Source organism: Eleutherodactylus coqui, unplaced genomic scaffold, assembly GCF_035609145.1.
Source record: "Eleutherodactylus coqui strain aEleCoq1 unplaced genomic scaffold, aEleCoq1.hap1 HAP1_SCAFFOLD_120, whole genome shotgun sequence".
Classification (NCBI taxonomy): domain Eukaryota; kingdom Metazoa; phylum Chordata; class Amphibia; order Anura; family Eleutherodactylidae; genus Eleutherodactylus; species Eleutherodactylus coqui.
This window is the reverse complement of record NW_027102320.1, coordinates 309,904-381,992: the sequence shown is the minus strand read 5'-3', so window position 1 is coordinate 381,992 and position 72,089 is coordinate 309,904. Positions and strand designations below refer to the sequence as shown.

General features: G+C 44.4%; 1 protein-coding gene across 1 annotated transcript; it reads left to right on the top strand.

Moving 5' to 3' along the window:
- The first annotated feature begins 31,622 nt into the window (after positions 1 to 31,622).
- LOC136601743 (alcohol dehydrogenase 1-like) lies at positions 31,623 to 65,249 on the top strand. The gene is made up of 9 exons (XM_066588845.1): positions 31,623 to 31,686; positions 36,232 to 36,333; positions 49,140 to 49,281; positions 51,912 to 51,999; positions 54,324 to 54,543; positions 54,867 to 55,127; positions 62,732 to 62,867; positions 64,484 to 64,622; positions 65,102 to 65,249. The coding sequence occupies exons 1-9, from the start codon at positions 31,669 to 31,671 to the stop codon at positions 65,124 to 65,126; spliced, it is 1,131 nt and encodes a 376-aa protein (XP_066444942.1). The 5' UTR covers positions 31,623 to 31,668; the 3' UTR covers positions 65,127 to 65,249.
- Positions 65,250 to 72,089: the final 6,840 nt, after the last annotated feature.

The window sequence follows — 72,089 nt, the reverse complement described above, 5'->3', positions numbered from 1 at the left end:
AGGAAAGACAATGGCGCAAGCCTGCACTCAACCGTAGCTGGTTGCGTCTGATTTTTGTACGTTGTCCACGCAGCACACACGTACACGGAGACCTTAGGACTGACACAGGCAGGCCAAATACAATTTCTTTTCCTTTTTTGCAAAGGGAAGGACCCACTGCGTATATTCAATGAACAATAACTTTTAGAACTGTAGTGTGGCCCTGAAAAAGTGTCACACAACTTTAGTGTAGCAGAGTTATTAACTCTAGCAGAGCAGGTATTTGCCAGTCAGGAAAGACAATGGCGCAAGCCTGCAGTAAACCATAGCTGGTTGCGTCTGATTTTTGTACGTTCTCCACGCAGCACACACGTACACGGAGACCTTAGGACTGACACAGGCAGGCCAAATATAATTTCTTTTCCTTTTTTGCAAAGGGAAGGACCCACTGCGTATATTCAATGAACAATAACTGTGTTGTGGCCCTGCCTACACAATTCTGTCCCTGTAGTATTAATGGAGGGTGCAATGCTCTGCACAGACGATTTTTAGAAAAAAAAAAAATGCAACACTGCTAACAGCAGCCAGCACAGTACTGCACACGCTTAAATTCGGCCCTAGAAAGGACCGTTGAGGTTCTTGAAGGCTACACTCACTCCTAACACTCTCCCTGCCTATGTACCACTTCTGTCTCTAATACCGGGTGCAATGCTCTGCACTGCCGATTTTGAGAAAAAAAAAAAACACTGCTAGCAGCAGCCTGCACACAGGTAGATGTGGCCCTAAGAAGGACCTTTGGGGTTCTTGAAGCCTACACTGACTCCTAGCGCTCTCCCTACAGCAGCACCAGCACGATAGTACTTATCCTCAGCTAACTCACAAGGCATGTGTGGCGAGCCGCAGGAGGGGCCGACTTTTATACTCGGGTGACATCTGATCGCCCCAGCCACTCACAGCAGGGGGGTGGTATAGGGCTTGAACGTCACAGGGGGAAGTTGTAATGCCTTCCCTGTCTTTCAATTGGCCAGAAAAGCGCGCTAACGTCTCAGAGAGGAAACTGAAAGTAACCGGAACACCGCGTGGTGCTCGTTAAGAGTAACGAGCATCCCGAACACCCTAATATTCGCACGAATATCAAGATCGGACGAGTACGTTCGCTCATCTCTAGCTAGGATGATTTAGAAAAACTGTATTTTCCATTAGGGTAAATAAATAAGCTAATCAAGTCCATCCAGTCATAAGACCATGATGTTGACAAAGGGGACGCCCAGGATTCTGCCTCTAGGGGGCCAAGGGCCTTCAAAGTCAATAATGCCTTACATAAGGCTATGATGGCAAAATGGAGACATTCAGAAAAAGGCCCAGTATTGTCCAGGAGATTCCGAATGATGTTTCCCTTTAATTATGAATAAAGTTTCCTATTTCTCCTTAAGAAGAGGCTACGGTAATGCCTCAGTGTAATTCTTTGTTTTTTTTGCTCATGGGTTAAGGAAGGAATTACTCCAATACAAGATATCGATTCTGGTATTTTTCAACATAACCTTCTTGCAGCTTTTAAGACTCTGAACGTAGAGCAAGATTTTCTTTGTGATGCATCAGCTCGGCAAGTAAAATTTGAGGCCAGAGCCATGTCCTTAGCTAACACTGCCAGAAGAGCTCTATGGTTGAGACCTTGGTTGCAAGACAATACATTCAAATATTACCTATGTGGTCTTCCATATGAGCTCAGTCTCGTTTTTGGATCAGCTTTAGATGATCTGATGGAAGGTTTAGCTGATAAAAAGTGATGAATTCTTTCAACATTCCTTTCATGGTTGAGGGAGGGGTGTTAGGAAAGGAAGATCAACTCAAAGATCCTGTCAACCAAGACAGTATTACATTCAGGGTACAGGTCAAAAGAGAGGCCTATACATACCAGAGGTCAAAATAAGGGGGAAAAAAAGCCAGATTTCTGAAGCTGGGACTCTGGCCAGTGAGAGAGCAGAATTTTTTTTCCCAGTGATCAGCTGCCTGTCCCACTACAAGCAGTCCTGGCACAATACAATAAATTACCCTTGGGTCCTAGATATTTTCCAAAACAGGTATTCAATAAAATTTACCTTTCCACCTCCAGATAATCTTTGTAAGAACAGGCCTTTTCAGTTCAATTAAATAAAAGAAATTAGAAGTCTGCATAAAGAATTACCTCTCAAAAGGAGCCTTAGAGAGAATACTCATGAGAGAGAGGGTTAAGTGTCTATTTGCCCATCTTTTTAATCCAAAAATCACCCGAGACTCGAAGATGATTACAGATTTGAGATTCCTCAACAAATATATCAGGAGGAAATTTTGAAAGGAAACTATAATATCTGTATGGTCCATTCTCCAACAGGAGACTTCATTGTCACATTGGATTTGAAGGATGTCTATCTACACATCCCATTAGGCAGGCCCACAGAAAATATCTCAGAGTGGCTGTCACCATTGGGAGAAGGACGTTACACTATTAATTCATTAATTCATCCTTTGGGGTTTCTTCAACTCCCTTTGTCTTTACAAAGGTAGTCTCTACAGTCATAGCCCAACTCAGGATTCAGGGGTTATCAATTGTGTCATACCTGGACGATTGGCTGACAGAAGCAAGTTTGGCAAAATTTCTAAAGACACAACTACAGTCTGTGTTCTCTATCCTCCAGAATCTCAGTTGGATTGTGAATTGGATTTATCATAGTTACAGTTCAGATGACACTCACACTCACTCAGGTTCAGAAGACCAAGACTACGGATGCTGCAAAATTCTTGAGAGTTCGGAAGTCATTTACTCTCAGAATTTTGATGAAGGATATGGTTCTTGATGACATAGGCAGTGGAAGCTGTCTCCTGGGCCCTATGGCACTTAAGGCCACTATAGAATGAGATGCTAAAGCATTGGGATCAAACCTCAAAGGTTCTAAACAGAAGACACTCCCTGTCCAGACAAACCTGTCACTTTCTCGATTGGTGGATTAATTTTAAAGACAGACAGTCCAAAATCCGGCCGTGCTAGAGCCTGTTGACTGTAGACGCCTCACAGTCAGGATGCAATAAAAATGTCAGGGAGGCGTTACTCGTGCGGACTTGATAAAGTCGTTGTGTAGAACGATGAAAAGCGTTGCACAGAGGATTTTTAGAATAAAGTTTTGAAACTAGTGGTGTCTGTAGCCCGACCCTGGTGTTTAGGTCCTGAAGGGCGCGGGCTTTTTCTTTTTACTAAGTCACAGTCAGGATGGGGATCTGGGCAAAACAGGAGAAATTTTTATCTTTGAATTTGAGGGAACTGAAGGCAGTTATTTTGGCCCTACAACATTTTTTCCACCAGGATCAAGGGAAAGCAGTAAAAATAAGAACAGACATATATAATAGTGGTGATGTATATAAACAAATAGGGAGGCATAACATCACAAACCCTTCAGCAAAAAGTGGACATGAACTTCATATGGCCAGAAAAAAATCTATCATATCTATCTGTGACTCCCATAAGAGAGTCCCTAAATATTTTAGCAGACCAATTGAGTTGAAGTATCCCAGCAGCAGTGGAATGGTCAGTAAACATTTCTATCTTCAATCAAATTACACAGAGATGGAGTACACCAGAGGTTGACCTGCAGGTGACAAGAGTGAATGTCAAGTTGGAAGTATTTTGTTTTCTGTACTACGAGGACAATCCCCTAGCAATGGTTGCTCTGTCCATTCCTTGGAGGTTCAGGCTGGCATACATATTCCCTCTAGCTGCTATGATCCCGAGAGTATTAACACAGATCCGTCATGATAAGGCCACCGTAGTAGCCATCATACTGTTTTGGCCAAAGAGGTTATGGTTCACCCAGCTAATATGCATGATTTGACTTTGCTATTGGAGTCTTCCCCCAGTATATGATCTGGTGTCAAAGGACAAACACCTCTGTGCGCACCTAGAAAGCTTCAACATGGGTGTTATTGCCCCCTGGGGGGAATTTTCACTTCTCAAAGGGATGGTGGGGTGGCATGGGGGTGTTAGAACATAAAGGGAGCGGTAGGGGGGCGTTCTGTGTTTGCTTTGTTAATTTTTTTTTGTCTAGTAACTACATTTTTCTAAAAATTAGTAGTGATACCTTTGTTTTCATCAATAATCCATCCGAAAACAATTGGGGAAATCCGAAACCGACAAAAACGGAGGCAATTATTTCCATATGAATTATTTACATGTAATGGGAGTTGTGGGCAGCCTGCATGCCTATATCATATAATGTAATATAATATATGACTTTTATAACTCCACTAGCTGATATACCCGGCTTCGTCTGAGTTAATTTAATACAGCAAAATTCGATGAAGTCAAGGCTATTTTAGAGTAACTGTGAAGAGAATTGGTTTACCAAGAAGAAGACTATCAGATTCCGTGTAGTAGTCTGGACCCAGGAGAAATACAAATCACACCAGCCTGTGCGGTATCAAGTGATTTCTACTTTATTCTAAGATGTTCACAGCTTATGTACCATAAATGACATCACAGCAAAAGTATATACCTCCAAGATTAATAAGAATACATAATAGGCTGAAACTAAAATGATACCATAAGTTACACCTCTTATGGTGTAACTATAACATACAATAAAACCGTTATGAATTCAGGAGAAAGGAATGCAAGGGCGGGTATTGAAGTCTATCCTATTTCCTGTGTGCCTCATACATGGGTGGTCTAGGAGACTGTCTTATCTCTTATCTGTCTACCTCAGAAGACATGCGAGCCTATAGAAGGGTTTAGTTTAACCCCTTCACTACTTATACTAGTATCATGCTATATATTTCTAGTCTACAATGCAATATAGAATAATTAACTGATACATTGATCTACAATTTTCTTAACAGTAACCAAAGATTAAAATATGTATACATATACAGGAGGGTTAGATTCTCCTCAGGCTGCATGTACAGATATCCCTCTGAAGAATGTGCCACCCATCCCACCCTCCTCATTTAGGACCTAAAAAACGCTCGCACCAAATTTCATGCATCTACAATAGTGATGAGCTTGCATACTCGCTAAGGGAGATTGCTCGAGTGAGAATTGCCCTCAGCGAGTACCTGCCCGCTCGAGATAAAAGGTTCGGGTGCCGGCACAGGGGAGCGGTGAGAAGCGGCAGTCAGCAGGGGGGAACGGGGAGGAGAAAGGGAGAGAGAGATCTCCCCCCCGTTCCTCCCCACTCTCCCCTGCAGCTCACTGCCAGCCGCCGGTACCTGAACCTTTTGTCTTGAGCGGGCAGGTACTCGCTAAGGGCAATGTTCGCTCGAGCAATTGCCCTTAGCGAGTATGCTCGCTCATCTCTAATATACAACACCAGGAAGTTACATTACATAAGGGAGCACTTACTTTTGCAGTTAGCATTGAATAATTGAGTTGTAACCCCCTTACTTTTCCCGATTAGGACCTTACTTTACCTATTTAGGACCTAAAGAATGCTCGTGCCAAATTTCACGCTTGTACGACACCGGGAGGTAATGCTACATAGGGGTGCACTTATTTTTGCAATTAGCATTGAATAATCGAATTGTAACCCCTTCGCTTTTCATATTTAGGACCTAAAGAATGGTCATGCCAAATATCATGTTTGTATGACACTGGGAAGTTAGAGAATCAGATTAGGCACATTACGTAGGGGTGCCAATACATTTGTACTTAACATTGACTAATCTGGGTTGTGACCCCTTTACTTTTCCTATTTAGGACCTAAAGAATACTTCTGCCAAATTTCATGTTTGTACAACATGAGGAAGTTAAAGAATTAGATTTGGTACATTACACAGGGGTGCTAATACTTTTGTACTTAGCACTGAATTTTTGAGTTGTTACCACTTTACTTTTTCTATATAGGACGTAGAGAAGCCTCATCCCAAATTTCATGTTTGTACGACATCGGGAAGTTTTAGAATTAGATTTGGTACATTACACAGGGGCGCCAACACTTTTGCACTTAGCATTGAATTTTCAAGTTGTGACCCCTTTACTTTTCCTATTTAGGACATAAAGAATGATCATCCCAAATTTCATGTTTGTACGACATCAGGAAGTTAGAGAATTAGATTTGGTACATTACACAGGGGCGCCAACACTTTTGCACTTAGCATTGAATTTTCAAGTTGTGACCCCTTTACGTTTCCTATTTAGGACATAAAGAATGATCATCCCAAATTTCATGTTTGTACGACATCAGGAAGTTAGAGAATTAGATTTGGTACATTACACAGGGGCGCCAATACTTTTGCACTTTGCATTGAATTTTCAGAGTACTGATATAAACCTTAACTCGCAGAGACCCACACAAGTGAAAGTTTGAAGCAGTTCCAGCCAATCAGCGGCATTATGGAATACAATGGGTTATCAGAGGATAAAGAAGATTCTTGAAATCTGATGCACAAAGAAACAATTGCATTATGCAAATCCATCTCTTTATATTATCTAGAAAAGTTTACAGGAGGGCATAGACAAGGTCCTCAGTATATCCACAATGAGTCCAGATATCAGCACTATCAGCATATCTAGGAAAACAGACATCACAGGAACCAATTATGAGAAGATTTCTCAGGGGTTCTGCCCACCTAAGACCTATAATTCTTAAGCCTCATCCTCGATGGGACCTATCAGTAATCCTAACAGCGTTGTCTCAACCACCCTTTGAACCTCTACAGGAAGTTGAACAAAATTTCTGTCCATGAAAATCAGTCTCCTTCTGACTATCACTTCTTCTAAGAGAGTTGGGGAGCTTGAGGCCCTTCAATATGCAGATTCTTATATCACTTTTCTCCCAGATAGGGTACTGCTCTGATATCTTCCTATTTTTACTGCTAAAGTCCCTACTTTTAGTAACATAAATCGGGTCATATCCCTTTCCTATTTTCTATCTAGAACTTTCCATTGGAGGAGGAGGAAAGGCTTCAAACTCTAGACCTCTCCCAATGCCTAAAGAAGTAATGATCTACCTTTCTAGGTCACAATATATTAGGAAAGCAGAGAATCTACTTACTCTCTTTTCATAAAACAATGGGGATAAGAAGGCTTCCAAGGCCACCTTAAGTAGATGGATAAAGGAAACAATCAGGATAGCTTTCTCCTCCAAGGGTTTAGATCCCCTGGAATTTATAAAAGCACACTCAATATGCGCTGTTTCCATTTCTTGGGAGTAAATATGCTCAATACCTTTAGAATACATTTGTGAGGCAGCTTCCCAAAACACATTCATTAACCGCTACTGGCTGCCATCCAGGTTGTCAAATCTATTTGCCACTCATTGGCTCTCTTAATGGAAATTCTTCTTGCTAATTCCTCATAATTATGCTGCTAGTACTAGGGAATAGTTGATTTCTGTTGTTAGTCTATTTTTCCTTAGTCCTAACAGCAAAACAAACTTCCCTCCCTAAGGGTACGTTTAGACGAGCGTACATGCGCGAGTTTGAACGTGCACGCAAAAATATGCGTGAACGAAGGTCCGTGCTTTAGATATGCGTGTTAGAAAATTGGATTTTGGCTGCGTGGAGCGCATGTAGATGCGCTCCATATCTTGAGCTGTATCAGCATCCCAGCAAATATACATGGTGCCAGTATTTTATGTATTGATAGTTGTGAGCCACACGATTTCTTTGGCGCCCCAGCGAACTTTGGATTACTAAGTTTCTTCCTTCATAATTCAATTTTTTTCCCAATGCAAATTTTTTTTTTTGTGGTTGCATTTTATGTGTGCTTTGTTGTGTTTTTTTCACCCCTGTTGTTTTTCTATTATTTTCTTATCTAGGGTTTATAGAAACAAATTTTTCACTACAGAGACTATTGGTAATTGTGATCACATGCACAATTCCCCCCCCCCCCCCCCCAGTCTTTTGATTTTAACGGCCCCTTATGGGTCGTTCACACGACCAGACTCCCATGCAGTGTGTCCCATAGGAGCCAATGCTAAGAGCAGCGCAGTACGGACCAAACTGCCACGCGTGTCCTTTCCTCGTTGCTGCGCGCGTTTGCACACAGTAAAAACACGTACATATGAACACTTCATAGTAACTCCATGGTTTTAATAGGCGCGCGTTTTTCTTCGCGCATGTGTACGTGTGAAAATACGCACGTCTGGACGTAGCCTTAAAAAGAAATAAATGAGAAGAGATATTTTCTTTTTCTTAATGTCTTTATAATTAACACTGTCGGGCAGTTTGTCTCTTCTCAGTCTATAGTTATCAGTGTTATAAAAATAATATTAATTGCACAACATTGAAATACCAGGATAAAGCCAAAAGTAATAAAAGGTAAGCTGGCTATCAGATGCAATTATGCAATGCCTGCTTGGAATGAACATTGGAGTTATTTGCACTGCTCTATGCTAAAGGTGAATGGTTTATTTAAAGCATACATAAGTGCACAAACACTGCAAACAAAAGATAACAGTGAAAAAGCACCGATTATTCAACTCATTGAGCAGTCGGCCATTTTTCAATTCTTTCATATTTTTTTCTCACTCCTTTTTAAAAAAATCATCATTTTTGTATTTTATGAAAAGGAGTTCTATTGTTCAGTGCTACCATTTAATGTATATTATAATGTACTGAAAAAAAATGTAAAAACGTTGAAGTGGGATGAAATGAAAAAGAGGTCAGCTATCATCACGTCATTCGGAGTCTATGAGTCCAAGGTAATAACTTTTAGCATGAAGAACGCTCTGGCTACTTTCCAGTGCTTGGTGGATCAGCTGCTTGAGGGGCACAGGGAGTATGCCATTGCATACTTAGACAACATCGCCGTTTACAGCCCCATTTGGCAGGAACACCTGGAGCAGGTGCTCAGGCGGATCCAGGCAGCAGGTCTCATCATCAAAACAGGGAACTATCAGATCGGCATGCAGGAGGTGTAGTATCTGGGGCACCGTGTAGGTGGGGAAACACTGAACTCAGAGCCTGGGAAGGTAGACGCCATTCGAGCCTTGCCCAGCCCCCAAACCAGGAAGCAGGTCAGGTCACTGACCTGACAAAGAAAAATCTGCCTCAAGGGGTGAGCTGGACCTCCAAATATGAGCAGTCATGCACAGCCCTAAAACTGCTCTCTCCAGCACTCCAATCCTGCAGGCCCCCAGACTTTATGAGAAGGTTTGTGGTGCAGACAGATGCCAGCGCTTATGGCCTTGGCGCTGTCCTCAGCCAGGTAAATGTGAAGGGAGAAGAACACCCTGTGCTTTACCTCAGCTGGGAGCTTCTGCCAAGAGAGGTGGCATCGTTTGGGCCCTACAGAAGTTACAACCATATCTATACAGGTATTATAGCTTCACGGTAATCACGGATCACAACCCGCTCAGCTGGCTGAACCATATGGCTGGAGAAAATAGCAGGCTCCTACGCTGGAGTCTGGCGCTGCAGTTCTACGACTTCACTATTCAGCACATAAAAGGGAGTGAACATGGCAATGAGGACAGACTGTCCCATCAAGATGAGTCCCAGAGATAGCCTTTGGAGGTAACCTGTAGAGATCAACCACCGACACCCATCTAAAAAGGGGAGGTGTGATATAGAGACTTCAGACTGTCAGACATTTTGGTGAGTGTTTCAGTGGTCATTTATGTTAGCCCATTCAGTATGGTGCAGTTACCTTTGCCTCATGGTTCTGCAACACTGCTGTTTGGCTTGTAGGTGGAACGGTTAAATGCTTTTTAGATTCTAGGAAAGCTGAGTATTGAAAGAGGGCCTTGAAGTAAGCTTCAACAAAGACTGCACAACCCCACAGGGGGTCTGTGATGTGCCACAGCCCTTGCTGGACCAGAGGTGGAAAATGTTCACAATACTAGATCAGAGCAGAAAAAGCCTTCACATTCCAGTTACTTCTCCGCCCCATTTCTTGAAGCTGGTTACAGCCAGACCTGATAGCTTTTCGGAGGCAAATCCTAACAAAGAGATTTAGCTCAAAACAAAGGGGAACAAGTAATGTGAAAATTATGACTGATCTGTAGGTTCCAGCCCGATATGAATTACATTTTTAGAATTGGACGGGCCAGACAAATCAAATGCATCTACATGCGTTGAGGTCCGAGGCACAGAACACCCAGAACCACATATCTGGGAATATATAGAATATAGATTTCAACATACTCTTGCGTGGGTTCAACGTGTAGGTAAAATCATAACTAAAAATATGCTAGGCCTATATTCTCAATCAGATAACCTTGTGTGGAGATATGACTGGAAATAGGGAATTATGATTTTTCAGAGTTCCTACTAACCCAACCCTTCCTTCTCTGTATGACCTCAGAGGGGGTGGGTAGAAGGTGTGTACTGAGGGATCCTTTATAATGTGGAACCCCACAGGCCTCAACTGGTCAGATCCTAGAGAGATACGCCCTCAGCATAAAGCTGTCCCATTCGCATCAGTGACTCTGCACGTATTGAAACATTGGACCGATATCCAACTACGCTATCTTTCTTTTAGTTTTCTTTTACTTTATCAGTAGAGATGAGCGAGCACCAAAATGCTTGGGTGCTCGTTGCTTGAGTCGAACTTTTCGTAATGCTCGAGAGCTCGTTTCGAGTAACGAACCCCATTGAAGTCAATGGGCGACTCGAGCATTTTTGTATGGGACCGATGCTCCGCATAGCTGATGACTTGTAAACAGCAGAAAACATTAGAAAGTCATGGAAACACCACAGAAACAGATAAGGAAGGGCAGGGGCAGCATGCATGGCTGCATCTGAGGCTCCCAGGTCCCACTATTAAGCCAAAATGGGGACAAGAGTCTGGCGTCACCCCCCTAACAATTTACTTCGGACAAACCCTCATTAGCAAGGCACACGCGCTGGCACATCTTAGCTAAGCACCACACTACCTGCAACCATTGACAATCACTGCCTGCGGGTGACACCGCTGCCTCTTCTCCTGGGTTACATGCTGGAATTGTCGTCCAACCCCCCCACAGGACCCTGCATCCACAGCGCACACAAAAGTTTCCCTGCGCAGCGCTCAGCTGCTCTTATGCCACACACTCGCTTCATAGCCACACCACCCTCATGTCTATTTATAAATGAATACTGGATGAGGAGGAACTGGAGGCACACACTGCAGAGGGTTGGCGGGGCCAGGCAGCGACCCTCTTTGAAAGTGTGGGCGATAGCCCACAATGCTGTTGAGAATTGATGATAAATGGACGTATGATCGTCATTCCAATCCTGTGCCACCTCTGTCACAAAATTGTCAGGAGCCGCAAACGTTGGCATAAAGGGAACTCAGGTGCCAGCACTTCTTTACATCTCCACAATGCAGCAATACTCTATGTGGGAAGCACGTGAGCGAGCCCAGGGTCAGTCTTGGTCCCAGCCTCCACCTTGTGTGACCCAAGATGTCGCGAGTTACATAGCAATGGGAAATCCATGTGTCTCCACACAATTTATTCTGTGTAGGTGTCAGATAGCTCAACACCGCAATGGGAAGTCTTTGAGTTCCTTGGGCTCGCCTATGGCAGAGTTTCACCCCGCAAAGGACCTTGGCCCACATTTCTACCCTAGTCAGTGTATTTGTGCCACATAGGTAAAACACCGCTATGGGAAGTCTTTGTGCACCCACAGCATAGGCGAGCCCAAGGAACTAGAGATGAGCGAACGTACTCGTAATGAGTACTTACGCACCCGAGTACCGCCATTTTCGAGTACTTCAGTACTCGGGCGTAAAGATTCGGGGGGCGCCGGGGGGTGGGGAGAGGCGCGGCGGTGCGGGGGGGAGCAGCGGGGAACAGGGGGGAGCCCTCTCTCTCTCCCTCTCCCCCCCACTCCCCACTGCTACCCCCCGTGCCTCCACGGCGCCCCCCGAATCTTTACGCGCGAGTACTGCTGTACTCGAAAATGGCGGTGCTCGGGTGCGTAAGTACTCGTAACAAGTACGTTCGCTCATCTCTACAAGGAACTTAAAGATGGTATTACGCATAAAGAAATCACAGCGCCCAAACATGGCAGATTTTCACCCCACCAAGGAGCTTGGCCCACATTTCTACCCTAGTCAGTCAGTGTATTTGTGCCAGACAGGTAAAACACCGCTATGGGAAGTCTTTGTGCACCCACAGCATAGGCGAGCCCAAGGAACTTAAAGATGGTATTACGCCTAAAGAAATCACAGCGCCCAAACATTGCAGAGTTTCACCCCACCAAGGACCTCGGCCCACATTTCTACCCTAGTCAGTCAGTGTATTTGTGCCAGACAGGTAAAACACCGCTATGGGAAGTCTTTGTGCACCCACAGTATAGGCAGACCCCTGTAACATTCCTGTAGCAAAGGTATAGGCGGACCCCAGTAACATTTCTGTAGCAAAACTGATACTGTTGCTCTGTTATACAATATACGGACTGATATTTTTGGATCCTGTTGTCCGGATCTATATACAGAGCATGCAACATAGTGTGAAGTTCTGCTGCCCTTCCCTGGTGGAGTCATCTATTGTGGTGCCGCTGTGTTTGTGAAGTGTTTGAAGGTATTTCTGTAGCAAAGGTATAGGCAGACCCCTGTAACGTTTCTGTAGCAAGAGTGTAGGTTGACCCCTGTAACATTTCTGTAGCAAGAGTATAGGTGGACCCCAGTAACATTTCTGTAGCAAGAGTGTAGGTGAATCCCTCAAACCATTCAGTGGAAACTGCATAGGCGGACCCCAGTAACATTTCTGTAGCAAAGGCATAGTCAGACCCCAGTAACATTTCTGTAGCAAGAGTATATAGGCAGACCCCAGTAACATTTCTGTAGCAAGAGTGTAGGCGAACCCCTCAAACCATTCAGTAGAAACTGCATAGGCAGACCCCAAATCACAGTGGTATGAAGTATCTATATTTTTTATAGGTTGAGGCCGTCACAGATATAGAGTTAAAAAGAATAAATTTTATTAGTAATTAATTTAAAAAGTCAAAGCCTACCAACAAAAAAACAGTCACATAGAACATATAGTGACAGGACAAACAGTTAACATAAAAAGGGAGGATCTTATGGGGGGTAAGGGAGGGGGGAGTATATCTACAGTTCCCGTGTAGCCCTCCAGAGGTCCTCAGGAGTCACTTATATAAGATGGTTCACTATCAAGGTAAGTATTTAGTACTTGAGCTGTTATGATTCGCATCCCCTTGAGATGGCGATTGTTTTTTCGTGCGAACCAGACAGCCCTTTTATTTATAAGGACTCGTATGATTTTTAGTATGGTATTCAAATCAGTGTCGTTTGGTGTATTGTTTACACTGTATCATTTCGTGCATTGTTTACACTGTATTCATATTATTTTTGACTCTCATTTGTTTTTGCTCTACGCGTTTCCCTATCGGGATAGCCGATAGTTCGTCAGGAGCTGGGCAACAATACGCCCCTAGAGAAGTAGGAGAGAGTTTTCTATCAGAAATGATCACCAAAACGATGGCTAAAATGTGCCTGTCACCTTTCAATAAAGAGATTCCTAGATTCCTCAAAATTGCCTCATTTATAAATTGCGCTTGGATTCTATCTGTAGAGTGAATCCTACGTATGCTTGAAACCTATAAGGTCCAGAAAGCTATTCAACTGGATCCTATTGCCTCGCAACTGAATGCCGTATTCGCATTAGATAGTGTAACTCTAGGATAGAGTAAAGTAACTGTGCATCGTGTATTATACACGGCGACGATGCATGTGCAAAATAGCCAGAATTTTGTCCACCTCCAATCGTGTCTCAAGATCCTTGGTGATTTTCGTAGGGTTAACACCAAGAGACCTTGGCTCTTGGAAAAATGACTGTCAGGTTAAACACCTATTAGCCCAGCACAATGATAGCATGCAGGATATACAGCCCCACTTCAGGCTAAGACCTACTAGTAACTGCCACAATGGCAAAAAGCATTTTAAACTGGCTATAAGGCTTGCATTCAGTAAGGCAGAATTAGCTGTAATAGCTTATAGAGCGAGACAGAAGGTATAGAGCAGGGCAAGAGGAGTGCCAGGAGTGATCTCCAGCAGCACCTGCAGCTCTGATGGTGAGCTGTAGGCGCTGCTGGAGATCACTCCTGGCACTCCTCTTGCCCTGCTCTATACCTTCTGTCTCGCTCTATAAGCTATTACAGCTAATTCTGCCTTACTGAATGCAAGCCTTATAGCCAGTTTAAAATGCTTTTTGCCATTGTGGCAGTTACTAGTAGGTCTTAGCCTGAAGTGGGGCTGTATATCCTGCATGCTATCATTGTGCTGGGCTAATAGGTGTTTAACCTGACAGTCATTTTTCCAAGAGCCAAGGTCTCTTGGTGTTAACCCTACGAAAATCACCAAGGATCTTGAGACACGATTGGAGGTGGACAAAATTCTGGCTATTTTGCACATGCATCGTCGCCGTGTATAATACACGATGCACAGTTACTTTACTCTATCCTAGAGTTACACTATCTAATGCGAATACGGCATTCAGTTGCGAGGCAATAGGATCCAGTTGAATAGCTTTCTGGACCTTATAGGTTTCAAGCATACGTAGGATTCACTCTACAGATAGAATCCAAGCGCAATTTATAAATGAGGCAATTTTGAGGAATCTAGGAATCTCTTTATTGAAAGGTGACAGGCACATTTTAGCCATCGTTTTGGTGATCATTTCTGATAGAAAACTCTCTCCTACTTCTCTAGGGGCGTATTGTTGCCCAGCTCCTGACGAACTATCGGCTATCCCGATAGGGAACCGCGTAGAGCAAAAACAAATGAGAGTCAAAAATAATATGAATACAGTGTAAACAATGCACGAAATGATACAGTGTAAACAATACACCAAACGACACTGATTTGAATACCATACTAAAAATCATACGAGTCCTTATAAATAAAAGGGCTGTCTGGTTCGCACGAAAAAACAATCGCCATCTCAAGGGGATGCGAATCATAACAGCTCAAGTACTAAATACTTACCTTGATAGTGAACCATCTTATATAAGTGACTCCTGAGGACCTCTGGAGGGCTACACGGGAACTGTAGATATACTCCCCCCTCCCTTACCCCCCATAAGATCCTCCCTTTTTATGTTAACTGTTTGTCCTGTCACTATATGTTCTATGTGACTGTTTTTTTGTTGGTAGGCTTTGACTTTTTAAATTAATTACTAATAAAATAGGCAGACCCCAGTAACATTTCTGTAGCAAAGGTATAGGCAGACCCTGTAACATTTCTGTAACAAGAGTATTCGTGGACCCCAGTAACATTTCTGTAGCAAGAGTGTAGGTGAACCCCTCAAACCATTCAGTAGAAACTGCATAGGCGGACCCCAGTAACATTTCTGTAGCAAGAGTGTAGGTGAACCCCTGAAACATTGGTGTACCAAGAGTATAAGCGAACTCCTGAAAAAATTTGGTTACCAAGAGTGTAGGCAAAGGCCGGAAAAATTAGTTAGATAACAGTATAGGCGAGGGACAGAAAAATTGGTGTACCAAGAGAACAAGTGCACCCCTGAAAAATTGCTCAATCGGGAGGGTAGGTGAAACCCATAAACATTTTTTAAAGATACAGCTCGCTGTTGCTTAATTTGTAACAGAGCCTGGAGGCAGCCCTGTGAAAAAAAATGGAGTCTGTTAAAGTATCAATACTTTTGAAATGTTGAAAAATTGTAAAACACTTTTAAACAGAGCCTTTTGGGCCGCAGAAAAGTTGGCAGTTCAGTGTGATGACATGCCGTTTTAGGAGGAGTAGGAGGAGGATTAATAATATCCGAGAGTGATTGATAAAGCTAAGTCACCCTTTTTTGTGGTGATAGAGGATGAATTTTTCTCCTGTTGCAGCGAAAAGAATCATTAGGTTTCGCTGCTTTCCGCCGGTGGAGAAGAGAAGTCTAGGGAAAAACAGCCTTTGTTTATCTTTATGTGTAAGCATGTCGGCACTAGCAGTTGACAGGCACATATGCTTATCCGTGATGATTCCCCCAGCTGCACTAAACACCCTCTCTGACAAGACGCTAGCAGCAGGGCAGGCCAGAACCTCCAGGGCGTACAGCGCACATTCGTGCCACATGTCCAGCTTTGACACCCAATAGTTGTATGGAGCAGAGGCATCACGGAGGATGGAGGTACGATCGGCTACGTACTCCGTAACCATCATTTTACAGTGCTCCCTCTGGCTCAACCTTGACTGGGGAGTGGTGACACAGTCTTGCTGGGGAGCCATAAAGCTGGCAAAGGCCTTGGAGAGTGTTCCCCTGCCTGCGCTGGACATGCTGCCTGATCCCAGCTCCTTCCCTGCTACTTACCCTCTGAACTGCCTCTTCTGCCACTAGCGCTGTCAGATGGGAACTTTAGCATCACTTTTTCCACCCAGGCCCTGTGGTATTGTATTACTCTCGTACCCCTTTCCTCTTCGAGAAAGAGAGTGGAAAGGTTCTCCTTATACCGTGGGTCGAGAAGAGTGTACACCCAGTAATCCGTGTTGGCCAAAATGCGTCTAATGCGAGGGTCACGGGAAAGGCAGCTTAACATGAAGTCAGCCATGTGTGCCAGGGTACCAGTACGCAACACATCACTGTCCTCACTAGGAAGGTGACTTTCAGGATTCTCCTCCTCCTCTTCAGCCCATACATTCTGAACAGATGAGAGGCAAGCAGCATGGGTACCCTCTGCCATGTGGCCAGCTGTCTCTTCCCCCTCCTCCTCTGCTCTTCCTCCTCCTCCTCCAAAATGCGCTGTAATATAGACATGAGGGTGGTCTGGCTATCAAGCGACATACTGTCATCCCCCATCTCCTGTTCCAACTGCAAAGCATCGGCCTTCATGCTTAGCAGCGAATTTCTCAGCAGACAAAGCAGCGGGATGGTAACGCTAATGATTGTCGCATTGCCGCTCACCATCTGGTAGACTCCTTAAAGTTTCCGAGAACCTGGCAGATATCTGCCATCCATGCCCACTTCTCAGTAAATAATTGCGGAGGCTGACTATCACTCTGCCGCCCATGTTACAGCTGGCATTCCACTATTGCTCTACGCTGCTCGTACAGCCTGGCCAACATGTGCAGCATAGACTTCCAGCATGTGGGCACATCGCACAGCAGTCGGTGCTCTGGCAGGTAAAACCAACATTGCAGGGTCCTCAGGGTGGCAGCGTTCGTGGTGGACTTGCGGAAATCTGCACAGACGCGCGTACCTTGCCGAGCAGGTCAGACTAGTGGGGGTAGTTTTTCAGAAACCGCTGAACCACCAGATTGAAGATGTGGACCAGGCATGGCACGTGTGTGAGGCTGCAGAGCCGCTACCAGGTTACGGCCATTGTCACACACGACCTTGCCCGGTTGGAGGCTCAGCGGCGAAAGCCAGAGGTCCGTCTGCTCTGTCAGACCCTGCAGCAGCTCGGGGGCCGTGTGCCTCTTGTCACCTAAGCTGATTAGTTTCAGCACGGCTTGCTGACGCTTGCCCACCGCTGTGCTGCCGCGCCGCGTGCTACCGACTGCTCACACTTCTTAGTTGAGAGGTAGAGGTGGTGGAGGAGGAGGAGGGGAAGGGTTTGGAGGAGGTGGCGTAAAACGCCGCAGATACCAGCACCAAGGTAGGACCCACTATTCTGGGTGTGGGTAGGACATGAGCGATCCCAGACTCTGACTCGATATAGTGGCCCTGCCCGCCAGTACTTGTCCACGTTGTGAGGGTATATGTATATATTGCCATATGTTTTTTATGCTTTTATACCTGTATGCAAGTTCTATTCAATGCTAAAATGAGAAAAACTTATATGTCGCCTTACATCAGATATTCCAAAAGTTTGCAAGGCTGAGAGAGATGTTTCCAGAAATTCAGAGATGATACAGAACCGAACACAAAGGCCGTGTACTTGGCTGTTTTCCCAGAAGCGCCATATCTAGATAACGACTGTTCAACTACGTATATAACTTTCACTGTCTCAGGCCGGAAATCCGGACTTTACATATATGGTTATGCAGTGAATTTGAGCCAATGAGCCCATCACCCATTCCTAGTGATGAGACCAAAGGGTATAAGATCCCATGTAATCTGTAATAAAGTGCGCAGTCATGTCCCCGTGTGAGGAACTATACCAGACCTCCGTGTGTGGTGTCTCTTCTTTACTGCTGGCCGCGGGGCATTGGGGTGGGCCTGATTGGTGCTGTACGCAGAATTTTCCCTGACAATGGCGCCCAACGAAAGTGGGATGGAAAAACCGGAGCCGTGCAGCGCAGTCCACCCGGATCCACGCCACGGGGAAGCCGTCCTGCTGCAAACAGAGCCTGATCAACTCACAGAACTCCTGGTAAGACCAGCATATATTTATGTTGTGTTTTACGCTGAGAGTCTTGCAGCAGGAGGGACTATCTGTGTTTTGTGACCGGACGGGTTGGGTTAAGAGTTCTACACGGTAACTCGTGGGCTTCGGGTTTGCCGTCATGGACCACTGACTGTGATAAGCGCACCAATCGCTCACCCAGAAACTAGTCTGTAGTCTATTTGTACTTTGAAGTCCGTAGCGTTTTAGCAATAGTGAAGGTTGTTTGTTGTATCTGCAGAATTTTTTTTCTCTTACTTTTCATTTTGTCTCATAGAAGAAGGGACCCTCGATTTTAGTTTAGTTAGTTGTTAATGGTTTAGCTGAGGAGGAGATGCACTCTATGAGATAGGTCTCATAGAAGAAGAGACCCTCAGTTTTAGTTTAGTTAGTTGTTGATGGTTTAGCTGAGGAGGAGACGCACTCTATGAGACTGGTTCCATAGAAGGAGATGCCTTCGGTTGTTTTGCCGGTATATAAGGGGCTAACAATTCGGGTCAGAAGGATGCACTCTATGGAGCGTGTTATTATTATTATTGTTGTTGTTGTTCTAATATGCGTAAGACCTTATTAAAGAAGATAGAGCCCCTCAAGGGCTGCCGCCGTGCGGATGAATTGGTGGAGGAGAGAAAAGGGTCACAATTTGTAAACTGTAAGAAAACTCTTATGAAAATGTGTGACATCGACCCGCACGGTAGATTACAATATAGGGACTGGGAGGAGGTCTTTAGGACCAAGAAGGGCGCCTTGAAAGACCAAGGGTTGCTAGAAAGTGCTGAAGTGAGAAGCAGAGAGACAGTCAGAGAAAGTTAAGTATGTACACATTATTTGTTTAAGAAAGTATCCGTAAGTGAAATGTTGGAAAGTACAGTAAGTGATCTGGAGGGTGTCGGGAGAGTGTCTATTGAAGGTTACATTGGCAGTTAGGTAGGTAGAGAAATATGGGAAACAAGCAAAGTCGAGAAGAAGGTTACAAGACATGTGATTTGTTGGGAAAGTGAGAGGAAAAGGTGTATAATATGTATAATCCATACTAGGTGGATATATATGTGTGTATATATGTATATATATGTGTGCAAATGGTTAACTGAGCTTGCTTTTAAAGGAGAAGGATTGTTTACTTGAAGCTGCAGCCTGTGTCTAGCTTTCCAAGGCCAAGAAGTTATTTTTGCAAAGGTGGGGACTTTCAGACTTCACTCTAAGCTCAGGGTCACAAGGGGGGCTGAAAGATACCCACGCATTCTAAAATACTTCAGCGTTTAATATAACATATAATAGTTTCAGTAAATAAGAAAGATAGAATGTCTTAGTCACTCAAACTTTTTCACATAATTTGTCATAAATAGCGCTCATTCACAATCTCATCTCAATAGAATCATGTACTTTGTAACATTATAGCACTCACCTCAATGTTTTTCAACTGATGTATGTATGTTTGTCACACTTTTTGTCTGTGCATCTGTATGTACTGGTACACCTTCAATGGGGGGTGATGGGGCAGACTTGAGTGCATGGATGGATGAGAGTTAATGACCCGTATTTAGGCTGTGATGAAGGTAAAATGGTTGATGCGGATATTGACTGGGGATAAAAGTCCCCCCCATGCCTAAGACTTTACTTGTTTGAGATGTGGATGCTTAGACTGTGGAGCATAAATGAAGTTGTGAAAAAAGATGCAAGCAGCCAGTATCGAAGGGGTGGAGCTAGATGATGTAAAAGTACGTAATGTGGGTCATCCCTCTTGTCCACAAGGGAGGGGGTGAGGATCTTGAGCAGCTAGTAAAAGTTTTTTTGGTTTTTTTTCTCTCTCAAATTTGATAAGAGATTGCAGGCAGGATCAGATTAATAATGAATTTACTTAAAGGATATCACATTTCCAATATTAATAGATGTTTGTAAATTATTCTGCCCCGATGTAACTCATGTCTCTGTTATTGGTGCTAACATTTTACAGGCCTTATCTGCATCCATCAAATCTTTATACAATGTTCTACTACTTTCAACCCGGCTACTCTTCTTACAATTGAGTACCCTGGTTCAAAGGGGGGGGGGGGGGGGGAAGGCATAGGTGATCTAGGTATTGCAAATCAGCCATTTTAAAAAATTTTTTTGCAACAAGGTTCTGATCTTTTTGAAATAAAATACCAGCCTGATTGTCTAGCAGTGATGCAACAAGAAAATGTAACTTTTAAAAAGTTACTGAAAGCCCTTGTTAACAATGCATATTTTGAGTTGTTTTTTATAGATGGTACCAGGGGTGATTAACGACTCCACACTGGATATGCAGTGGTCACACAACAAGATGTCCTAAAAGCAGAATGCCTCCGCATGTCTCAGTACAAGAAGCGGAACTAAAGGCACTCACTGAGGCGAGTAGAGTGGCAGAAGGTAAGACGGCAAACATTTACACTGACTCCCGGTATGCATTTGGCATAGCTCATGATTACGGCCCAACAGGAAAGGCCAGACAGTTTTTTACCTCAGCAGGACAACCAATTAAGAATGGTGCAGCGGTGCAGAGTCTCATGGAGACCCTACTTCTACCTGACAAAGTGGAAAGCTCACACCAATTCCTACACCGGAGAAGCAAGAGGCAACACCATCACAGACCACACAGCAAAGGCAGCGGCCCTCAAGCCGTGGAAGAAAAGAAGAAAATAAGAATTTGATAAAAACTTTGGACTTTGATAAAAACTTTGGACTTTGATAAAAACTTGGACTTTGATATGCTAAAGACTTTACAGTTACAAGCCAGCAAGGAAGAAAAAGACAAATGGACTAAATATGGGAGCAGCAGAAACAGGACGGTGTATGGTGAACAGTCAACAGCACTTGCCCACCACAGTCCCTGTGCCCCATGATGGCCCAACTGACGCACGGAAAGACGCACCTCTCAAAGCAGCAATGATGTCGACGCTTGAACAAGGACGGGTGGCTCCTGGGTTTTCTGTAGCTGCTGCATCATTTGTCCAATTTTGCATGATCTTTGCCGTAAGCAACAGGGCAGAAGTAAATTTGCCACATCACACTTGCCTAGACCACTCTACCCATTTCAGGGATTGCAAATTGGCTACATTCAGCTCCCACTTGTTGGGAAGCATGAATATGTGCTTGTTGTTGATTTCTTTTCAGGTCGGAGACCTACCCTGTTACCAAAGTAAATAAGCAGGTAACCGCACAGAAGCTCATGAATGAGGTAATCCGCAGATACGGGGTACCGGAAGTGATTGAGTCAAACAAAGGTACACACTTCACAGGTATAATAATACAACACATCATGTCTGCTTTTGGTATATTCCAGGCTTTTCACACACCCTACCATCCGCGGAGTAGTGGGAAAGTAGATACAAAAGGCAATGAAGAAAACGGGCAAATCTTGAATTGAGTGTCTTCCATTAGTTTTTCTTTTTCTCCGGAGAGTACATGCCACAGTATCAGAGTTTGGGGAATGATTTTCTTGTTAATTTTGTCATAGGTCTCTCCAAGGAATTGTCAATAATGCATTCTGCAGTCTCTGCTTTTCTCCCAGGTCCTACAGATGAGTGTCACAATCTGAAACCAGGTGACAGGGTCTATGTGAAAAAGTTTGAGAGAGAAACCCTGTTTGAATGTCCCTACCAGATGTTGCTCACCACCCCAACTGCAGTCAAGCTCAAAGGAAAGCCCACTTGGTTCCACACCTCCCACTGCAAAAAGGCCCTGGGTCCCGGAGCACAGAACTCATGATTCTGCATATCCTTTACATGCGATAATGTGGTACAATTCCTCTAACACACACCTTTGACTACTGTACACTAGCCCCCTGTTTCAGGGATCAGAACAAATTAATACAATCAAATGTGCAATATGAAGACTACACTGAGGGTGAGAATACAACACCGCATTGTGCTAAGAGATAAGTTGAGACTCCAGGTGATAACTTTGATCCACATGTATACATAAATGCAATGGGAGTGCCAAGGGGGGTGCGAGATTAATTTAATTCTAGAGATCAGGTTAAAGCAGGTTTTGAATCCTTATTTGCTATTGTCACTGTTAATAATAATGTAGATTGGATGAATTATATCTATTACAATCAGCAGAGGTTTGTAAACTACACCAGGGATGCTTTGAAAGGGTTAGCTGACCAGTTAGGGCCCACTGCATCCATGGCGTTCCAAAATAGAGTGGCCCTGGATATGATTTTAGCAGAAAGAGGTGGGGTATGTAATTTCCTGTATGTGTATTATCCCTTTGATCAAAAAGAGTATGAGTAAGGGACTGGATAATGTGACACCAACATTTCCCTTGTTTGAAAAAGATGAAGAGCCAGTTCCGATAATGCCAACCACGTACGTTACCAGAAGAATGGAGAAATGTATTAGTACTGCGCCACCCCGAACTTCTAAGATGAACTGTCAGTGGAATTCCTATTTGCCTATGGTTAATGCAGAAGACCTTAGGTTCGAGCGAGGGCACACTCTGCGGGGTGTTAACTTGTACAGATAGAGGGTATGGATGCCCGGAAATAAGCCCAAGGAATCCATGGCCTCCTTCTGAGGTGAGGTAGGGATCCCCCCTCCTAGGAATAGGGACTTACGGGCAGTGGAGAAACCCTGACGCAAGGGAGAGGCGACCGAGGAAGAGTGCAAGGCCTGGTGCTTGATCTCCATATAAGTTTTTAGGGGGGTTTGTGAGGGTATATGTATATATTGCCATATTTTTTTTATGCTTTTATACCTGTATGCAAGTTCTATTCAATGCTAAAATGAGAAAAACTTATATGTCGCCTTACATCAGATATTCCAAAAGTTTGCAAGGCTGAGAGAGATGTTTCCAGAAATTCAGAGATGATACAGAACCGAACACGAAGGCCGTGTACTTGGCTGTTTTCCCAGAAGCGCCATATCTAGATAACGACTGTTCAACTACGTATATAACTTTCACTGTCTCAGGCCGGAAATCCGGACTTTACATATATGGTTATGCAGTGAATTTGAGCCAATGAGCCCATCACCCATTCCTAGTGATGAGACCAAAGGGTATAAGATCCCATGTAATCTGTAATAAAGTGCGCAGTCATGTCCCCGTGTGAGGAACTATACCAGACCTCCGTGTGTGGTGTCTCTTCTTTACCGCCGGCCGCGGGGCATTGGGGTGGGCCTGATTGGTGCTGTACGCAGAATTTTCCTTGACAACGTGTCCGTGGTTAAGTGGACCTTCCCAGTAACTGCGTTGGTGAGGGCATGATTTATGTTGCGGGAGATGTGCTGGTGTAGGGCTGTAACGGCACACCGGGAAAAATAGTGGTGACTGGGGACCGAGTAGCGCAGGACCGCCGACGCCATCATGTTTTTGAAAGCCTCCGTTTCCATAAGCCTGTACGGCTGCATCTCCAGGCTGATTAATTTGGCAATGTGCACGTTTAAAGCTTGTGCGTGCAGGTGGCTGGTGGCATATTTGCGCTTTCTCTCAAACGCTTGTGTTAGCGACAGATGAACGCTACTCTGAGAGACATTGCTGGATGGAGTGGAGGACGTTGGAGGTGAGGGTGTGGGTGCAGACCGGTAGGCACTCGTGCCTGTGTCCTGGGAAGGGGATTGAATCTGTGAGGCAGGTTGGGGCACAGAGGAAGAGGCAGTGGTGTGACCCAGAGGCGGTGAATGGCCTTCATCCCACCTTGTGGGGTGCTTGGCCATCATATGCCTGCTCATGCTGGTGGTGGTGAGGCTGGTAGTGGTGGCTCCCCGGCTGATCTTGGTGTGACACAGGTTGCACACCACTGTTCGTTGGTCGTCCACGCTCTCACTAAAAACATCCACACCTTTGAACACCTAGCCCTCTGCATGGAGGCTTGGCGCGAGGGGGTGCTTTGGGAAACAGTTGGGGGATTCTTCGCTCTGACCCTGCCTCTACCCCTGTCCAATCCACTGCCTCTTCCAACCTGTCCTGCTGCTGCACTTGCCTCCCCCTCTGAAGCCCTGTCCTCAGTAGGCTTAGCAAACCAGGTGGGGCAGTCACCTCATCATCCAGCTGCTCTTCTCCCGAATCTGACTTACTGCCCTTACTACTACTTCACTGACAGACAACTGTGTCTCATCATCCTCATTCATAAAAAGCTCTTGGGACAGTTGCCGGAAGTCCCCAGCCTCATCACCTGGACTCCGGGAACTTTCCAAAGGTTGGGCATCGGTGACGACAAACTCCTCAGATGGGAGAGAAACCGTTTTTTCCCACTCATGGCAGGGACCCAAGAACAGTTCCTGGGAGTCTGCCTGCTCAAAATATGCCATTTTCATGGAGTGAGGGGGCTGGGAGGAAGGAGGAGCAGCCAGAGGATTCAGAGTTGCAGTCCCTAGGCTGGGAGTAGTGGACTGCGTAGAAGACTGGGTGGTCGATACATTGCTGGAGGCTTTTTCTGCCATCCATGACAGGACCTGTTCGCACTGCTCTGTTTGTAATAAAGGTCTACCGCGCGGGCCTGTAAATTGTGATATGAAGCTGGGGAGCCCAGAAACTTGCCTCTCTCCTAATCCCGCAGCAGCCGGCTGTGATTCACCTGGACCAGGAACTCGGCCTGTGCCCACACCCTCACTTGGACGTCCGTGCCCATGTCCTCGCCCCTTACCCCTACTTCTCATCAGGGCGGATTAAGAATAGAGCAGGGCCTAAATAAATTAGCCCACTGTACAGCACTGACAACTGTGGCTTAATTCACTGCACATACAGAGACTTGTAGATAGCGGAGGCTCTATGCTGTGACTTAAAAATATTAACCCGCTGTCTTGCGCTGATATCTAGGGGTAATTTACCGCTTGCAGAGACTTGTAAATAATAGAGGCTGTATGGAATGAGAGAAGACTCTAAAGCCAGTGGATAGTGCTGGTAACTGCGGCTATCTCAACCCCATCAAGGAAAGGGTACTGTGAGACGCTCTGCACAACGGCAGAGCTGAAATACTTTGCAGTGGCCCAGGAAATATTACAGTACTGTTTAGCGGTAAGACCTCTGTTTAATGCACTGCAAACACAAAACGGTATAACTGAAGTTGTAGGCTAGGAAATGTTAGAGAGCAGTTTCACGGTAAGAGCTGGTTGTACTGCACTTCAGGCTGAGAACGCTATTACTGAAAGGCTGGGAACAGGCCTAGATGTGTAATACAAAAACTGATGCACTACTACTCCCCGCAAGCCACAACTATAATGCACACGGTCAGATGTAGCCCTAAGAAGGAGCGTTGGGGTTCTTGCACGGAGGATCAGGACAGTATAGTGTATTACTTTCCCTATAGAAATGGCTGTGCCCCAACACTCTGTGTCTAATGCACTGCAGACACAGAACAGTATAAATGAAGTTGCTTGCAATAGGCTAGGAAATGTTAGAGAGCATTTTCACGGTGAGAGCTGGTTGTACGGCACTTCAGGCTGAGAGCGCTATTACTGAAAGGCTGGGAACTGGCCTAGATGCGTAATGCAAAAATTGAAGCACTACAACTCCCAGCCTGCCACAAGTATAATGCACACGTTCAGATGTAGCCCTAAGAAGGAGCGTTGGGGTTTTTGCATGGAGGATCAGGACTCTATAGTGTATAACTTTCCCTATAGAAGTGGCTGTGCCCCAACACTCTGTGTCTGATACACTGCAGACACAGAACGGTATAAATGAATTCGCTTGCAGTAGGCTAGGAAATGTTAGAGAGCAGTTTCACGGTGAGAGCTGGTTGTATGGCACTTCAGGCTGAGAACGCTATTACTGAAAGGCTGGGAACAGGCCTAGATGCGTAATACAAAAATTGATGGACTACTACTCCCAGCAAGCCACAACTATAATGCACACGGTCAGATGTAGCCCTAAGAAGGAGCATTGGGGTTATTGCACAGAGGATCAGGACTGTTTAGTATATAACTTTCCCTATAGAACTGGCTGTGTCCCTACACTCTGTGTTATGCACTGCAGACGCAGAACGGTATAAATGAAGTCGTTTGCAGTAGGCTAGGAAATGTTAGGGAGTAGAGATGAGCAAACCTACTCGGCCACGCCCCTTTTTTACCCGAGCGCCACGATTTTCGAGTACTTCCGTACTCGGGCGAAAAGATTTGGGGGGCGCCATGGGTGAGTGCGGGGTTGCAGCGGGGAGTGGGCGGGAGAGGGAGAGAGAGGGCTCCCCCCCCGTTCCCCGCTGCTAACCCCCGCTCCGCCACGCCTTCCCCTGTCCCCCCGGCGCCCCCCGAATCTTTTTCACCCAAGTACGGAAGTACTCAAAAATCGTGGTGCTCGATCGAGTAATTACTCGAAACGAGTATATTCGCTCATCTCTATTAGGGAGCAGTTTCACGGTGAGAGCTGGTTATACGGCACTTCAGGCTGAGAACGCTATTACTGAAAGGCTGGGAACTGGCCTTGATGCGTAATACAAAAATTGATGCACTACAACTCCCAGCAAGCCACAACTATAATGCACACGGTCAGATGTAGCCCTAAGATCCTACTCTAATACTTTCCCCATATAAGCAGCTCTTTCCCTAAACTCTGCATAATGCGCTGCAGACTGAGAACGCTATAGTTGAAATGGCCTGCACAGCCCGTGATGCTTAAAAAAAATTGGTTCACTACTGCTCCCAGCCAGCCACAACAGTAATGCACACTATGAAGAGTGAGTAGCCATGAGAAGGACCGTTGGGGTTCTTGAAGACAGGATCCTACTCTAACACTTTCCCTATATCAGCAGCAGCACTTTCCCTACCCTCTCCCAGAATGCGTCTGAGGCGAGCCGCGGGCTGGACCAGTTTAAGTACTTGGCGGTCACCTGATCGGCCCAGCCACTCACTACTGTGGGGTGGGATAGGGCTGGCATTTTACAGCAGGAAGTGGTAATGCCTTCCCCGCATGTCTATTGGCTAGAAAATGGAGCTAAACAAGGAAATGCAATTGACTCGAGTACCGCGTGGTGTGCGTCTCGAGTAACGAGCATCTCAAGTACCCTAATGCTCGAACGAGCATCAAGCTCGGACAAGTGTGCTCACAATTCTCTAGTGGTTGATAAATATATTGAACAGAATGGGGCGTAATACTGAACCCTGTGTTACCCTACTAGCAACGGTGGCCCAATCTGAGTATGAACCGTTTATTACCACCCTATGCTTTCTAACTCTGAGCCAGTTGTTTACCCAGATACTCGCGTTTTCACCCAATCCAAGCTGCCTCATTTTATATATCAACCTATTATGCGGCACGATGTGAAATGCTTTAGAGAAGTCCAGACATACGAGATCAATAGACTCTCCCAGGTCCAGCCTGGAACTTACTTCATTGTAAGTGGTGGTCATATAAATCCTCGTTTGTTACCAAGGCATTCCCTAGTGTACACATTGAGGTGCTGCCGACCTGGAAATATATCATTGTATGAACAATTGTAAATAGTAAACTTCATTAGGGCAATTCTTATATTCTGTGTACATCCTACAAACAAGCACTGATCAACTTGTTATATTGTTGATCAGTGCTTGTATAAGCAATTAGTCTGCCTTGGATCTTGGACCTTGGATCTTTGTGAGAACATTTACAACCATTGATAAGCTGTCACGACTGACAACATTTCAGATATGAAAGATGACCCCTTGTTACACTTTCTTATCATAATAGAATGAAAATATGGACGATTGTTATTTTCAGATGCGTGATGATAACCAGATTGTCTTTTGTTATTATAGTTATTTTTGGAGACAATTACTGCAGTTTGTGGTCAATAAAAGGCACTGTTCCCATCTGCGTTGGAAGTTCCGTTTTATAGTCGTCATCACAGATTATTTCACATTTGTCAGAAAAAAATAGTGCAGCATGCAGCACTTGATTATCTGCTAAAATGTTGGAGACAACGAAAGCCAATCAATCCTATTATAAATCAATGGGATAGTCATTGTCTGTTGGTGTCTGTCATGTAATGTATTTGAAGTATTAAATTCTGTTTTTCTGCTTCTAGAAAGGAATAGAAAAATAGAGTGCACAGCGCAGATGTGAACACAACCATATGTGATATTTTATAATGTATAACTATTCTTCAAAAAAATTACATTAAAGTCGTTCTAACTTCTTTTAACATCATGTCGAGTACTTGAGTTGTAATTTTAATTAATATGTGTCAGCAGAGTTTTGTATATGAAATACTCGCCCAAGTTAATTTGATACTGGTGTTTACACGGAAACTTTTATGAAGTCAAGGTTACTTTAGAGTAACCGAGGAATAAAATATGTATACACATAGAGGAGCGCTAGATTCTGCTCAGGCTGCATGTATGGATATCCCTCTACAGAATGTGCCACTCCTCCCATTCTCCTCATTTAGGACCTAAAGACTGCTTGTGCCAAATTTTACGCTGTATGACACCGAGAAGTTATATTACATAGGAGTGCACTTACATTAGCACTTGGCATTGAATAATCAAGTTGTGACCCCTCTACTTTTTTTATTTATAACCTAAAGAATGGCTGTGCCAAATTTCAAGTTTGTACTACATCGGGAAGTTAGAGAATTAGATTAGGTACATTACACAGGGGCGCCAAAATGTTTGCACATAGCATTGACTAATCGAGTTGTGACCCCTTTGCCTTTCCTATTTAGGACCTAAGGAATGCTCCTGCCAAGTTTCATGTTTGTACGACATCGGGAAGTTAGAGAATTTGATTTGGTACTGTTAGGTTGTGATGCTGGAGTTTATTGTTCTACAGGGTTCCAGGAGCACACCTGCACAAATGAGGGTCAATTGAGCTGGCTGGGTGTGGTTGTTTAGGTCAGCCAATCTCCTGGGTCTGGGTGTAGTTATGTACCCCAGACCCTCTGCAATGAGGAAGCTGTATTTCCTTAGTATTGTCTGCTGTGTGAGTAGGGTCAGCTTGCAACTTGCTGTGTGAGTAGTGTCTGGTCAGCTTGCAGCTTGCTGTGTGTGTAGTGTCCTGTGCTGCCTGTTTAGTGTCTTTCTAGAGTAGAACAGCTTAAGTTCATTGACCAATGTATAAACTAATCCCTGGCTTTTATATTCAGCTTTACCATCTGTTTTAGCATGTGAGGTTGTGTGGTAAGTGAGTTTGTGCATTTAGTGTGTCAGTTCCGCCTGGTTGTGAGTATCACCCTTTCAGGGAGAGCAGGGCCGAAGTTCCAGTTTGGGGCCGCCTCTATTGAGGTGATTGCTCTGCTTGTAGGTAGGACCAAGTCATCTTCCCTGCAGCACAGGGTCAGGTTCCCCTAACCCGTGTCTTCGGGTCATGTTTGTGTAGGCCCGATGCTTATTTGCCCACACGAACATAACAGGTACATTACACAGGGGCGCCAATACTTTTGCACGTAGCATTGAATTTTCGAGTTGTGACCCCTTTACTTTTCCTATTTAGGCCATAAAGATGGCTCCTGCCAAATTTCATGATTGTTCGACATTGGGAAGTTAGAGAATAAGTGGCGAATCAGTGAGTGAGTGAGGTGGTTTCACCTTTATATATATAGACTGATATAAATAAGGCAATAGAATGAGAATGCAGATAAGGAATTGGTCTGAAGGTATGGACCACACACCATAATGTCCAGTGCATTAGAGATTTATAATTATAGATGGCACTATTGCACCATTGACTTTCAATGATAAACTGCAATTAAACTATATTATTATTTGATAGAACTTATCATGTATTACATATATATTTTCAACTTTTATTAACTTTTCAGTTATTTAAAAAAGACCTGCAATGTCTTTGGGTCAGCAGGACTGGCTGCAGAGCTTGGTAGCCACGGCCATGTTGAATCTATTGCTGATAGTGTAACTCTAATTCCTTGAGTGGCACTACTCAACTGAGAGCGGTCGATCCAGTAGGGATGGGAAAATTAGTTTTTGCTGGAGTGGCCCTTTAAAACTTTAGATGGCCTTGTTGGAGGCATACACAATTGTGGGAGATGACTGATAGGTTCACCATTTTGTCTGTATTTTCTTTTGTCAACTGTGAAGATACTATATTGTGTTTATAATCTAATCCTCTGGGGGAAGGGAACATCGCCCTTCCCCCCCCACCTCCACAAGAATTGAAGGAGCAGAGCTTTGTGTCCATAAAGTGGTCAAACCGGTTCTAACCAGCAAAGAACTTATCTAGGAATGTCTTTGTGCAAAGGGACAGGAAATGGCTGACTGTAAGAGAGAGATAGGAAGTATTCCCTTCCTACCACAAGTCAAGAATGAATAGAGCATGCTCAAGGGAAGCTCCTCCCGGGTGAATGATCTCACAGCTACCTCACAAATACCTCCCTCTGAGAATGACCTATCAGCACACAAAGTAATGTAACTGTATCCTAAATGACCTAACTTCCTGTGTTGAAACCTTATTTAAACTTTTACCCGCCTAAATAAAGGCGGACTCTTTTGGGACACATGATGCAAGACGTGTGGTCTTTGAAAGGGTCTCCAGACCTGTACATTATTCTTATCTAATATGGCACCCACAGTATATCGAAAAGCGAATATTGCGCTAACACAATCTCTCTACATAAACAGTACAGTACACTGTGTATACTTTAGGGCCACTGCAATGAATAGGAATTCAGGATGGTAGAAAAAAGGTAATAGACTAATACAGTCTATGGTGAGAGGTGAAAAACTGTCCTCCTCCAGAGACGAGTGAGTGGTAGGGAAACTGCATACAGAGTCTTAACCTAGTGTACCATGTACAGTGTTGATATCTTGCCTTACCTTATGCAGTACAACAGAGCTATCTGTCATTAAATTCCACAAATCCATGATTTGATTCAGTATGTGTTCAACCTTCAGGGTTTGTTCACATGAGCGTACTTGCGTAGCATATTGCGCGCACAAATTTTGAATAGATCTCAATAGGTTTGTTTTTTTATGTGATGGGAGATTGTATGAAAAAATATGTGGCAGGAGCTATCTTGGTACACATCTGTGAAATCAATGCATGTTCCTGAATGTGCATGACATATGCAAAAAATCTGCACATTTGCTGCGCATATATGCACAAAATTACTATTTTTTTGTGTGCATTTGCACACACAAATGATCTGCTTATTATGTTAATTCAAATTAATTAAATTGATTTCCTTTGGTTATTTTGTGCAGGAACAAGCTGCTCCACACATATATATATATACTCATGTAGGGCTGGAAGCCACTTTTGCCCCTGGATAGACATTTTAATGGACAGCTTGTATGTCTGCATTAGCTGTTAACATGTTCTTTAATGATCTTTCACCTGTTCCTTAACCCTGCATTGATTGGTTTGGTCTATTAAAATAATTAATCTGATACCAGATGACATTGTGTAACGATGAACGCCCTGAGCTCAGCATGTTACATTGGCAGGGGCTGAGGGTTTAGTATCAGGTGACTGAGGGTGGGTTTAGGAAGAGGAACGGTGTAGAGGAGACGCTGCGTGATCTGTTCTACTGCTAACAAGAACATTCCATTGTAAGAATGGATACTGCAGGAAAAGTAAGAGCCGAGTTCATAGCAGTTTTACTAGATATATTAGAGAGACCAGTGAGTTAAGCTTCAGTGTAAATAAGGGCACTTTTAGATGAAGCAAGAAATCGGTCTCCCGAGCGAATGAGCGAAACGTCACAGTTTGTTTGGACGGTCAGTTTAAACACACAGATAAATGGTTTCATTTTTTAGAGGATCGTTCAGTTTGCTGTACTGGTGAAAGAGAACTGCTGAACGATCGGTATTTAAACAGAATGATTTTCATGCTTGCAGGAAATGAACAATATGTGAACAAATTATCTTTCATTGGCCGTGTTTACGCTAAACATTGAATTATCATTCAAATTTGAAAGAACCAGCAATTTGTTATTTATCTATTTCTTTATTCTTTGGAATGATTACACTGGCCAACATGATTTTTTTACAAGAATATTTAATGGTGATTCTTGTAGTATTTCACCTCCTGAATTCAAATATGTTGTTAGAATTTTTCCATCAGGCAGGTTTTTTGTGACAATTATTTCTTCTTTTTAATTTAGGTGTTCTTTATGGGTTGCCCTTGGATGAATTACTTTTATATTTAGTGTCCTATTCAGTATATGATTAGAGGAATGAGGTCTTCTGTTATGCCGATAGACAAAATATCAAGATTATGCAGCTTTATTCATGTCCAGACCTGTTTAGATATTGCATCGTTTTGTTAGTAGAAAGCCACTATGCAGCTGGCAGTGAGTCTGTTAGCATAAGTGTTTGTTTTTCTGTTGTGTTTTGTTTGTTTTTTTATTATTTTAATTGTTTCTTTAGTTCTTAGGGCTAACGCCCACGGATGGATTTATGCCGCATTCCCCGTGGCGTAAATCCGCGGTGAAATAACGCAGCTATTAGGTTCTATTGAACCTAATAGCTCAGTCCTCACATGCGGGATTCTGCCGTGGATTTAAATCCGCTGGAAAAAATTTGTGGCATGCTCTATTGTACTGCGTTTTCTGCAGTGGGAGGTCTCCATTAATATAGTATTACTAGAGACCACAGAAAAACGCGGTAAAAAGCGCATTTTTCCATGACCACCAAAGGGGACTTTTTAGTTTATCCCTGCAGGATTTCTGCGGCTTAAAACCAAGTGTTTGAATCATCCAATTTCTGTCATGTGTGTTGTGAACTAACATTCAAGAATCAGGGGCAAAATTTTATGCCACTTGCAAAAACGTGTGATGAACTTTATTTTGGGTGTAAAGTTAGTGATACTGATAAAAACTAGCCCCACATGTATGCTGATTATCATGTGTTAGGTTTCTTACTGGTTGGAAAAAGGGTTCACATCGTATGCCATTCAGATGATTTGGAGGGAATCAAAGGACTATTAAATAAATTGCTATTTCTACTTAACTAACAATAAATGAATCACATTTAAAACTAAATATACAGTTAATTATCCCAATTTGCAATCGGCAATGAGGTCTGTCTTATATAATGATGTAACAATGTGATTGTGGACCCACCGTTGACTCTGAAGCTAAGACTGCGCACAGGCTGGAACTCTGGGCAACGGACGAGAAAGGGGAGGTCTTAGTGGAATCACTAACATTCTGGTTGTAAGAAAACTCTGCCTATGGCAGAAGACTGACACAATCATTATGATGGCCATTAGTAAAGTGACGTAGGTACCTTGACAGAATTTGGTTCACCCGCTCCACCTAACCATTGGATTGCAGGTGACTGGACACAGGCACTGGACTGACAGGTCCCTCCCCACTCGAGCACCTCACCCATTTTCCAATTCAGAGAAGGATTATGATCCCGCAGCCAGTGTAAACCCAGGAGTAGCGAACTAGGAGCCCCAGGAGGTACCAAGAAGAAAATCATCTTGGAATGAAGAGTGCCAACTCTCAGTTCTAAGGGGTCCATGGTCCACTGGATGACCTCGGACAGGACACTGTCATCAACCATAGTGACCACCAGAGGGCTCTTGAGATGCCAAATGGGAAACCGATGTTGGTCAACAAAGTTTTTTTGCAGAAAGTTCCCAGTGGCATCGGAGTCAAGAAAGGCCACCACAGAAACCTGAACACCGGACAGGAACAGGTTTACTGGTAAATTGGTTAGAGGAGCCATCCTCACCCAGGGCTGCCTCTCCAATGTGGCAGTGTTTTCCCGGTCTGTGGGGACACTCACTCACCAGATGACCAGGCGTCGTGCAGTGTAGCCTACACTACTGCACTCTCTGAGACAGACAAATCCGGTTGATCTGCATGGGTTCAGGCTTGCTGGAGTGGTCTGTATGTGGAGTGGGTAAAGGTCTCGCCTGGAAGATCCTTCTCTTCTGTAAAATCTTATTCGAGACCAGAAGTGGTGACCACAGAGGGAACCAACGCAGTGACAGCCGTACTAGTAGAGGGCTGTGATGCCATCCTGGCAGCCATGATACCGTCGAGTCAGGCACTCATGATATGAAGTCAGAATCTGTACCTGTCTCTGTTGCTGTACTGTAAGCTCCTGAAACATCTCCGGCAGTTTTCCGTGGTGAGAATCAGCAGGGTCCCTGGCCTCGGTGTACTGTAACAATGTGATTGTGGACCCATTGTATCAGCCTGCCGAGTGAAACCACCCAGCAGGATAGACAGCTACCTCCAAGGTGAAGACTGAACTCGGTGCAACGGATGAGAAGGAACCCGACCCTGAACTTGGATGAGCTAAAATGTCACTTACCTGGAGATCACCCCTGAAGGTGGAGAGGTCCAGGCCGCCTTTCCTATCCCTGACTCCTAGTCTTCCCTTCCTACCTGGTGTAAGTGCAAACCGATATTTGCTACACAATATGCTATTGTACTCCAAATTAAATTGTTTAGAAGTAAGCTGAGCTCAGGAGACTAAAGGTCCATTTACATGGCCCGATGATCGCTCAAAGATCGCTCAAACGGCAGTTTGAGTGACAGCTTTGAGTGATCATGTTGCATAAACTATTAAGTAGCTATTAACCATGAAAAAAGTGTAAAAAAAAAAAAACAAGCAAAAAAACCTCTCACCTCCCTTCAGATGCCGGGGCTCGGCGGCGACTTCTGGAGCTGTCCCCGTCTCTGTAGTTCTGAGCTATCCACAGAGCCAGGGACAGCACCAGAAGTCACCACTGAGCCCCAGCAGCTGAAGGAAGGTGAGTATTTTATTTTTTTAGACTACTTTATTGGATTTTCAGGGAAGGGCTTGTATTTAAAGGCCTTCCCTGAAGTCCAATGACGGAGATGCTGGCAGCAGGATTCTCTACCACAGCTATCATGTGTGACAGCTGCGGTAGGGAATAGATGAATTCCTCTGCTGCATCTGTCACAGATGTGGCAGATGTAGCAGCAGGGAATTCTTTTTATTAGCGGGGATGAAGGAAACATCTGCCGCATGTGGCAGATGTGTTCTGCATCCCCGCGGGGGACAAGGCAGTGGCGGATAGGTTAGTTTATTTTTTTTTAACACAAAATTTCTTGTTTTTCAGGGAAGGGCTTATATGTAAAGCCCTTCCAGGAAAAACAATGCAGGGGTGACGGCAGAACATTGTTTTCAATGCAGCAGCCGGCAGTAGCCGCGGCTCCATTGAAAACAATGCATGCATTCCCTATGGTGCATGCATGTCCTATCTTTGCAGGCACGCAACTGCAAAGTAAGGACATGTGAACACACCATAGGGAATGCATTGTGGCTTATAGATGCGTGTTTTTGTGCGCGTACGCATGCACAAAAACACGCTCGTGTAAAGCCACCCTGAGGGTCAAACGTGTGCAGGAATTTCCAGATCCTCGGTTATGGTGTAACACTTTATTATGTGCAGGACATTGATTGTTGGTTAATATGAGTATCATTTTCTTTGGGAACTTGTATTGGTGCTGCATTTCCTTCATGTTCTGTTTTTTAATGCTTTTATTATATATATAATTCTCAATAAAAATTTTTTAATAATAATCTCTGCAGTCCTGTCTTGGACATATATTTTGGGTTTGTTATATTGGTTGATGTGTGCGACTGACATTTTTGGTGGGACTATAGTTGTCTTCATATAGGATTTACTAAATTTAATATAGTAGTAATTGAACCTACCCATAGAAAAAAGTTATCGTGCTATTTTTGCTGTAGTGTGTACTATGTAGAAACAAGACTTTTTCCCCAGGTGACAGTATTGAGTTTTATTTTTCATTTGACACCACTTAAATTTTTTTTTAACGTTTTTCAGTACATTATATGGTTTACTAAATAGTACCATTAACAATACAACTTGTTAAACAAAAAACAAGCCTTCCGACAGCTAAGCCGATGGATAACTAAAAGTGTTATAATTTCTTAAAAGTGGGGAGTAAAAGCAGAGGCAAAAAAAAGAGTCGTTAAAAGGTTAATAAATTTGGCACACCTTAATCCAATGCACTTCAAATTAAGATCTCTGTATGAAATGTCAGTCTTAATAGATTCTTCCGTTATTATTATTTTTGTGCACTTACGTAATTCTGTGTGTATTTTGTACAGAAAGCGTTCATCATATAGTTAATTAACTCATACATACTAGTAACTGTCTTGCAGGCTATAAAATGCAGAGCAGCTGTTGCTTGGGGCGCAGGTCAGCCACTTACCATTGAAGAAGTGGAGGTACAACCACCAAAAGTACATGAAGTTCGGATAAAGGTAGTATGTTTAGTAGAGATGAGCGAACGTACTCGCCCGAGCTTGATACTCGTTCGAGTATTAGCGTGTTCGAGATGCTCGTTACTAGAGGCGAGCACCACGCGATGTTCGAGTTACTTTCACTTTCATCTCTGAGACGTTAGCGCGCTTTTCTGGCCAATAGAAAGACAGGGAAGGCATTACAACTTCCCCCTGCGACGTTCAAGCCCTATACCACCCCCCTGCAGTGAGTGGCTGGGGAGATCAGGTGTCACCTGAGTATATAAATCGGCCCCTCCCGTGGCTCGCCACAGATGCATTCTGACATAGTTCAGGGAAAGTGCTGTCTTGCTGGAGTTGCTATAGGGAGAGTGTTAGGAGTTATTTTAGGCTTCAAGAACCCCAACGGTCCTTCTTAGGGCCACATCTGACCGTGTGCAGTACTGTTGAGGCTGCTTTTTGCAGTGTTGCACATTTTTTTTTTTTTGTATATCGGCCGTGCAGAGCATTGCGTCCTCAGTCTGCAGTAATTTTACATAGTATAGGGCCAGTACTGCTGAGGCAGGGACAGTGAAAAAGGTGAAAGACATATACTGTCTATATAGGCAGTGGGCTTTTCCAAAAAAATTTGGGAAAAAACATTCTATTTGGGCTGACTGTGACCGTCCTGAGTGTACTGCGTCTCTGCTGGGGGTAGTAGTCCTAATTAATACGCAGCCAGCTAAGTGTTACAGCAGGCTTGCGCAAAATTCTTTCCTGGCTCTGCGTTGGCCTTTACATCACCGCTGTCATCCTGTCCAGAGGGAAACAGTCTGCAGTAATTTTACATAGTCCAGGGCCAGTAGTGGTGAGGCAGGGACAGTGAAAGAGATATACTGTCTATATAGGCAGTGGGCTTTTCCAAAAAAATTTGGGAAAAAACATTCTATTTGGGCTGCCTGTGACCGTCCTGAGTGTACTGCGTCTCTGCAGGGGGTAGTAGTCCTAATTAATACGCAGCCAGCTAAGTGTTACAGCAGGCTTGCGCAAAATTCTTTCCTGGCTCTGCTGTGCGTTCCGTAAGCGAAGTCAGCCTCCAACCACAGGCCAATAAGCGGCACATTTAATTACAGCGTTCTGTTTCTGCACTACTGGTAATACACCATGCTGAGGGGTAGGGGTAGGCCTAGAGGACGTGGACGCGGGCGAGGACGCGGAGGCCCAAGTCAGGGTGTGGGCACAGGCCGAGCTCCTGATCCAGGTGTATCGCAGCTGACTGCTGCGGGATTAGGAGAGAGGCACGTTTCTGGCGTCCCCACATTCATCTCACAATTAATGGGTCCACGCAGTAGACCTTTATTAGAAAATGAGCAGCGTGAGCAGGTCCTGTCGTGGATGGCAGAAAGTGCATCCAGCAATCTATCGACCACCCAGAGTTCTGCGCCGTCCACTGCTGCAACTCTGAATCCTCTGGCTGCTGCTCCTCCTTCCTCCCAGCCTCCTCACTCCATTACAATGACACAATCTGAGGAGCAGGCAGACTCCCAGGAACTGTTCTCAGGCCCCTGCCCAGAATGGGCAGCAATGGTTCCGAATCCTCTCCCACTGGAGGAGTTTGTCGTGACCGATGCCCAACCTTTGGAAAGTTCCCGGGGTCCGGGGGATGAGGCTGGGGACTTCCGGCAACTGTCTCAAGAGCTTTCAGTGGGTGAGGAGGACGATGACGATGAGACACAGTTGTCTATCACTCAGGTAGTAGTAATTGGAGTAAGTCCGAGGGAGGAGCGCACAGAGGATTCGGAGGAAGAGCAGCAGAACGATGAGGTGACTGACCCCACCTGGTTTGCTACGCCTACTGAGGACAGGTCTTCAGAGGGGGAGGCAAGTGCAGCATCAGGGCAGGTTGGAAGAGGCAGTGCGGTGGCCAGGGGTAGAGGCAGAGCCAGAACGAATAATCCACCAACTGTTTCCCAAAGCGCCCCCTCGCGCCATGCCACCCTGCAGAGGCCGAGGTGCTCAATGGTCTGGCAGTTTTTCACTGAGAGTGCAGGCGACGGACGAACAGTGGTGTGCAACCTTTGTTGTGCCAAGATCAGCCGGGGAGCCACCACCACCAGCCTCACCACCACCAGCATGCGCAGACATATGATGGCCAAGCACCCCACAAGGTGGGACGAAGGCCGTTCACCGCCTCCGGTTTGCACCGCTGCCTCTCCCCCTGTGCCCCAACCTGCCACTGAGATCCAACCCCCCTCTCAGGACACAGGCACTAACGTCTCCTGGCCTGCACCCACACCCTCACCTCCGCTTTCCTCGGCCCCATCCACCAATGTCTCTCAGCGCACCGTCCAGCCGTTGCTAGCGCAAGTGTTGGAGCGCAAGCACACCGCCATGCACCCGCACGCTCAAGCGTTAAACGTGTACATAGCCAAATTTATCAGCCTGGAGATGCTGCCGTATAGGGTTGTGGAAACGGAGGCTTTCAAAGGTATCATGGCGGCTGCGGCCCCGCGCTACTCAGTTCCCAGTCGCCACTACTTTTCTCGATGTGCCGTCCCAGCCCTGCACGACCACGTCTCCCGCAACATTGTACGCGCCCTCACCAACGTGGTTACTGCCAAGGTCCACTTAACAATGGACACATGGACAAGCACAGGCGGGCAGGGCCACTACATCTCCCTGACGGCACATTGGGTGAATTTAGTGGAGGCTGCGACAGAGTCAGAGCCTGGGACCGCTCACGTCCTACCCACCCCCAGAATTGCGGGCCCCAGCTCGGTGGTGGTATCTGCGGAGGTGTATGCTTCCTCCACTAAACCACCCTCCTCCTCCTCCTCCTATGCAACCTCTGTCTCGCAATCAAGATGTGTCAGCAGCAGCACGTCGCCAGCAGTCGGTGTCGCGCGGCACGGGTGGGCAAGCGTCAGCAGGTCGTGCTGAAACTACTCAGCTTAGGAGAGAAGAGGCACATGGCCTACGAACTGCTGCAGGGTCTGACAGAGCAGACCGACTGCTGGCTTGGGCCGGTGAGCCTCCAACCGGGCATGGTCGTGTGTGACAACGGCCGTAACCTGGTGGCGGCTCTGCAGCTCGGCAGCCTCACGCACGTACCATGCCTGGCCCACATCTTTAATTTGGTGGTTCAGCGCTTTCTGAAAAGCTACCCACGCTTGTCAGACCTGCTCGGAAAGGTGCGCCAGCTCTGCGCACATTTTCGCAAGTCCCACACGGACGCTGCCACCCTGCAACATCGGTTTAATCTGCCAGTGCACCGACTGCTGTGCGACGTGCCCACACAGTGGAACTCTACGCTCCACATGTTGGCCAGGCTCTATGAGCAGCGTAGAGCTATAGTGGAATACCAACTCCAACATGGGCGGCGCAGTGGGAGTCAGCCTCCTCAATTCTTTTCAGAAGAGTGGGCCTGGTTGGCAGCCATCTGCCAGGTCCTTGGAAACTTTGAGGAGTCTACCCAGATGGTGAGCGGCGATGCTGCAATCATTAGCATCACCATTCCTCTGCTATGCCTCTTGAGAAGTTCCCTGCAAGCATAAAGGCAGACGCTTTGCGCTCGGAAACGGAGGCGGGGGAAGACAGTATGTCGCTGGATAGTCAGAGCACCCTCCTGTCTATATCTCAGCGCGTTGAGGAGGAGGAGGAGCATGAGGAGGAGGGGGAAGAGACAGCTTGGCCCACTGCTGAGGGTACCCATGCTGCTTGCCTGTCATCCTTTCAGCGTGTATGGCCGGAGGAGGAGGAGGAGGAAGAGGATCCTGAAAGTCATCTTCCTAGTGAGGACAGCCATGTGTTGCGTACAGGTACCCTGGCACACATGGCTGACTTCATGTTAGGATGCCTTTCTCGTGACCCTCGCGTTACACGCATTCTGGCCACTACGGATTACTGGGTGTACACACTGCTCGACCCACAGTATAAGGAGAACCTTTCCACTCTCATACCCGAAGAGGAAAGGGGTTCGAGAGTGATGCTACACCACAGAACCCTGGCGGACAAACTGATGGTAAAATTCCCATCCGACAGCGCTAGTGGCCGAAGGCGCAGTTCCGAGGGCCAGGTAGCAGGGCAGGCGCGGAGATCAGGCAGCATGTACAGCAAAGGCAGGGTAACACTCTCTAAGGCCTTTGACAGCTTTCTGGCTCCCCAGCAAGACTGTGTCACCGCTCCCCAGTCAAGGCTGAGTCGGCGGGAGCACTGTAAAAGGATGGTGAGGGAGTACGTAGCCGATCGCACGACTGTCCTCCGTGACGCCTCTGCCCCCTACAACTACTGGGTGTCGAAGCTGGACACGTGGCCTGAACTCACGCTGTATGCCCTGGAGGTGCTTGCTTGTCCTGCGGCTAGCGTCTTGTCAGAGAGGGTGTTTAGTGAGGCTGGGGGAATCATCACGGATAAGCGTACCCGCCTGTCAACCGACAGTGCCGACAGGCTTACACTCATCAAGATAAACAAAGCCTGGATTTCCCCAGACTTCTCTTCTCCACCAGCGGACATCAGCGATACCTAAACAATACGTAGGCTGCACCCGCGGATGGAAGCATTGTTCTCTATCACCATCAAAAACGGGGACCTTTTAGCTTCATCAATCTGTGTATTCTATTCATCCTCCTCCTCCTGCTCCTACTCCTGAAACCTCACGTAATCACGCCGAACGGGCAATTTTTCTTAGGCCCACAAGGCTCAGTCATATAATTTTTGTAAACAATTTTTTTATGTTTCAATGCTCATTAAAGCGTTGAAACTTTCACCTGAACCAATTTTTATTTTAACTGGGCTGCCTCCAGGCCTAGTTACAAATTAAGCCACATTAACTAAAGCGATTAATGGGTTTCACCTGCCCTCTTGGTTGGACATGGGCAATTTTTCTGAGGTACATTAGTACTGTTGGTACACCAATTTTTGGGGGCCCTCGCCTACAGTGTAATCCAATTAATTTTTTGCCCACCTGCATTAAAGCTGACGTTACATCAGCTGTGCTGGGCACTGCAATGGGATATATTTATGTACCGCCGGTGGCTTCCTGGGACCCACCCATGCTGTCGGTCCACACGGAGTTGTAACTGCATGTGTCCACTTCTAAAGAATCCCAGTCTGACTGGGGCATGCAGTGTGGGCCGAAGTCCACCTGCATTTAACATGACATTACATCAGCTGTGCTGGGCACTGCAATGGGATATATTTATGTACCGCCGGTGGGTTCCAGGAAGCCACCCATGCAGTGGCAGCGGAGTGTCATGCAGGCAGTGATTGTGCTTTGTTGGAGGTAGTGTGGTGCTTAGCTAAGGTATGCATTGCTAATGAGGGCTTTTCAGAAGTAAAAATTGTTGGGAGGGGGGGGGGGCACTCTTGCCGCTATTGTGGCTTAATAGTGGGACCTGGGAACTTGAGATGCAGCCCAACATGTAGCCCCTCGCTTGCCCTATCCGTTGCTGTGTCGTTCCCATCACTTTCTTGAGATGCCCAGATTTTCACAATTGGAAACCTTAGCGAGCATCGGCGATATACAGAAATGCTCGGGTCGCCCATTGACTTCAATGGGGTTCGTTATTCAAAACGAACCCTCGAGCATCGCAAAATTTTCATCCCGAGTAATGAGCACCCGAGCATTTTGGTGCTCGCTCATCTCTAATGTTTAGTCTTTATTGCCTTAGGAAATTGATGTAATGTAATGATGTATCAGAGCTGTGTTATTGATATGAATTTGTCATGATGCAACATGATATCACATAGTGTTATACCATATGTAGTATTCCACACGATGTAGGTAATCCTACCGCCTTTAGGATGTAGTCAGATATAGGTAAAGGAACTTCAGTATTAATGAAATTGTCAGACTTGACTTAGATTATTAATGAGCAATTAAAGGAGAATTCAGTTTGTGTTAGTATCAGGCCGATTTAATGAAAATCATCATGAATTAGGACAGTTGATTACGAGTCTCATTAAGGTCAATGGGAGTAAAAATCAGGTTCACTAATTTGCCCTCCAAAAGGTCCTCAATGCAACCAAAGATGCCAAAATTGCATGGAAATACAGCCACACATCTGGGAAACACTGTGCTCTTCCCAGAAACCTGTACAGTGTACAGTGGTGTAGGGGTCAATCATAGCACAAGGGTGTCACTGAAAACAAAAGAAGGCCGACACAGGGTCTTCTAGATAAAAAATTGCGCCAAGGTAGACAGCAGATGTGATGCTTGTATTAAAAGGAATGTCATAATTTTACAACTGACAAATTCTACCAGATGAACAGAATAGCCAAGCATGGCCCTTGTCCAAGGAAAAGCTAGAACTACAGCTGTTTCTTGTGCTTTAGAAAATGTCCATTTTGGGAGAAGGAGGTGAAAACGTGGCAGAAACAGGAGAAGCAGTTCTGCCACCAGCAGCAACAATACCTTCAGAGCACAGTGTGGCCTTTGATGTAAATCTATGTAGAAAAAAGGATAAAATAGGACAGCATTTCCCAATAGAAATCTATGGGTGCACGTTAAAGCACAGCTGCAACATACAATAGAAACCAAAAAACTGCAACAGCACTCAAAATATATTTACTATCAGAGGTATACATACCTATAATCAATACTCTAACCACATTAAATAATGCAAGGTTCTTGGTATATAATTTGGTTTCTAATAACAAATCTATGGTCAGTCGTATGTAGGTAAAAATTGCCAGTGTGCCAACTAATTAGTGGAATCTGCCATGGGGGGTGCAGAAGTCAGATGATATCCATGCCTGGTTCACTTTTTATAAATGTCAGGTGATCCACATTGTCTGTGGACAGGTAGATGTGTCTGTCAGTTATCACACTCCTAGCTATGCTGAACACCCTTTCTGATGGCACACTGGCAGTGTGGCAGGCAAGCACCTTTAAAGCATGTTGTGTAAACTCTGACCACTCATCTAGTTTAGACACCCAGTGGTCAAAGGGGCCAACTCCATGTCTGAGTACATCCATGCGGCAGCTGACATGCTCGTGGACCATCATGGATAAGTGCTGCCTGTGACTGCCAGTCCTACCCTGTGCTTTTGCTGCAGGTTGTAATGGGCTGAAAAAAAACTATGCCACAGCTCTGTTAGACTTTCTCTGTCACCGGTGATGGTGCTGCTGCAGCAGATGCATCCCCCCTGTCATGGGGAAATGCTGTGCTCAAGCTGCTTAACAGACTGTCCTGATACTGCTGCATTTTGAGGTCCCTCACCACTGACAGAATGAGATTTGTCATTTTGGCCTTGCAGCGGGGCTCAAGGAGGGTGGCCACCCAGTAATGATCTGGTGTTTTGATGTGGTCTATGCAACTGTTCTTCTGCAAGCACTGTTGCATAAAAGCACTCATATTCCTCAAAGTGTGATGGCCTACATTCCTCAGAATCAGGCCTAAGAGTATCCTTTGGGTGATCCCGCCATCCATCTATAATAGTTGGGATTAGTGATGAATAGAAAGAAAGTAGCCCCTTACCTTGCCTCTGGGCCTATATTATACCTCTCCACTTCTTCTTCCTCCTCTACATTTCTCCCATAAGTGGAGAAAACACCACCCTCCCTGTGGTGTTGAGTGATAGTGGACTGGCCAGACATTTGGGAGACTAGTATCCCCTTTTCCTCCTGTGACAACATGTAATTGTCCCAGAGGCCTTGTAGCATCTGTTCCAGCAGGTAGACAACAGGGATGGTCATACTGATCATTGTGTCATCACGACTGACTATTTTGGGCGCTTTGTCAAGTGGGCTAACATGGCACACACCACTTTGATCTGCTGACACTCCACAGGCATCAAGTGACTGATCTCCATACACTGTATAAAGAGAAGGGTGAGTAGGGGACAGACAAGGATGACTTTCCTAAAACTCTTGGCGGTACCATGAAATTGGACCACTACTTTTGGTTTCATGCCCCACCTGCAGAACATTGACCCGGTATGCTATTAAGGATGTGTAACTCCCCTAGCCATGCTTGCTGAACCATGTGTCTGTGGTCAAGTGCGCCCTGCTACTGGCAACATTTTTCAATGCCAGGGACACTTTATCACTCGCATGTCGATGAAGGGCAGAGACAGATTTTTGGGCAAAAAAATTAAGGTGAATGTTAATGTCAGCGAAGCATTTCCCACTCCTGGCTCTGAAGCCTGCAGCCAGATCATCAATTGTGGAGGAGAAACCTGTAGTAGGCGTGATACTGCTGTATGCAAAACTGCCTCTCTGTGCTCAGAGTCTACTACATGAACGGGGAGGTTGATGGAGGTAGCGACAGCAACAAGAGTGGAAGAGGGAGAAAGATGAGGGTTGCCCTCTGACCAGGATGAGCTCTCCAAGATAGCATGGGAGTTCATGTAACTGTTCATATAGATTGTGTTAAGGTTGTTTACATTCTTACTGCATGTTAAACGCTTACTGCAAATCTTACGATTGACCAGTCTTCTGTTATTATGTGAAGTTTCAAAGAATGCCCAGGTTGCACAAGCCCTATAAGTAGACCAGCTGTTGGACTGACCTTGGTGCTGCTGTGACTAGCAGTATCTAAGGATGGTGGCACTGCCCTCTTGTTTTTCTGCAACACCCTACTTAGTACCTTGTCAGAATTCTTCCATGCAATGACCGCCTCTTCCTCCTCCCCCTGCGAACTGCTATGATGACTCTCCCTGCCTGTCCACGTTAGATTGAGTACTTCAATCTTTACCACCAACTCTTCCTCTTCATTCTCCTACTGAGTGGACTCTGTTAAAGTACTCACCGGAAGCTAGCATCTCCATTTCTATATCCTCCTAGATACAGATTGCCTGTGGAGGGTTGACCAAGTGTACTGACTCACCTTCATCTTCCTCTTCGGAGGAAAAAATAGTTGGGTATCAGTGTGTTCAATGTCTTTGTCTTCTCCCTCTGGTTGTTTGAACTTTCCAGTTTATATCCATGACACTGCGTGATCAAACAGCTCCTCAGTTTGATCCATGTGGATTGTTTTGGGGATGCAGGGAATTTGGCATGGGGTGAAGTATTTTGAGGATGATCGTCGCTGACTGGTGCAGACTAATTGCTGCTGCGTAGGGTCTGTAAATAATTTGTAGTGGCTGAACTGGCAACTTTGAAAGACGTCAAAGGGCACAAACGGAGATCTGCAATATTTGTACACCAAAGCATATTTTGTCTGTCTACTTTGCTGCTACATATGTTGACAGTATCAGAAATATACTCTCTCCCAATGTATAGACCACGTTTCATATAGGCAAATAAACGTGATGCAGCTTCTTTCTCAGGTCCCTCTAATATAACACCAGTATACAAGCTTTCACACCAGCACTAATATATTCTCTGTAGAATATCTGTCCTTATTAACAGACCACCTCGAAAAAATATACAAGTTTGTTTGCCACTGTTCTTGATGTAGGCAAGCTAATTCACTGAAACTTTGTCCACCTGGTCAACTTGTGTAAAATTACAAATTTTAACAGGCAGTGCTCCCTAAGTATTGTTATGGTAATAAGGCCCAAAGTAGCTGGTAAATGTTGCAAAAAAAATGTCCATAAGATTAGGAACCTAAAACTTATTAATAGAGATGAGCGAGCACCAAAATGCTCGAGTGCTCGTTACTCGAGTCGAACTTTCAGTGATGCTCAAGAGCTCGTTTCCAGTAACGAACCCCATTGAAGTCAATGGGCGACTCGAGCATTTTTGTATATGACTGGTGCTCCGCTAAGATTTTCATTTGTGAAAATCTTAGCAAATCACTAAAGTCATGTAAAAAACACAGAAATGGATAGGGCAGACGAGGAGCAACATGCAGGGCTGCATTTCAGGCTCCGAGGTCTCACTATTAAGCCACAATAGTGGTAAGAGTGAGACCCCGCCCCCCGCACTGTCAGCATAAAGATCGTTCTCCTCTGCCACAGCTGTAACAGCTGTGGCAGAGAAGAACGATGTTAGCCCATTGAATTCAATGGAGCCGGCAATACAGCCGGCTCCATTGAAAGCAATGGGCTGCCGGCGAGTGCAGGATGAATTTTCGGGAAGGGCTTAAAAATATAAGCCCTTACCTGAAAATCATCCTAAAATGTGTAAAAAAAAAAAAAAAAAAATTATGTCAGCATTAAGATCGTTCTCCTCTGCCACAGCTGTAACAGCTGTGGCAGAGAATGATGTTAGCCCATTGAATTCAATGGAGCCGGCAGGACAGCCGGCTCCATTGAAAGCAATGGGCTGCCAGCGAGCGCGGGATGAATTTTCGGGAAGGGCCTAAAAATATAAGCCCTTCCCTGAAAAACAAACATGTTAGTGCAAAACAAAAAAAGAGTACAAAAAAAACGTACCTCTCCGCCGCTGCTGTGACCCCTGCCGGCATGAAGAACACATCTGCCGCATGCGGCAGATGTATCCTTCACCCCCGCTAGTTAAAAGAATTCCCTGCTGCTACATCCGCCACATCTGTGGCAGATGCAGCAAAAGGAATTCTTCAGTTCTCAACCGCAGCTGTCACACATGCTGCCGGCATCCTGTCAATGGCTTTTCAGGGAAGGGCTTCATAAGCCCTTCCCTGAAAAGCCATTTAAATTAGTGCAAAAAAAAAAAAAAAACAATTCTCACCTCTCTTCAGTTGCCGGGGCTCAGCCGCGACATCTAGCGCTTTCCCAGGCTCTGTAGTTCTGAGCTATCAGCAGCACTACAGAGCCGGGGACAGCGGCAGAAGTCCCAGCTGAGCCCCGGCAGCTGTTAGTGGCTTTGCAGGGAAGGGCTTTATAAGCCCTTCCCTGAAAAGCCTTTTAAAATAGTAAAAAAAATAAAATAAAAATAGGTAATCACCTCCCTTCAGCTGCCAGGGTACAGCTGCGTCTTCTCCTGCTGTCGCCTGCACTGTGTTGCTGAACTGCTGATCTATCACCAACCGGGGATTTAAAATCCCCGCCTGCTGAAAGAGCTGAATGTAATTGGCTGAGGTGCTCAGCCAATCACAGGCAGCTCTCACCTGTCATTCATTCGGGGAGAGCTGCCTGTGATTGGCTGAGCACCTCAGCCAATCACATTCAGCTCTTTCAACAGGCGGGGATTTTAAATCCCCGGCTGGTGATAGATCAGCAGTTCAGCACCACAGTGCAGGGGACAGCAGGAGAAGATGCGGCTGTGCCCCGGCAGCTGAAGGGAGGTGTCTATTTTTTTTGTTTTTTAAATCACTTATATGTAAAGCCCTTCCCTGAAAAAGAATTCAGGTGTGCCAGCAGACCATTGTCTTCAATGGAGTCGCCGGTGGCAGCAGCAGCGGCTCCATTGAAGAGAATGCCTGCATTTTTATTCTTTTTTACACTAAAATCTTTCTTTTTCAGGGAAGGGCTTATATGTAAAGTCCTTCCCTGAAAAGGAATGCAGGGAGCCAGCAGGCCATTGTTTTCAATGGAGCCGCTGGCAGCAGCCGCGGCTCCATTGAAAGCAATGCGTGCATTCCCTATGGTGCACGCATGTCCTATCTTTGCAGGCACGCACCTGCAAAGTATGGACATGTGCACACACCATAGGGAATGCAGTGTTGTAAATTCAAGCGTGTTTTTGTGCGTGAATATGCACGCACCAAAACACACTCGTCTGAACGCACCCTCAAGGATGATTTTCAGGTAAGGGCTTATATTTTTAAGCCCTTCCCGAAAATTCATCCTGCGCTTGCCGGCAGCCCATTGCTTTCAATGGAGCCGGCTATATTGCTGGCTCCATTGAATTCAATGGGCTAACATCGTTCTTCTCTGCCACAGCTGTTACAGCTGTGACAGAGGAGAACGTTCTTTATGCTGACATAAATTTTTTTTTTTTTTTTTACACATCTTAGGATGATTTTCAGGTAAGGGCTTATATTTTTAAGCCCTTTCCGAAAATTCATCCCGCGCTCGCCGGCAGCCCATTGCTTTCAATGGAGCCAGCTATATTGCCGGCTCCATTGAATTCAATGGGCTAACATCGTTCTTCTCTGCCACAGCTGTTACAGCTGTGGCAGAGGAGAACGATCTTTATGCTGACATAAATTTTTATTTTTATTTTTACACATCTTAGGATGATTTTCAGGTAAGGGCTTATATTTTTAAGCCCTTCCCGAAAATTCATCCCGCGCTCGCCGGCAGCCCATTGCTTTCAATGGAGCCGGCTGTATTGCCGGCTCCATTGAATTCAATGGTCAGTGGTCGTTTAATCGAGACGAGTACCGCGTGGTGCTCGTCTCGAGTAACGAGCATCTCGAGCACCCTAATACTCGAAGGAGCATCAAGCTCGGATGAGTATGCTCGCTCATCTCTACTTATTAACAAATAACTTAAATAAGCTGGAATTTGGCCAGTAAGTAGTACAAGTGCCAACCAAAGCACTGTTACACTGGTTTCTTTTTTTTTGCTTGCATACTTATATTGGTCAAAAAAAATAATATTTGCAAATTTTACAATTTTTTAAACACTTGTAACTCAAAAAGGACATTTAATTTAGCTTTGCCCCATTAGAAAGAGCAGGGTTTAATCCCTCAGTTCCCATAGTTTCACTTAAGTGGAAAAAATTCAGTTCAAATAGTGTGGTGAAGTTCGCATGAGATGTGTTAAGCTTATTATTGCACATATATTACATGCCGATGAGCTAAAAATTTATGTGAATGTCAGCTAGCAACTATTGCACACAAAAATAGATAATGTTGTGTTTTTTCCCGCACTCGAAATACATGCGGGAAAAAAAATGCATGTGAAGGAATCCATTTAATTTGATGGGTTCTAGTCGCCGCACATTCAGCGCAAAGATTTTCTGGCTGTAAATGCGCTGGTGTGTGGCAGCCCTGTATGTTATAGTTCTATCTGAAGGTTATTTTTACTGCATGCAGATAGTAAGTTCAGGAATCTGTCGAACAGATGATCACGTGTTGCATGGAGATATGGAAAATATAAATTTCCCAGTTATTCTTGGCCATGAAGGAGCTGGAGTGGTTGAAAGTGTTGGCGAACAAGTGACCGAACTAAAACCAGGTATGACTAAGAATAAGCATTTCAGTCCTCATCTTGGTAAAGAAAATCTGTCAATGTAAAAATACTATCACAGAAGAATGATCAATGTTTTTACAAGTTGTTCAGTTCCTTTTACATGGAGCAATTAGCACTATGGCATGTGCCCAAACAATCATCCAGGTACATACAGTTCCATTGTTATCAGCACATCCATGTTTGCACAGTTTCTTGGCAATCTGTGGCATGTTTGCTCAGCAGATGATCATGTAATGCATAGAGCCATAATAAGGTTCTTCATGGGGATCCTTGGGTGGCAGGATATCAATGGGAGTCTGCCCTGCCAACTTCAGAAACACATTGTGTTGATTTAATAGAGAGCTATGGCTTATCCTAGATGCTATTTGTTTAAAGGATTTTATTAGGCAAAGTTCACATCTGAATCAGAGGCTCTGTTCGGAGACACCAGCACAGATCTGGTATGGAATCCTAAATGAAATATCGCAGCATGCTGTGTTATTTCATCCAGGAAAATGTCTCCCTGCATGATGGAAACTGAACAGATCCTATTATGATTAGAGATGAGCGAACGTACTCATTACGAGTACTTGCGCACCCGAGCACCGCCATTTTCGAGTACAGCGGTACTCGCGCGTAAAGATTCGGGGGGCGCCGTGGCGGCACGGGGGGTAGCAGTGGGGAGTGGGGGGGAGAGGGAGAGAGAGAGGGCTCCCCCCTGTTCCCCGCTGCTACCCCCCGCACCGCCGCGCCTCTCCCCGGCGCCCCGGCGCCCCCCGAATCTTTACGCCCGAGTACTGAAGTACTTGAAAATGGCGGTACTCGGGTGCGTAAGTACTCATTACGAGTACGTTCGCTCATCTCTAATTATGATCAATCAGGCTTGTACTTACAGATTTTAAATCAGTGTGTGACTCTGAGGATGGTGCAGAACGGTATGCATTGGTTTATTAATGAGGACAACAGGCTTAATAGTTACACTCCTTAAGGCTTCTTTCACACGAGCGCATATCAGCCGGCCGGTCTGATGCATTGGATTCTATGGCCGTATTCCTGAGATGTAAAAGCGCTCGGCTAGCCCAATATAGCGCCAGACATTTTTACGTCGGGCCTAAAAGATAGTCCTGGAACTCTCTTTTGGGCTGGAATACGTTGCCCGCTGCATGGGCTCCTGTGGGAGCCCATGGCAGCAGCCGCAGGTGGAGAAGTTTAGCAGCTTGTCTAAACTCCCTCTGCTCTCCTCCCCCCGTGCAGGCTCACCATTCTTCTCCACCCCGCTGGATCTCTGCAATGGGAGCGGGCGTGGTGGGGGCCATTGCTGGCTGTGGACAAGGGGTGGGACGTGGTCGGAGCTTAGCTCCTGCCCTCTTCCTGCCTCTTGTCTATAGCCATCAATGGGATGAGGCGGGACAGGCCAGTGCTTAGCTCCGCCCCCTCCCATTGCAAAGAACGAGCGGGAAAGAGAAGACAGGTGAGCCTGCGATGGGGAGGGAGGGAAAATTTGCAATAGCATGGTGAGCTCGGTGCATATGCACTGGACCCTACTCCGTGTGAACGGGCACACAAATGTTAGATTTGTGCACCCGTTCACAAGCTTCTATGCCCCAGATGAAAGCGTATATTAGTCAGCTGTGAAAACGGCATTCAATATGCTCTTGTCTGAAAGCAGCCTTACACAGACAAATAGCTTGGTGGTTACACTGCTTTATAAAGACAATTACAGCAACACTCTCTCTTAACAATTTACTCAACGGTAAATGATAAATGATACATGGGACATTACACAACCAAACTTATGTACACATACAAACAGTACAACGCAGGTACTTACTCAGCAGTTTACGTATACTCAGTTATATACATACACAACTACAGATACATATATACATACACTTACATTAGATGATAGTAAGGGCGAGCTACCACAAGTCCAAATAGCAAATGGGAAGATGGAACAGTGCCTTTACACCGCCACCTATTAGAAAGTAGCATTCTTGCAAGTCAATGTTAGAACTTAAACAATAGCTGCACACTGTGTTTATTAAACTTCATTATAATAATTTTCTTAGAACAGTAAGTGCTTATCTGTCTGCCGCTCATGTACCAGTCAATCAGTGTGTGATGAGAGGTAATTTCCAGTCTCTCTATCGCTTGGAGAAGAAGGCTGCTTTCCAAACACAACAGCCATTAGAGGGGTGAGAGGTCCGAGAGAAAGGAAACAGTTATGATAACAAGACCAGTAGAATAAAGTGGATAATGTTTATAGCACATGATGAACGCAGAAACAAAATAGCTTTTTCTTCTACCATTGCCCTCTGCGAAAAAGTCAGTAAACATTATTCAATATATTAGCTGAAATTGCTTCCTATAAAAACTAGAACTCATCCAACAAATTAAAAGGTCTCATACGGTTATACTGATGAAAAAAATAAAAAATAAATGTTATGACCAATGGAATGCAAAAGGAGAAATGATTTACTGGTTCTTAAGGCTAAAATTAGTTATGTTACTAAGAGGTTAAAAAGGGACTTAAGGCAACTGAGTTATGTGCCAAATACATTTACATGAGAAACATTCAAAATCTACAATAAAGGGACATTATAGTAAGTGATCATAATTCTTTCTGTTTTCCCAAGGGGACAAAGTAATCCCACTATGTATCCCTCAGTGTGGAAAGTGCAGCTCTTGTCTTAGTCCGAACACCAACTGCTGTCTAAAAACACAGTGAGTATTTTTGGTGAATAGACTTTGGCCTTCAACTTTATTCTGCCCATCAGTGCCCAAATATTTGCCACTTCTGCCTGTCTCTTTGTTGGGGAGGTTATAATAAACTATTTAGTTTTTTTATTAAATGTAAGGCTGGGTTCACATCTGCACTGGAACATCCCGTTCGGAGGTTTGATCGCAGATTCGGCACAGAATACCAGAAGAAATAGCACTGTATGCAGTGGCTTTTCTTCCAGTAAAATTCCGGGCAGCTGAGCGGAAATTAAACAGACCCCATTATAGTCAATCCGGTCTGTTCGGCATTGTTTGGTTCCATCATAAAATGGATCAGTGCGGCCGGAGAATACCCCTTTCCTGTTCTACCTGTCGGGAGAACGTCTTAGAGTGCAGCGCTGAGCTCAGCTATACATGGTTTAATAGGCTTCGTTGGAAGGTTATTGTCTAAAAAGAAAGTACTGACTGTATTGAGGAGAGCTGCCAAAGAATATATGAGGCAAGGGAAGACCTACTCACAGACTATGCTTGAGAAGGGGGATAGCTGTGGTAGGAAATTCTTCATTCCCCACAGGGGTGAAGAATTCCTTTGCTGCATTTGTCACAGATGTGGCAGGTGTAGCAGTGAATTATTTTTCCTTGGGGGGATGAAGGAAACACAGACAGCTGCTTCTGATTGGCTGAGCACCCTAGCCAATCACAGGCAACTCTCACTGAATGAATGACAGGCGAGAGCTGCCTTTGATTGGCTGAGCAACTCAGCCAATCAGAAGCAGCTCTTTTAGCAGGTGGGGATTTTTTTAATCCCCACCTGCTGAAAGAATTGTATTGGAGAGCCGGGGACAGCGCTGAGAGGGCACAACTGAGCCCTGGCAGCTGAAGGAAGGTGAGTATGTGGTGTTTATTATTTTTACTTGCTTTTCAGGGAAGGGCTTATATTTAAACCTATTCCCTGAAAAACATTTTTCAGGATGCCGGCAGCTGTATCCCGTACCGCAGCTGTCATCTGTGACAGCTGTGATAGGGAATTCTTTATTCCCCACAGGGGTCAAGAATTCCTTTGCCGCATCTGTCACAAATGTGACATTGGAATTCTTATTCCTTGCGGGGATGAAGGAAACATCTGCCACATGCAGCAGATGTGTTCTTCATCCCAGCGGGGATTTAGAATTCCTTTGCTGAATGAGTCACAGATGCTTGCGGCAGATGTGTTCTTCATCCCTGTGGGGACACGGCAGCAGCGGACAGGTAAGTTGTTTTTTTTACACTAAAATTCTTGTTTTTCAGGAAAGGGCTTATATGTAAAGCCCTTCCCTGAAAAACAATGCAGGGCTGCCGACAGACCATTGCCTTCAATGGAGCCACGGCTCCATTGAAGACAATGCGTGCATTCCCTGTGGTGCACGCGTGTCCGATCCTTGCAGGCACACACCTATAAAGCATGGACATGTGAACACACAATAGAGAATGCATTGTCTCTAATAGAAGCGTGTTTTTGTCCGTGCGTTTGCACGCACAAAAACACGCTCGTGTGAAGCCACCCTGAAGAGGTTGTTGTCTGTACAACAGCCCTATAGGATGATATAATGCTGATTGATGGTTGCTCTGAGCGGCTCATTTTACATGCAGTGAGGAAATGTAGTGTGACATGCAGCCACCTAGATATATGGGCACCAATGCAATACATTGTTGGAGCCAGTATCCAAAGCTGTCTTTTATGGCTCATAGAAGAGGACTTAAATGAGTGACCCCCATGATGTCCCTATGCCCTAATTGTAACATTTAATGACAAAAAAACACATACTTTTAAGAAATCATTGGATTTTTTTTTTCAGAAGTGACCTATGCAGCATTATTAGTATTAATAACTTGTTGATTTAGGTCAGTTGCCTGTGGACATCCTTATGGAACATTGAACTATCATTTATAAGACCACTTATGTTGGGCAAAGGGTTGACGCATGCTAATATAAAACCTGAACTCAAATGTATGAAAAAGAAGTATGCAACTGGATACTATGCATCTGTATAGGTCTACCCTTAACTGTCATTTCAAAAATATTTTATACTAAAGCATATATATTTTTAAAGGCATATCATAGTATCATTCTACATTACTCGATACAGCAAAAAAAGTATCCATTAAAATGACAATCTTTTCTTATGTTTGCTCTATATAAACAATGTAAAATTTATAGTATATATGTGGATATTTGATTTTCGCTATCAAAAATATCCTATTGGCAGAGATCCCTTCACATGGAACAACTGGAGTGTTAACTAGCAGAATCATATGCATTTTATTTCTCTTCTCCGTTTGTTTTTCAGCATTAGTGAAGCCCAAAATGTAATGCCTGATAAAACAACAAGGTTCTCATGTAAGGGGAAGACTGTGTATCACTTCTTATGGACAAGTACTTTTTCAGAATATACTGTGGTGCCCATCGATGCTGTTGCAAAGATTGATGACCGAGCACCACTGGACAAAGCCTGTCTTTTTGGTTGTGGATTTCCCACTGGATATGGAGCAGCAGTCAATACGGCCAAGGTGAGACATTAGTTGTGTCTTTATTGCATATTATACAATCAGTACAACAGTAGCTCCATCTCTAAGGGGTTACTGTTTTTATGCAATATTTATCTCCCACCTTGAATCTTGTCATAAGGTTTGTTAAACCCACTTTATGCCTATTTCAACAATTTAAAAAAAAAACTAGAAAAGGAGTGCAACTAAGACAATGCCAAATTTATGCCTACTATTTTTCTTTCTTTTTAGCTCAAAGTAATCATGTAAATATATACCAGCAATGAGTTGGCAAAAGAACAAGGTAGCAAATGATAGTTGAATCTAATTGTCTTGTTTCTATGTAGGTAGAGCCTGGTTCTACTTGTGCCGTATTTGGTTTAGGAGCCATTGGGCTGTCAACCATCATAGGCTGCAAATTATCTGGAGCTTCAAGAATAATAGCCATAGATATAAACAGGAACAAGTTTGAAAAGGCAATGGTTTTTGGTGCTACTGAGTGCATCAACCCTAAAGACTACAACAAGCCGATAGAGAAGGTGATAATGGAAATGACAGGGGACGGAGTACATTATTCCTTTGAGTGCTTCGGAAGTACAGATGTCATGGTATGTAGACTAAAATGTGGATGTATTTAGATGTTAATTTATTCATGGTATTACAAATATGCTATATCTATTTGGTTTATCATTATTATTTTATCGTGGGTATTCATTACCATGTTATAGGATTAGGACTAGAGATGAGCGAGTATACTTGCTAAGGCTAACTACTCGAGCAAGTAGTGCCTTAGCTGAGTATCCTCCCCCTCTCTTCTCTAAAGATTTAGGGCCCGGCGGGGGGCAGGGAGCGGTGGGGGAGAGCGGGGAGGAACGGAGGGGAGATCTCTCTCTCCCTCTCTCCCCCCACGCTCCCACCTGCTCACCGCCGCAACTCACCTGTCACCCGCGCCGGCAGCCGAATCTTTACAGACGAGCGGAAGGATACTCTGCTAAGGCACTACTCGCTTGAGTAGTTAGCCTTAGCGAGTATGCTCGCTCATCTCTAATTAGGACCTCTTTCATAGCAACCTTCTGTTCATTTTTTTGCATCAGTATTCGTGAACCAAAACTACTCATTCTGTGCAAAACTATGGATTGTTATGGGATGGCATCTACTTTTTTTAAAATTAGAAATCAAACACCTAGAAGTAGTTGTAATTTTTCTGCAAAACCCTGCATGCAAATTCATGTCAGACAGATATTGAGTTGTGGCATGATTAGATAAACGGTTTTGCCACCTGAGGCCCTAAAAGTGCTTTCACCCTCATTTTGTAAAGAGGCTCTCAGAGGCTACTTGCAAGTAGTGACTTCTTTTTCCGCTTGTGTAGATCTTGTTGGCCACTAGACATCTCCATGATGCAATCGATGAGATTCTGACCAGTTACCAGAGTTTGAGAGGGGGGCATTATTGGAATGTGAGAAGCTGGATGGTCATATCAATGAATTGGCTGCTACCTGAGCCGTTCTGACCAGACTGTTAGGAGGTATTGGGACCAGTGGATGTGTGAGGTCACTTACACAAGGCAACTGTGCTCAGGACACCACGTACAGAGAAAGAAAGGATTATCTGATCATCTGACAAGCACAAGTAGCTCCAAATGTTTCATTGTCCGCCATCCAGAGATAGGTGGCACTGCTGTTACAGGTCCCTGTGTCTGTCAGAACCATTTCCAGGAACTTGGCTGAAGGATATTTGGACTCACGGCACCCATTATGTGTACTGCCTTTGACGCCTATCCGCTGTTGCCTTCATTTGCAGTGATGTCATACATGGCAAAACTAGACTGCAACAAAGTGGAACCACATTATCTTCAGCAAAGAATCCAGGTTTATTTTGGACAGTGACAATGGCCGTATTTGTGTCTGGAGCTCAGGGGTGAGCGCCTCAATCTTGTCTTTGCTGTGGAGCGGAGCACTTCTGGTGTGATGGTCTGGGAAGCATCGCATATGACAGTCGGCCATCCATAGTATTGGTACGAGGGACAATGACACCTCAGCGATATGTTCAGGACATCCTGCAGCCACATGTGTTCCTTTCATGGCGGGACTTCCCAGAGTGTATATTATACAAGCTTATATACCCAGCATTGCCAAGGTTTCTACTCCTATAGCACATTATAGGATGTTCAGCTTTAAGGGGAATCTGTCATCTACTTTTAGCCCTATAAGCTAAGGTCAGGCTGAGAGTAGGTGACCCACTAAGCCCAGGAATGTAAGTGTTATACTTGCCTTCCCTGCCGTTTCCCCACTGTTGGCGGTGAAATCTGCCGCTGCAGTGTTTTAAGCAACACTGCTAAGCAGTCTGCATGTTTTAATTTTATAATGGGCAAACTACACTGGGAGAACAATAGGGGAGGTAAATATAACACTACATCCCCAGACTCAACAGGTAACCTACTTTTAGCCCATAAGCTTTGCCTGTAAAGCTAAAAGTAGGTGACAGAGTCTCTTTAAATTTCTTGGCGTGACAGTAACTACTAACTACCTATTTGGTCCAATCATCTCCTAACAACATTTGTATGTTGATTGTAGTCCTTGTGAGGATCATATTGAAAACCTTCCTGCAATAAACCGGAATGCCTTGTCACTTTCGAAGCACTGGCTCTCTTCCTCCCCTCCCCTCCCCTTTTTTTTCTTATAAATTACGGCCTCATGCTATTCCAAAGTCTCTGCAGCCTTTGATGTCCTGACCCTGCTCATTCTTAAGTCATTGGTTATATTGTTCACTTGTCTATAAAGTATACAAAAAGTGCTCAGTCAGATGACCATTTTTTAAAAAGGTATGTTAGGTGTGATTGCGATTCGCATCTTTAAAAACCAATGCTTTTGAATGAAAGGGGTCACGTGTGTTTTTTACATGCGAATGAGATTCGCACCTGTAAAAAATATAGCAGTGATTCGCAGAACGCACCTAACTGCGCACAGTGCTCAGCTGTCATTCAGTGAATGGCTGAGCACTGCCTGGGATTGGCTGAGCGCTCAGCCAGTCAGACACAGCCCTTTCAGTAGGCAGGGATAATAAATCCCCGCCTGCTGATAGAACTTCAGAGCAGTTCAAGGGGACCAAGTGGCTAGATGCGCCTGACCCCACAGTGGAGGAGAGGTGAGTATTTTTTTATTTTTTACACCACCTAGGAATGATTTTCAGGGAAGGGTTTATATTTAAAGCCCTTCTCTAAAAAACCCTGCAGGGAAAGGGCTGCAGAAGTGCCAGCCCCATTGAAAGCTATGGGAAAACATTGCGCTCCTGTGCCACAGCTGTGATAGCTATGGCAGGGAAATTCTTCATCCCCGCAGGAAGTCCCCTTGTCACTGAACACTGTGACAGTGCTGAGGGGACTCCCCGCGGAGATGAAGTAATCCTCGACCAATACTGTCACAGCTGTGCCAGAGGATCGCAATCTTCTCTGTATGTTCTCAATGGGGCTGCTGCTGCTGCTGACACCGGCCCCTTTGATGTGACAGCATCCAGGGGTTTCACATCCAAGGAATCCCTTGCTTCAGCTGTAACAGCCGCAGCAGGGGATAGCGACTTTATGTGCGAATTTTGCCAGCACACAAGTGCAAATTTTACAATGTGATGCCCGCTGCATTTTGCGTTTGTTTTATGCAACTAAATGTGCAACAAAAAGCGCCCAGCTGACTGAACCCTTAGCGGTTACATTGGGCTTATTATTATTAACAATAATCAAACCAAAATTGCCTAAGGGCTAGGAAGACCCTGGTTGAATACCTTCATTAGAATTTAACTTTCATTGAACTAAATTAAAATACTAAATGGGTATTTGATGTGCACATTTTGGTTGTGCCAAAAAATATGCAGTATGTTCTGTTTTCCTCCGCATTTGCAAAGAGAAAGAGAACCTATAGAAGTCATTAAACTAACTGACCATTTCAATGGCTGAGAGCAGTGTTTCATGTTTTATTGCAAGCGATTTGCAAAGAGTATAGTAAAAAAAAAAACAAAAGAAAAAACCCATAAAAAGTCCATAAAAACCTACACTTGAGCACATCAATACGCAATGCTCATGTGAATCCGGCCTTATAGAGTAGAGATGAGCGAGCATACTCAATAAGGCAAACTACTCGAGCGAGTAGTGCCTTATTCGAGTAGCTGCCCGCTCATCTCTAAAGAGTAGGCTGCCGGCGCGGGTGACAGGTGAGTTGCGGCGGTGAGCAGGAGGGAGCGGGGGGGGGGGGGAGGAGAGAGGGAGAGAAAGATCTCCACTCTGTTCCTCCCCGCCGCTCCCCGCCCTCTGCTGGCACCCGAATCTTTAGAGACGAGCGGGCAGGTACTTAGGTATTTAGGTTATACAAGGTTTCATAGAAGTTTCTGAATATTTTGGCGATCTCCGATGGGTTAGAAGTTTTCCTATGAGAGACTGGATCAACAATATAGGGGATCTTTATTCCTTTTTTGTTTTACTCTATTAGCCATCATTCGGGTGAATTTGTTATTGCTTGTGTAAAACGATGATTTTAAGCTTTTTAAGTTTTTTTCATGTTTTTCTATGAGTATATTTCAAGCTTTAATTCTCATCTCTGTAAGTGTGTTATGTAATGAAATGGATGGTTTAGACTGCAATTCTTTTTCTATATCTGCTAGACGTAATAAGGTGTCCTTAAGTAGACTATCTTTGTTTCTTTTGTAAATGGAGCCCTGCTGGATCATCACTCCTCTGATTACTGATTTATGTGCACTCCAGAAAACTTTCTTTTGAAAATTTTGCTCCTTCATTAAGAAGATGTTATTTCTCCAACTTCCATATGTTGGGATCTGGGGACTAGAGATGAGCAAATATACTCGTTTCGAGTAATTACTCGATCGAGCACCACGATTTTCGAGAACTTCCGCACTCAGGTGAAGAGATTCGGGGGGCGCCGGGGGGCGGGGGGAGGCGTGGCGGAGCGGGGGGTAGCAGCAGGGAACAGGGGGGAGCCCTCTCTCTCTCCCTCCCCCCCCCCACTCCCCGCTGCAACCCCCCACTCACCCACGGCGCCCCCCGAATCTTTTCACCCGAGTACGGAAGTACTCGAAAATCGCAGCGTTCGGGGATGAAAAAGGGGCGTGACCAAGTAGGTTCGCTCATCTCTACTGGGGACCCATCCTCAGTTTGAGAGTGATTGGAGCATGATCCGACCATGAAGTCGTGCCTATTTTGGCTTCTTGTACTCTTTTAAGAATTGGAAAGTCGAAAGTCTACCAGGAACATATTAATTCTAGAAAATGATTTGTGTTGAAATAAGTAAAAGGTATATTCTCTAGAATTCACATTTAAACATGTGAATGAATCAAACAAATTTGCTTCATGCATCAAAGCGGATAAGGTTAGGCCTAGAGATGAGCGAACCTACTCGGCCACGCCCCTTTTTCACCCGAGTGCCGCGATTTTCGAGTACTTCCGTACTTGGGCGAAAAGATTCGGGGGGCGCCGTCGGTGAGTGGGGGGTTGCAGCGGGGAGTGGGGGGGGGGAGAGGGAGAGAGAGGGCTCCCCCCTGTTCCCCGCTGCTACCCCCCGCTCCGCCACGCCTCCCCCCGCCCCCCGGCGCCCATTGAATCTTTTCACCCGAGTACGGAAGTACTCGAAAATCGCAGTGCTCGATCGAGTAATTTCTCGAAACGAGTATATTCGCTCATCTCTAGTTAGGCCCCTTCCTCTGCCTGAAGAGCTGGAGTCCCAGGCAGCATCTGTTATTGCGTTAAAATCACTGCATATGACAAGGTTACACTGCTGGACCTTTTTAATTTTCCTCATCACTGTATTCATGAATCTGATCTGCTTCATGTTTGGAGCATACAAATTGATTAGGGTCATGAGGAGGCCTATAATTTTACAGACTAATATGAGATATCTTCCTTCAATGTCCGCTATTTCCTCAATTAGTTGGAAGTTCACTGATTCTTTAATAGCCACCATTACACCCGCCTTTTTTTCCCAAGGCATTGGCTAGGAATATCTTAGGATATCTAGGTTGAGAGAGTTTAGGGATCTTGTCATGGGCAAAATGGGTCTCTTGTACACAGACAATGTCCGCTTTAGAGGTGTTGGCTTCTCTCCATAGAGCTGATCTTTTGTAGGGTGTATTGAGACCTCTTGCATTTAGAGACAGGATGTTCAGCTCCATTTTAGTTTTAAGGAGTAAGCTTTGAGAGTCAAGATTACTTTCAAAAGGGTATGCTCGAGTAGTCCCTGGTTAATTTGACTATGCACTAGAATTCAAGAGAGAGATTGTCCTGATAGAGGATCCTGTTTTGGAAGGGTAGGGATAAAATCAAACAGTTTGTAACCAAACAGATGGGTCTTATACTTTGAGTAGCCATCTTGTATGTTTTTACCAGAAATGAGCCTTTTCGGGGCCTGGGTTTAGTCGGAGCCCGCTTAGTGAAGGCTGTGAACTGGGGTGTTTAAAATTCGGCCATTTACGGATGTCACCCTTTTCCTTTATTTTGGGGAGTTTCCATTTTCTTAAGAGAGATATACTTTCTTCTTGTGTAGTAATGATGTTGGTAGTGCCATCTTTATTGATAATAAGCTTAGTGGGAAATCTCCATCTGTTGAGAATTTTATGTTCTCTGAGAATAGCCGTAACAGGCAAGAATCTTTTCCGCGCCAGCATGGTCAGCTGCGAGAAGTCTGAGTATAGTTTGATGTTATTGTATGGTTGGGGTAATTCTTTTCAATTTCTCAACGCTTTCATTAGCTCGTCTTTAATGTGGTAGAAGTGTACTCTGGCGATTACGTCTCTCGGAGCATTATCTGGAATATTCTTGTGCTTAGGGAGCCTGTAAATTTATTGAGCTCTTCTGGCCGCACTGATTCTGGTATTCCTCTAAATGTAATATTATTGCGCCTTTTGCGGTCTTCCAGATCTGCCATTTTTTGTTTGAGCGCTTCAACCTCCTCTTCTAATTTGTAGTGAGCATCTATCAGCTTGTTGTGCGCACTCGTGATTTTGCCTGTTTTGTTTTCTAAGTGGTCCACCCTGCCTCCAAGATTTGCTATAGCAGAGCTAACTCTTGTATTAATCTCGGTTAAGTCACTTTTAAGTGAGCCTCTGAGTGCCAACACCATATCTCTGATAAAGTATTCAGATGCTGTTTGGCTAGTGCACTCTATATCGAGAATAGGATCTGCAGCGTCCTTATCAGTGCTGTTATAATGTGTGTTGGGTCAGATGTGGCTTCTTCCATTTTTTGCCTTCTTTTTTCTGGGCTATTGCTGGGGGAATCTATGGTTGTTATTTCTTCCCCTTGTGCTGTAAGGTAAGCATAAGATGACGCTGAGCTGTTAGTCTCCTCCCCCTTCTTCCTTGTGCTGAGCGGGGCCATCTTTCCCTTCCCTGTCATCTTCCTCCTTGTTAACAATGGTTTCTTAGGGGGAGACAGTGACTGCTGGGCATGATATCCCTGTGTGGGAGACTAGGGACAGGAGGAAGCGCACTTACCTCCTCTTCTGTGTGCCAAGTCCCCCCTGCCTGCCGCCTCCTGCTCCTCTCCAGTCTGGCCGCTGTCTGTCGCATCTTCTAACTCCCGCTCCTCTTCTCCACTGCGCGCCGAGAAGAAGTCCGTCAAGCGTCTAGGACCGGGCTTCGTTTGCCTCCTCCGTTACATTGCTAGGTGCTCACTGTCTTCTGGCATCTGTTGTGAGTATTTGTTCTTCTCTATAGTTCCTGTGGGTTGCTCAGAATGATATTCTTTTAGCAGAGCTCACAGTAAGCTGTCCACCATCAGAGCCATCCAGGCCACGCCCCCATGTTATATGAGTAATATAATAATAAATTAGTTAATAACATCTAAAGGATAACTAACTATTCGTCATATGTATAGGGGTGGTTCTTGCTTTTATTTGTGAAGCAGCAACTTAAAAACCACATTATGACTATGTTCAGTGATAGTGGCTTGAAATGTGTAAAAGTGTTCTTTTGTTTTTATCTTCTGCTTCTATGAGATATTTTTTATGGATTTTGAATAAAAGTAAAGTTTTATACATCTATTTTTTAAACATCTATGCCACATCAGATTTCTTAAAATTCTTCATGCGTGTCATTTTTATATTTTGTAAATCCTTTTATATCTGTGCCTGTATTAATCAAGACTAGTATCTGCAGAACACAACAGGCTGCACTTTCAGAAGATTGTTATCTGACTTGTTTTATTTCTTCAAACTAGAAATCTGCATTGGAGTGTACTCACATGGGATATGGAACCAGTGTGATCATAGGCGAGGCGCCTCCAAACACACACATAACTTTTGATCCATATCTGCTACTTACAGGTCGTACGTGGAAATCAAGCATATTTGGAGGTATGAAGTGGCCAATAAAACTTGAAAAAACCCTTCATTTTAGAGTGCCTTTACTGATTTATTTTAGAGAATTGCTTAATCATTCTGTAATATTATGAGAACTGTTATTCAGTGCTAGGTTATAGGCAGACCACATGGGGCAAGTGCCCTTGGGCCTTCATCACGCAGCCTCAATGATGGTCATTCAATGATCTTATCCAGCCAAGAAGATATGGAAAGTGGCCACACATGTCTCCCATAAACTTTAATGGAATGTGCTATATGCAGGAACTTACAACTTTCATATGTGGCTGTAATTCAGGATTTGGTAGTGGTAGTGTCTGGGTCTCAGAAGTGGGATTGGGCTATTTACCATCATTTAACCTGCATTGCTGATATCTTTAGAGTAACCTGATAATAAAACTGCAGAGCACTGAAGATTCCTTGTTCCCTACTGTAGCATACTATACGTTTCCAGTAGGTGCCTAAATGCAGTACTACTTATGATAGCCTGTAATCTTTCCTTATAAATGAACAGACTTCTAAGTTCACTTCAACCCCCTACAGATTAGGACAAGTTCTGTTCAGTCTGCTGGAAAAGGTCATTACAGTTTTGGAAGAAGAGAGCCCATTTTAATTCAAAAAGCTGAAGCTCCAGTTCTGTCAGTTTTACCATCATACTTTAAAATTACACCAAAAGGTGTATCCATAGTGCCGATAGAACTAAAACTGCAGCACTTTTACGTGCAGGTGGGAATACTGAATTTACTGCTTTGATATAGAAGTCTGCATACAAATGGGGAGGAAGAAGAAAGAGCAGGCACCATGGAAGGATCTGTTTGAGGGGTGACATGGGCTTTTTTTTTATCACACCACCTATTAATCAGACAGCATATTTGCTCTCTGATTGTCACATATGAGTGTCTTTTTTAAATTTTCCCAGAAAAGATCGACACTTCTTCATCTAATCCCCCCTCTGCCTTTAACCAGCAGATGATACAATTTTTTAAAGTTTTTCCCCTTTAACAATGCTTTAAATACTGAAAAAATCTAAATAACAAAAAAGCTACACATAATTGGTAGTGCCGCATCTGTAACAACCTATAATTATTATTAATCCAGCATACTAAATTCCATAAACAAATTCAAAAATGGATCTTTTCTGTTCATTTCGCTTCCCCAAAACATGAATAAAAGTAATCAAAAAGTCATGAATACTGTACCTCAAAATGGTATTGATAAAAACTACAAGCTGTCATGCAAAAACAAGCTCTAGTGTTGGAATGTGGCAGCACAAAAAATATTTGTTAAATAAAAAAGGTGCTTAGATTGTGCAAAAGTAGTAAACTTTTTGTACACATTACCTGTAATAAATGAAAAACAAACAAACTAAAAAAAACAGAAAAGAAACTCTGTGAAAAAAGGTATTTAAAAATCGCTCACATGTGACGGGGAAGGGAGGGTGGTGGGGAAGGGGAAACCGCAACAAAAATAATTTTGACACGCCAGGAAAATAAATGGGGCTCTAAAACCACCAAATGGGTAAGATTCCTAAAAAGTATCTGGTCCTTTAAGACCAAAACACTCTGGTCTTTATGAAGTTAGTTAATGACAAAGTTCTTATTTTCATTTTCCAGGTTGGAAAAGCAAAGACTGTGTTCCCAGATTAGTTGCCGATTACCTGTCAAATAAGTTTAATGTGGATGGATTAGTGAGTCATATCTTACCATTTGACCACATCAATGAGGGCTTTCACCTTTTGCGATCTGGACAAAGGTAAAAAAGCAAACATTGAAACTGTATTCAACTTTGCCAGTTTGTTACAATTTGTACAGTAACAGTACATGTGTTATATGCATATGGTCCTTTCTGGCATGTACAAAATAGCAATTATTAGTCCCAATTACTTAGTCATACTAAATCCACAAAACGGATATTGAATTTGGCTGTTGTCCTTTTTATCGTTATTATCTTGCATATTAATCAAATACAGATTATACAATCATATCCTCCAGTCATTCAGTACCTACGCCTTTGGTAAGCATTAGAAATCGGATAAATAATGGAAAGTAGAAAGATTCTGTGTGAATGCACAGATGTAATAGAGCTTCATATTCTAAACACAGTGATGGGAAGGAATGATGGATAGATAGACAGACATGATCAAAAAACAAAGTTAGCCAGATAGATACATACATACATGCTGTAAACCAATATGTAACTTCACAAACTAACTTTAATTGGTGTTCTTTCAGCATTCGTACAGTCCTGATGCTTTAAACAGGAGGTCTCGCTTATGCCTGGCGTTATCCATTCTACAGTAAAAGAAAATGGAATATTTTGGATTAAAAAATTCTTTATTTTTCCATAAATTGTTTTGATCTAAGTTGAAATTAAAGCATGTGCATGTCAGTATTTATTAGTCTTATGTAGAGATGAGCGAACGTACTCGGATAAGCACTACTCGTCCGAGTAATGTGCCTTATCCGAGTACCGCTGTACTCGTGCTGAAAGATTCGGGACGCGCTGCGGAGCGGGGAGCTGCAGGGGAGAGCGGGGAGGAACGGAGGGGAGATCTTTCTCTCCTTCTCTCCCGCCCGCTCTGCCCCGCTCCCCGCTGCGACTCACCTGTCAGCCGCAGCGGCACCCGAATCTTTCAGCACGAGTACAGCGGTACTCGGATAAGGCACATTACTCGGACGAGTAGTGCTTATCCGAGTACGTTCGCTCATCTCTAGTCTTATGCATTGTAATCTTTGTCAAATGTCTTTCATTATGGCAACACTTGTGAAATAATATAACTTGTGTCAGATTCTTAATAGAAATATATCAAGAACACAAGCAATGGTTTTTTAATGGCCAGTCAAATAAAGAAACTCCTGTTAAATGAAAACTCCAATAATCATTGATGCAAGAGTTAAACAGAAAGGCGCTCAGTTGAGAGGTACCCAAAAGTGGAGAACAAGCCTGTTTGAGCCTTAATGACCAGGCTAAATTTTGGAAATCTGACATACAAGTGCAGCACATAAGTAATTCACATTACTGTGTGATTAGGGCATTAGGGAGGTTTAGCCTCCTCAAGACATCAGAAATGAGAAAACAAGTTCATAAAGTCTGGTTAGATAATCAAGCAAAGTCCCAGAGACCACAGGTCTCATCTCCAGAATGCAGGCCCTCTAGGGAGTACGCTAAAGCTTTTGTATAGGTGTAGACATTAATTGAGGTGAATATAATGTCAGGGGGGAATTACACCACAGTCCCCACACTTTCTCAAATTTCCCAGGACACTTACGTCCCTTGTAGACTATGTAATTATATAACACCACTGAGTTGACTAACTTCCTCCACATTGAGAGTGAGGGGTTCTTATGATCCATCCACCGCAATGCAATCGTCTTTCTGGCGAGGAACAATGATTCTCTCAAAACATTTTTAATGTAGTGCTGCCAGCTTTCTTCGTCCAATATTCCAGAAAAAAGACATATCTCTGGGCTCGGGGGGACACGGACCCCCACAAGTTCAGAGAGGAGACCAGTGACCTCTCCCCCCTTTTTGTTTTAACAATAATTTTTATTGAATTTTCAGTAGTACATTTAATAGCAACAGTATTATCAATAGATTGTTCATCATGTTACAGTATAATGGCTACCAGCCTTTTATCAATAATGTTATGAACTTTTAATAAAAAGAAATGACAATCAGATGTTATCGTGCGTTGCATTTTCATTGTTATTGTCGGGAAAAACATTACTCAAGAGTAAACAATGGTCTGGCCAGGGCCAAATCACAATATGGGATGGAAAGAATAGGTATAGGGAAGAGTAGGAAGGAAGGGGGAGGGGGGATTCTCTCTCTCTCAGGGCCGATACCCCAAGGGTCAAAGGTCCCAGGAATCCAGATTTAGATTAATAGACTCGACCCCGCTGTGGGAAAGGTATAGTTTATCCATGGCGTCCAGATACTGAGGAATTTATCCCTTTTGTCCCCCGTTATCGAGGTTAGTTTTTCATTCATGAGATACCAATTTATTCGGCGTTTAACTTCAGAGAAATCCAGAGTAGCCTTACGCCAGGAATGAGCGATTGTTTGTTTTGTAGCTAGAAAGATAAATGAAATTAATTTTCTGGAGTTTGGGGGTACTTTCTCGATTTTTTTGTTCAGTAGAGCCTCCCATGGGTTTTTGCGCAGGTTATGGAACGTTACTGAATAGATTAGAGAGTACGTCCTAATTCATAGTCGTTTGACTCTAGGGCAGGAGCACCATGTATGGAGCATGTCGCCAGGGGACGAACAGCCTCGTAAACAGTTCTTTGAATATCCGGGGACCGCATGTGCCATTCGGGTGGGGACTAGATACCAACGCAGGAGAACTTTATATGAAGTCTCCAGCATTAATATTTTACGGGCCCCACAGTTGGTGGATTTCCATATCTGAGACCACTCCTCCTCGCTCAGAGCCCCCCCCTAGATCCCGCTCCCATCTAACAACATAAGGTAATTGTATGCGGAATTTGGTGTGAACCAGGTTCGAGTATATTTGGGAGATGAGGCCTTTTGCCTGTGAATATTTAAGGCAGTGGTTTTTCGAAAGGGGTGAGGGAGTATGAAGGTTTTGCATTCTTCAGTAGGGAAGTTGCCCAATTTTTTAATTGTAAGTAGCGGAATATTTCTGAGGATGGTAGGTCCTTATTCTTTTGTAGGATGGGGAACGCTGTCACACCTGCTTTTGAAAGTAGATGATGTAGTTTGGTGAAACCTCTATTTGTCCAATTTTGGAAAGCTAAAGGGGAGTCTAGACCTGGTGGAAATAAGGGGTTACGTAGGAGTGGCAAGAGAGGTAGGTGAGGGGAGATCAGATTCCCCGAAGTTTAAGGGAATGTTTTATAATGGGATTAGATATAGTGGGTCTATAGGTCGGGGGGATCCACAGTAATGAATCTAGTGTGAGGGGATGGATTTCCATGGTCTCTATGGAGAGCCAAAGGGGGGCATTTATAGCGGAGTGTAGGGAGGCTAATTGGGCCACCTGGGCTGCCTGGTAGTAGTTAGTTATATTCGGGGTTCCCAGACCTCCTTGTTGTCTATGCCTATACAGAGTGGAACGTGATACTCTGGGGATTGAGTTATTCCAGATGAAGCGGAGGGTCATCTGTTGAAGTGTTTTCAAGAGATGTCCAGGAACCTGTACTGGAAGAGCTCGAAAGAAATAGAGTAGTTTAGGAAGGAAGGACATCTTCAAGGAATTCACCCTTCCTATCCATGATATATGGTATCGGTTCCAACTTTCTAGTAGTTGACGTAGTTTGCGAAGGAGTGGTATATAATTTTGTGCATACAACAAGTCGTAGGAGTCAGTCAGATGCACTCCCAAGTAGTCCAGTGACCCCCTCATCCATTGGAATGAAAAGTTGGATTGAAATTGAGAGAGTGTGTATGAGGGCATGGTGAGGTTAAAGGCTTTTGATTTTGTTTCGTTAATTTTCAAGCCAGAGATTGACCCGAACCTGGACAGCTCCGTCAATAGATTCAGAATCGTAGTGTGGGGGGTTGATATTAAGGCAAGGATGTCATCTGCGAACATGCTAATTTTATGATGAACCCCGGCAAGTTCAATTCCTCTAATATCAGGATTATTGCGGATTTTTATGGGTAGTGGTTCTAAAGCTAAAATGAAGAGGAGTGGGGAAAGCGGGCAACCCTGCCTCGTACCACGCTGGATCGTGATATTAGCAGAGCAAAAGCCTTTATACCAGACAAAGGCTTTAGGAGAATTATATAAAATTCGTAGCCAGAATAAAAATTCTGTGGGGAATTTCCAGTGTTCTAAGATTGAGAACAGGTAAGACCATCTTAAGGTATCAAAGGCTTTGTAAACATCTAGAGAAAGTAGTATTGCAGGGATGCCCCTAGTTTGGCAAATGTGTGTAATCCTGCGAATACTATCTGGGGCTTGGCGGCCTGGGATGAAGCCTACTTGGTCTCTTCTGATAATGGATGGTAAGATTTTATTTAGTCCTGAGGCTAGGATCTTTGAGAGGAGTTTTAGGTCAATATTGATCAAGGAGATAGACCGGTAGTTTTGTTTGTCTAGCGGATCTCTATCGGGCTTGGGGTACATTGATATAGCTGCCCATAATGATGTTTGTCCTACTTGTTGGCTGTCTCGCATTGCGTTAAAATAATTTGCTAGATGGGTATGGAGAAACGGGGAGAATTTTTTGTAATAAGTGGCAGTGAAGCTGTCTGGCCCCGGGCGTTTGTTCACTTTCAGTGTTTTTATAGCGTTTTTGACCTCATCTGGAGTGATTTCTGCAGCCAACTGCTCCATAAATGTCTCTGGAAGGGTGGGAAGAGTAGTTTCTCTTAAGTATGTGTGTACTTGTTCAATTGGCATGTTTTGTGATTGGGAGTATAGTTTAGAACTGTCTAAATTCAGTTATTATAGTCAATGGGTTTGCCGTGATTGTTCCATGCTTTGTGCGGAGCCGTACAAAAGGGCTTGCTATAGGGTTTGCGCGTAGTCTTCGAGCTAGCGGAGTTGTCGGTTTGTTATTTAGAATGTAGTATTGCTGTCGGGACCAGTGTATTTTTCTTTCAAGTATGTCCGTGATGCATAAATCTAGTTCTGTCCTAGCTTGCATAAGCATGTTAACATTATCTCGTGATGGGTGTTTTTTTAGCAACTTCTTCTAATTGTAGTACTTTCTTCTCTAAGTCTGTTTGTCTTTGTAAATGTTCTCGCTTAACCCGTGATGATATCTGGATCATTATGCCCCGAAGTACTACTTTATGGGCTTCCCATAGGGAGATAGGAGATGCGTCGGAAGGGCTGTTGAGGTTGAAATATTCCTCAAGTTGAGGCGTTATTGAGGACACTATGTTGGGATGTGCCAGTAATGAATCATTGATAGTCCAGGAGGTGTTAGTGGGCTTTGACATTAATGAATCACATGTGATGGAAACTGGACTATGGTCAGACCAGGGGACCGAGAGAATCTTAGAATGTGATATTTGTGGTAAAAATGAAGCTGGTACTAATATGTGATCAATTCTTCTATATAGAGAATGTGGAGCAGAATAGTGTGTAAAGTCTTTAACCGTGGGATTAGCTTCCCGCCAGGAATCCACAAGGTGGTATTGTGAAAGGAGCTTTTTAAAGTTATATGAAATGGAGTGTTGTGGGTTTATATGAGATGTTGGGAGGATTACTGCGTTTCTGTCCAGGTTCGGGTCTAATATGCAGTTGGAGTCTCCGCATAAAATAATTGTACCACTTTTGTTGGCTTCTACTGTTTCTAGTAGTTTTGTAAAAAAAATGATTTGTCTTGAATTTGGGGCATAATATGCTACAATAGTAATCGGGACATCCTGAATAACTCCTGTCAGGATTAAGAAGCGGCCCTCGGGATCCGATGTAGTGGAGGTGTGAGTAAACGGGACAGAGCGACCAAAACAGATCATCACTCCCTTTGTTTTAGACGGCCCTGTTGCCGAAAAGAAGATAGGGTAATGAGGAGAAAGATAACGTGGGGAGGAATGGTCCGAGAAGTGGGTCTCTTGTAGGCATACGATGTCAGCATGAATGCTTTTATAATAACGGAAGGCTTTGGATCGTTTGCTGGGGGAATTGAAACCCTGCACATTGTGCGAGATTATTTTTAAGTCCATGGGAGGATATTTGGGGAGTTATAGTAATTGGAGAGCACTCTGATGTCTATCCCCCGAGAGAGAGAGAGAGAGGGAGGAGGAGGAGGGAGGCGAAGAACAAAGGGGGGAAGGAGAGAATGGCCAACATAGTGAAATAACATTGTGTATATGACAAATAGCTTGTCCATGAGGAGCTGCTTTTGTAAACATAGCAGCGAATACTATCAGAAACGGCACACTGGGTAGGTGCCAGAGAGGAACTTAAAGTTACAATGCAATTAAAAGAATTGGGGTAAGGAGACCCCCTTGTGGGGGGGGGATGGGAAGAAGGGAAGAGGAAGACCAATGGGAGAGGGCGAAGAAGGAGAGGGAAGAGAAGAGAGAAGAAGAAAAAGAAAAAGTAGGGGGGGGGGCGGAGGTACAAGTTATCTACTACATTTTTTACATGTATTGATTGGGAAGTCGATAGAGGCTGACGCCCAAATTTCTTCGACTCCCCAGTGGTGGGCTTGCTACTAAAACTGAAAACCATGGTTTAAAAAACAAGGGGAGTAGATATACAAGTAATGTGGAGTCTTGTGGGACTGTGGTTTTATATTTTGTAGACATTCAACGTGTCCCAGGTATTAACATCTAGTTCTAGATAAGGGAGAAATGATATTTATCAGACCTAGTATAGCAGCAAAACGGGTTAGCGGTAAGACTCCGTCCCTGGAAGATGTCCGGGTCCTGCTGATAGTCTTTGTAGGGCTAAAAACATTAGGTCTGTCTTCTATTTCCTTTTCCCCCTCACTCTCCCTCCTCCCCCCCTCATAACCACGTAGCGGCTTGTCCGGGAGTCCAAGAAGGTGTCAATCTTTTTAAGTATAAACTTTTCGAGGGGAAACCTTTAGAACAATGAGTAGAGTCTCCTGCTCAAAGGCAGGTCTGTATTGAGGTTCATGGGTCTTTATCGTTCTTGACGAATCTCCTGGGTGATCTTGAGGGTTGTGAGTTAGTTGGGGACTCTTGGACCGGTTGTGGGAATTGCAAATCTTCAAAGCAGCGTCTTGCTCCTTCTGTGGATAAGATAGTGTGGGATCCTGGAAGGTAAAGGTTAAACGGAATGGGAACCCCCATCTGTATTGAATTCTTTTCTGTTGTAGGATCTTCAAGTAGGGCTTGAAGGCTCTTCTTTTTGCTAGCGTTGAGGGAGCTAAGTCAGGGAAAATTTGATATTCATGTCCCTGGAATATGAGTTTAGATGTGGAACGAGCTGCCCGGAGAAGTTGTTCTTTTGTGCGGTGGTAATGCATTTTAAGAACTATGTCCCTTGGGGGGCCTCCTGGTTTGTGGGCTCGTAATGCCCTATGAACTCGGTCCATTTCCAGCCTTTCCATTGGTATATTGGGGCAAAGTTCTTGAAACAGAGCTGTTGTGGTAGATTGGAGGTCTTGGATGGATTCTGGGAGACCGCGGATCCGCAGGTTATCTCTTCGGGCTCTATTTTCGGCATCTTCTAATTTGTTGTGGAGGGTTAAGATTTCTTCATGGAGCTGATCTACCTCTTTTTCATGGGATTCGAGGACCGTCGTTGCATTATCCATCCGGTCATCC

What these genes read in the sequence shown, in the direction of transcription:
- LOC136601743 (XM_066588845.1), top strand. An exon ending in TACATGAAGTTCGGATAAAG is followed by an intron (nt 36,334 to 49,139) that starts GTAGTATGTTTA and finishes TACTGCATGCAG; the next exon opens with ATAGTAAGTTCAGGAATCTG. An exon ending in GAAATCAAGCATATTTGGAG is followed by an intron (nt 62,868 to 64,483) that starts GTATGAAGTGGC and finishes TTCATTTTCCAG; the next exon opens with GTTGGAAAAGCAAAGACTGT.